The sequence below is a fragment of the Rattus norvegicus genome, chromosome 3 (genome assembly GCF_021556685.1).
Source record: "Rattus norvegicus strain SHRSP/BbbUtx chromosome 3, alternate assembly SHRSP_T2T, whole genome shotgun sequence".
Lineage (NCBI taxonomy): Eukaryota > Metazoa > Chordata > Mammalia > Rodentia > Muridae > Rattus > Rattus norvegicus.
Window position 1 is genome coordinate 138,786,874 of NC_141536.1, and position 61,521 is coordinate 138,848,394.

At 39.9% G+C, this 61,521-nt stretch overlaps 1 protein-coding gene across 6 annotated transcripts; it reads left to right on the top strand.

Moving 5' to 3' along the window:
• Positions 1 to 14,578: 14,578 nt before the first annotated feature.
• Positions 14,579 to 59,562, top strand: Zfp442 (zinc finger protein 442). 6 transcript variants are annotated; one of them, XR_015683865.1, is made up of 7 exons: positions 14,579 to 14,727; positions 27,666 to 27,792; positions 28,119 to 28,179; positions 29,313 to 29,434; positions 32,076 to 32,188; positions 33,143 to 33,284; positions 35,135 to 35,681. XR_015683865.1 is itself a non-coding variant. In XM_087654987.1 (6 exons), exons 1-5 carry the CDS (start codon positions 14,725 to 14,727, stop codon positions 32,186 to 32,188), a joined length of 426 nt encoding a protein of 141 aa, XP_087511113.1. In that variant the 5' UTR covers positions 14,579 to 14,724; the 3' UTR covers positions 35,135 to 35,681. The 6 variants fall into 6 exon arrangements, 2 of the variants coding, with proteins under 2 accessions (XP_087511113.1, XP_087511114.1); XR_015683863.1 differs by having other exon boundaries at positions 29,313 to 32,188; XM_087654987.1 differs by lacking the exon at positions 33,143 to 33,284.
• Positions 59,563 to 61,521: the final 1,959 nt, after the last annotated feature.

The following is a 61,521-nucleotide window of genomic DNA, read 5'->3' on the forward strand; positions in this document are numbered from 1 at the left end:
TGCTGAGGATATAGCAAACTCACACCCAAGTGTGCCTGGGTGTGGGAGCTTGTCAAGAAACCATGGTACAGCAACCCAAAGGAATAGCACAGCTGTTATGCGTTCCTTGAGTTTTTGGCTTGGAGGGCTTTTTGTGGAGAAACTATATTGGATTTCTCTTCTTCATCTTAAAGGATCACCTAATCTCATTCTTTGGCATATCTGTGTTTTTCAGTTGTCTACGATCATCATTGATTTGTAGATGTTGTTGTTTGTTTGTTTTTGTACTTAAATGATTGATATGGGTAATAGATTAGTTTTTAAGAAATTGTCATATATTATTGTCTCTGAGACCTCTTAACCTTCAGATGTCAACATGATATACCCTAGCATCACCTGAAGAGACATCAGCTGTTGCCAATCTTAGATAAGAAAGGTTTATGGGAGATTGTGTTGATTGTTGAGTGATATGGGAAGGCTCATCCACTGAGGTGACCCTATCCTTAAACAAATGGGCACGGGTTGGATCAGAGCAAGGTGAGCATGAGACAGTGACTAAGTAAGAGAAAAAGTCAATAAACAATATTTCCTCATGGTTATTGCCTTGAACTTTTAGTTTGAGTTTCTAACCTGTGCTCTGATAATTAATAGTCACCTAGCAGTATCAGGCAAATACACACATTCATTACCTGAGTTGCTTTTGGTTAGCATATTTTTTTTTTACAGCAACCAAGAAGTAATTAATAAGAAAAAAAATTAGTACCCTAAAAGTGAGTTTGTGGAAGCAAAGAACCTGGGAGTGTTGACTTTGGAAAAATGTGAAGGATATGAGAAATTTATATGAACCAAAGGCCTAGAAAGCTGTCCACAGAGATTAAAGAGAAATTCTTGGAGGACCTGGAAAATCAGAGTGTTGAGAGTAATGCAGAGAGTGGATGTCAAGGTCTAAGGTTTCAGTGGGAAATGGGTTCTATGAAAAATAAACTAGAGGTCATTTGTGTAGTATTTTGTCAAAAATATTTCTTAGTTTTCAAATGTCCTGAAAAATTGACTGAGACCAAATTAAAAACCAATGGGATGATTTCTTTGACAAAATGTTGATTCTGTTGTTTGGCTCTTACTGATTCATTAAGGTCCTCAGAGAAAAGGAGCAACAAGTAGGACAAAAATAATGATACGACTGTAATTTGTAGAAAAAACAGCACTAGATGGTTTTAGGTGACAGTCAATTGCTGAAACAGATAGGAATTTTCAAGGGGATTATTAGCATTAAAGAAAAGGATCTTGGCCAGAGAGATGGCTCAGAGGTTAAGAGCCCTGAATGCTCTTCCAGAAGACTTGAGTTCAATTCCTAGCAACCACGTGGTGGCACATGACCATCTGTAATGGCATCTGATGCTCTCTTCTGGTTTGTCAGAAGTGTTGTCAGTGTACACACATAAAATAAATAAATAATTCTTAAAAAAAATAAGATTGAAAAGGCCCCTGCTCTGCATTGGAAGCCTAGGAAGACACTCTAAAAATAAGATGCCATCCAGTTAAGACTTCACCTTTTGGAAAGAGTATGCAAAGTAATTTCTAAGCCCAGGAAACAACTTCCTACAGAACCTGCTACAAATGCGGTCCACCCTGTCAGTTTTCATGCCAATTTAGAAGCCAAACTTGAAACAAGAAAGGTATAAATTACAGATCATAGATTCTTCTTTTTTGTTTCAGTTCAGCACCGTTACACCCATTCATATTTGGCAGAGTCAGAGTCGCAGTGGGGACTGTGGGTTCAATAAGATTAGGCACAAACATTAATGACTAGGCTGAAAGAGGCAAGCTGGTGGGAGGAAAATACCAAGAGCAGGTATGAGAGTCTGAGACACCTCCCAATTTCACTGCTATGAGTCCCACAATAACACCAAGCTACTTAACCATAACATATATGGAGAGGACCTAGTCCACACTCCCGAAAGCTTTGTGGTTGTCACTTCAGTATCCGTGAGCCCCTAGGTGCCTTGTTTAGTTGATTTTATGGGCCATGTTCTCCTGGTTAATCAAACTCTTGGGCTCCCATATGCTTACTTACTCCCTGTTCTTGGTAAGTTCTTCAAGCTCTGCCCAGTGTTTGGCTGTGAGTCCCTGCATTCATACCTATTAGCTGCTGGAGGATGCCTCTTTGATGAAAACTGGGCTAGGCTCTAATCTATGAGTATTGCAGAATATCGTTAGGAAACATTTCGTTTACTTTTTTTTTTCTTTTCTTTTTTTCGGAGCTGGGGACCGAACCCAGGGCCTTACGCTTGCTAGGCAAGTGCTCTACCGCTGAGCTAAATCCCCAACCCCTCGTTTACTTTTTTGACCAGTTGTGTTTGATTCTATTCTGGGTCCCTGAGCTATCCAACTTCTGATTGCAGCCCATCCAAACAGTGTTGTTGTGCATGAGCATGGGCTCTCACCAAGGCTTTGTGCCCCAATCCCACTACTGGAAGGATTGCCTGGTTACAGAAGATGCCTGGTTCTGGCTCTATATCCTCCATTACTTTGGATTTTCACTAGGATCGCCCTCAGAGGTTCCACAAAGTTCTACTCCATGAGGTTTAAACATTGCCCCTCATATGACCCCAAATTTTAGTTCATTCTCCATACTATTGCCCTCTGTCCCTACGTCTCCTTCCTGATCCACCCTGTTCCCATTCCCACCTACCACCTGTCCACCAGCAAAATCTATTTCCCCTTCTCTGGGAGATCCATGAGTCCCCCACCTACTTGATCCCTTCTAGTTACTTGGTCTCTCTGGGTGTGTGGATGATAGCATCATTATTCCTTACTTCATAACTAATATCCACTTAGAAATGATTACATATCATTTGTGCCTATATGGGTCTGAGTTACCTCGATCTGATTGATTTGCTTTTCTGCTTCCATGCCTGCAAGATTCATGATGTCATTTGTTTAAACAGCTGAGTATTAATCCATTATTTAAATGTCCTACATTTCCTTTGTCCATTCTTCAGCTGCGGGTTATCTGAGTGTCTCTTGTTTGTGGATATAGTAAAATAAGTGTGAACATCGTGGAACAAAGATCCATGTGGTAGGATAGAGCATCCCTCCAAGATCATCCTTTTCATTTTTTATTTGCTGTAAAATAAATACGCTATGGAAAGAATACTCTAACAGCATTCCTTTCTGCATTTTTTTATATATTTTGTTCTTTCTGTATAATATATTCTTGGATCCATGGAGATTTAAGCTAATATATAATAAAGTATACTATTAACTTTTCTAACCCAGGCAGCCAGACTTGTAGACAGCTGTCTGTAAGATGGGCAGTTGAGTCTGAGTGCCATCATGCTTGACTACTCTCTAGAGTGAGAAGTGTAACTGGGATTAACAGATTATACATGTAAAGAATATGTTTAAGGGATTGTTTAAAAACATTAGAGTTTATCCCACAAGACAGCCAAAATTCTTGCAAGCCAAAAGTCATTAAGAATTTACTAATTTCTTTAGCATGTGAGTTTCAATATGGACATTCCAGAAGATTTGCTGTATGAAGATCCTGGACAGACAAGCTAAAATCAGACACACAAAATTTAAAGGTCACACGTATTCCTGAGTCAAATGTTTAGGAATGGAGAATTCATACAGGCTATGTCTTCTGGTTCATTAATGAAGAATAGGAGGATGTGGGTATCCAGGTATAAATCAGTAAACCAGATAACATGAGAAGTAAATACTTTTATTTATGTCTTACGGTTTTATTGCTGTGAAGAGACACCATGACTAAGCCAACCTTCATGAAGGAAATCATGTAACTGGTGCTGGGTTACCATTTCAGTGGTTTACTCTATTATCATCATGGCAAAAAACATGGTGGCATGCAGGCAGATATGGTGTGGGGAGAGGAACTGAGAGTTCTACAACTTAATCCACAGGCACCAGAAGGAGATTGCTATACTCAGCTTAGTTTGAGCATGTGAGTGAGACCTCAAAGCCCACCTCCACAGTAGCATCCTTCCTCTAACAAGGCCACACCTACTCCAACAAAACCATCTTCCTAATAATGCCACTCTATGGGGCAAGCATTCAAACACATGAGACTATGGTGACCATTCCTATTAAAAACACCACAGTAACCATGAGGGGAAAAAATACTAGCAAAGAACTCCACTGGGAATGTTCTGCAGAAGTAGGCAAAGAAGATCTAGATTTTTCAGGTTATTTTCAGTTTTCTTAAAAGATGAATAGGGTAGCTGTCAGTAAAGGCTCCCCTCAGTGTATATTTACCCTTTTGAATCTCTTCCAGCTCTCGGCCTTAAGAACAAAGTGTCAATAGTTTTCTGTGCACAGACCTGTCATGAATATAAATTGTGGGATAAAGGGTACCCCACACAGAAAAATGCCAGAGTATTGTATTTTTCTACAATTTGATCTTTTTAGAGAATGAGGATACAGACTAAATATTTCAGGTTGTCTGCATTTATTTGTAATGCATCTAAACTTTTTGCATTTATTGGTCACACCAAGTTTACCCAGGAATGTCCAGACTGGGTCTCTATAAATATCTCCAAAGACATCCTAAAGTTCATTATAGAATGTACATTCAGAAATTCTTGAAGATACCAGAGAAATTTCACCTCTGAGTGTGGCAACCTGCTTTGCAGAGCTATATTCAAAGCTCATTGCACGGGGATTGTGAATGAGAAGGCTATGTCAAGGCACAGACTCTATCCCCCATGCTCTATGGAGCTCTGTTTGCTGGGCAAAGTCATTCACACGCTAGTGCCCTAACCCACGGAGTTGCAAGGATGACTCCTGGCCCAGCTGGATACTGTTTGTCCTTCAGTTTCCACCCAGAAATGTGGAGCATCCACCATACCTTCTTGAGCAGCTCAGCTGGCTGTTGCTTTCTATCTATTGAAAGCAGGTCTTAGCTTACCACGTGAGGTCTTCTGAGCTCAATGTAGTATACCCATAGCTCCTGTAAGTAGTTTCACAGTGCTGCAAAAACACCTACATGAGTGGTGTAGAAGGCCTACAACTTGGAGGTGGAAGAGTATCCAACCTTATAGGCTGGTGGGTCTAATTGGAGGCCCTGGTTGGCTGGTGAGCCCTCAGTGACAAGTGTAGATTTTTTAAGAAGGCAGGGTGCTGATTGGACATAACACCGTCTTTACTTGCTTTGGCTTCCACCCGGATACAGACTAGTCCCAGTTCTGTAGAGATTTGTAATTCAGAAGCATTCATGTCTGACCTCCAAAAGTCGTACCTCACTTAAACAAGAATCCAGTAGTTTTTCAGTCCTCTAGGCCAAATTTCTCAGCTAGTCTTCAGTACAAACAGGAAATCCAAGAAGTGGACTCTAATACCACTAAAGGAACGAACTTGCTAGAGAGAGCTAGGCTCATCCAGCTTTTTATATAGGCTGCCAAACAATATTCCCAAATTAAAGATGGATCTTGTCACCTCAGAGGCATCAGATTCATCATGTGTTTCCCATTTCACATGATGTAATTTTAAAAAAATCCTCATAAGTATACCCAACTGTGTAGATTTTAGATAATTTCAGACAGACTTAAGTTGACAACCAAGACTTGCCACACAAGAGCCAATTTAGAAAGAGCTGAGAAACATTTCTGACCCATACCATCAAGAAAAGCTTAGAATCTCTTCTGAGTCATAACTGCAAATCAAGTAAATGATATTGTAAAGGTAGGTTGCTTAGGAGGCAATAATACTGTTACTCCAGAAACAGATATGTCAATTATATTTTCACATATATATAGGACTGAGAACAGAAACAAAAAAAAAAAAACCTTGAAGGAAAAGCCATCTATCTGCACTGTGCACACTATTCTTAGATGGACACCTTTGCTGAGTTCTTCTAACCTCAGAACAAGGCTGCTTTTGCCCCCTGAGCAGACTGCCTGAGAGAAAGACCACAGGTGTTTCCATGAAGGATCAGAAAGAAGAATTTTTAACTATCCCCTGGCCACTGTTAGTCTCAGAACTGTAACATCACTATAGATAATTTCATTCTTCTTTATATAGTATTTTTATTATATGTATACATGTGTTTGCCTGCACGTGTCTGTGTACAGTATCTGCAGAGGCCAGAAGACTGCATCAGATCATCTGGGAATGGAGTTATACAGCAAATTGTTAGCTGATATGTGGATTGCTGAGAATGGAACCTGGATACTCTGGAACAGCATTCAGTGGTCTTAACCACCGAGCCATGAGTCTAGCCCTTCCTTTTTATTTACACTTTATTTTCATTCGTTTTTAATTAAAATATAATTGCATCACTTCTACTCTACCTTGCCATTCTTCCAATCCGCCTCAGTTTCTCTCCTACACTTTTTCTTGTTAATTATGTATATACGTATATGTATGTACAAGTATACATAAGCACGTGAAGATATCATACTCATTGTCTTGTTTCTGGGCTGACCCAAGTGTTTTCTACAAACAGTTAAGGAATCCATTCTTCACTGGGGCTAATTCTCCCACCTGAAGGAGAATTCCACTCATAAATAATGAAGAGGAGTCTGATTTTTTTAATCCCAACCCAGGGTATCTACCTCGGCTTTGACCCTTTAATTCCCAGATAAAAGACACACACAACCTATAAGCTATTAGAATCTACTTTCCTATCAATAACCCAAAATTATTACTTATTACTTACTATGTACTATGTTTCGTCTGGGCTGCTTTCAACTCTAATTGGCCACACCTCGAGAGCCTCACTTCTTTGTCTCACCTAACACAAGGCAGCTACACCTTCCCCCTCTACCATCTATCTTCTCCTCCTTGTGGTTCTCCTCGGACCCTAAGCTCAAGAAACCTGAACCCTACCTATGTCTCTTCTGCCTAGCTACCAGCTGTTGACATCGTTATTTACCAGTCAGGATTAACTTGGGGGTAGGGTCACTAATCTACGTGCAGACTCCAGGTCTTGGGGGCTCATACTTAGCATTACAATAGACAGCAAGACCAAACCTTAACAGACCTAGGCTGAGTCAGACAGGAAAAATTGTCAAGAATAAAACACTTTGGCTGAGCAGTCAGCATTCACTCGAGGAACACATATAGTGGCTAGAATCTATCCACATCCCCAGTTTGCAACAGTAGCAACAGAATTCAGTATGAATTTATTACTGTGAATATCATATAGGTCAACATATGCTATTACTAATAATAGAATTTTCAGTTTCTGTATAAATTAAACTGAATATACGTGTCTCAGTATTTAATGTTCACAAATACAACCCTTTAGATACTGTGAAAAAGTAGATAAAGCTGGAAGAGCTGTGTTATGCCATAAGTTAATTAAAAATTTATATACAGATACTCATAAATTGTGGCTATGACTTAAAACCTTTTTCATTATTATTTACTTCAAAGATTGTCTCTGACAAATGTCTAACTTCAAAAAAAATAAAATTAACATGTTTTCGTAAGAGAGAGAGAAAGAGAGAGAGAGAAGCCAGATGTCCCTTCTCACCATGCAAGAATGAGATACAGAGACATAAAAAAGAGGCAAAACACCCAAACACATTAAATAATGAATGAAAAATTAAAAAGAAAAAGAAGAGGAAAGTTGCAGTACAAATCTCAAATTTTAAGGCTGGCATGTTAGTGTATACCTTCATCTCAGGATACAGAAGGCAGAGGCAGGAAGATCACTGTCAGTCTGAGGAAATCCAGTGTTTCACACACACACACTAAGAAAAGGAAAAACAGGAAAAGAATCCCTGGAGACTTCGGACAATGCCTCTTAAAATCACTTGTAATGCAGATTTCCAATCATTCTAATGCTCATCCAGCCCTGTTCTTCCCCACACCCTACCCTGAAACCCTTACTCCCCTCCCAATCCCCATTCCCATCCAGTTCCCTCCCTCCATCTGCCTTCCATGACCATTCCACTCCACCTTCCAAGTAAGGCTCAAGCATCCTATCGTGTGTCCTCTTTACTGCCTAGCCTCCTTGGGTCTATGAAGTGTAGCATGGGCATTCTGTATTTTATAGCTATTATTCCCTTATAAGTAAATCTGTACATGGTTCCCTCACTCAGGATAATATTCTCAAGATATATCCATTTGCCAACAAAATACATTATGCCTTGTTCTTTCATAGCTGAATGGTGTTCCATCACATATTTTCTCCTTCTGTTCTTCAGTTGAAAGACATCTAAAGAGGGGGCAGTAAGTGGGATGTAAAGTGAATAAGGAAAAACATAAATAAATTAAAATGATTTAAGCCAAATTATTGTATTCTCAACAATTACTATTTTAATACTGAGAGAAATCACATGTTCAAATTCAGTTATGCTACTAAGGAAGTTATCTGTCCAACTTATCATTAAAATAGCTGAGACAAGGAGAACTACACCCCAGCATCAGATTATTGACGACACAGACAGTGTCGTCAATAATTATTTGTTGAATGAATTAAAGACATTATCTTGGGCTACATAATTTCATTTCTGTAGAAATGGGTCGCAAATACCCCAGGGTAGGCACAAGCTCACTATGTAGAGACAAAGATAACTCCAAGCTTCTGATCACCCTGCCTCTACCTCCTGGAGCACTAAGGAAGTTCCTACTGATGCCCTCTGTTGTAATCCTAAACACTCAGAACATGCCACAACTCATTCAAAGCTTCGAATTCTGAGTCACTCCTAATTCACTCTGGCCTCCATTTATATTTTGAATTTATTTGCACAATCTTGGACTCATTCAAACTCCAAATTCAAGTCAATTTTTCTTCCCTTAATTGATTTAAATAACCTAGAAATATGGCAGCTAAGTGGTACATAGACCAATGTCCCCCAAAAATCACAATAAAGCATACCTTTGTATCTCCTGATGCCTACCAATCAGTCAGGAATACTGAATAAGCATTCGCTGCATGTGTATATTGTATAAGGTTCTAAGGATACAGGAAGAAATGCATCTTTGTGTTGATTAAGCTCACAGCAGCATGGGCAGTAAGGGTTTTGTCAATCTGACAATGTAAACTCCTATGAAAATTTTCTAGGTACAAGGTATAATTTGAACAGCACTATTCAATTATAGCCTTCAATGTTCATAAAAGAAAAAAAAATCATTTGTGGTTTAGCCAATGCCACTTGTACAATCTATCATTTTGAAAAATAAGGATTGCCCAACACATTCTTAATGACAGCACCCGGAAAACAGACTCAGGTGATGATTTTGAGACCTTACCTGACTACACAGTTTCATAGTAAGACCCATGTCAAAAACAAACACAAAACATGAATATAATTTTTCCTTATTGTCTTTTTTTTGAGGCAGGATCTCATTAGCAATTACAGGTGAGCTTGATTCACTACATACAGTAAAATGTAATATATACAATAAACACAGGCATATAATTCTGTGCCTTTGGCTCTTAATTGCTAGCAGGATAGACTTCTACATACAGGAGGGACAGTTTCCAAAGATTGTTCTCAACATGGTTGCCTCTTCATAGCATTTTACTTGCAAATCTTGGATTCTCTCCTACCCTAAAAGGCATGGCACTTATGATATCTGTACTAGAGCCAAAGTTATAGCAAACTCCTCTCTGGTTTGGGTAGTTGGAAAAGGAGCTCTTTTCAACCTTCTGGTCTCCCACAGGGCATGTCTGTATTACTTAACACTCTATTGTTCTGAAAACAGCATAATCATGGTGACTTGTAAATAAAAGCGTTGCATTACACAATCTTCCTGCGCTGTCACCATGGTGTGCATGAATGTCTTGGCCAATGCTCTCAGGAGCATCAGCAGTGATGAGAAAAGAGGCAAATGCTGGGTCCAGATTAGATGTGCAACTCAAAAACCTAGGAAAATGTCAGAACAATCTGCTCTCATCTTGTCAGTTTGGTTTCATTTTATTCTTAACCTCAGCTGTCATGGACAATGAAGAAACAAGATGGAAACATACAGGAGGGAAAATCCTGGGATTCTTTTTCTAGAGATGTAAAACATAAATAACCTTCAAAACAACAACAACAACAACAACAACAACAATTTGTGGTGTTGGCCAGTGACACTTTGTGGACTGTGAAAAAGATAGATAAAGGAAAGCATCAAAGTAGCTTGATGGTTTAAGAGGATTGGGGTTGATGACATCTGAGTAAATTTAATGGAGCAAGAACAGCTAAGAGCTTATATCCCAAACTACAGCAGGGAGTTAGAGAACAAACAGGGGATGGTGGGAGACTTTGGAATCCTCAAAACCCACTCCTGTAACATGGCTCCTTCAAATAGAACATATTTCTAATGCCTCGTAAATGGTCCAACAAATGTGAAACAAGTTTTCAAACAGGGGATTCTATGGGAGCTCTTCTGATTCAAACTCTACATGTTTTTGTTCAGTGTTCTACACTGACAACTACTTTTCATCTGACCATTTTCTACTGTATCCATATGTGAGCCTGTCATGTTTCTAACATACAATACCTCAGAATAAACATTCCTATTCCATTAGGAAGGGATCAGAGTACAGTGAGGAGTAAACATGCCAAACTAAGACCTAATTCCATCAGCACAAACTCCAAATCTTGCAGCTCCATGTACAGCATCTTGACCTAATGGGGAAATTACCTGGACTACAGAGGGTTTAGTTAGTCCCACCCCTCCAGCTCTGTCACCTTAAGCATGCATAAGCTTTTTTCTGGCCAGTTCCATGACTGTCTGTAGCTTTCCCCAAAGGATGTCCCATGGTCCTCCTATCTGCTGTCCCCTATATACATTATCCTCTAACATTATTGAAAGTGCATTAGAGAGGACTAAGAGATCACCTAGTGGATAAGAACATTATCTTCTCCTCCAGAGGACCCAGGATAAGTTATCTTCATCCACATGTCAGCTCACAACTAGCTGTAACTACCGTCTCATGAGAACCATAAAGCTAAATAGTTGGGTATACATACATTGTTATCTGGCACCAATTTCAATGACTGGCACCAGTGAGAGAGGTTCTTCTGTGAGTCCCAGTTATGAATGCCTAGCATGAAAGACGAATTTCTCCCAGGTGTCTCTTTCACTTCTGCTTCCAGATTCCTTCTCTATTTTAGTCCCTACCATGCTGTCCCCAATAGGGGGACATGTAATATGAAAATGTAAGTTAAATCAACCCTCTCCTCCCTTAGGTGCTTTTCATCATGGTCATTATTACAGTAATAGATATCAAACGATGATAATAGTTGATACCAGCATCAGGGGTCTTGCTGGGTCAAGTCTTATACTGGTTTTTTTTTTTTTTTTTTTTGGTTCTTTTTTTCGGAGCTGGGGACCGAACCCAGGGCCTTGCGCTTCCTAGGCAAGCGCTCTACCACTGAGCTAAATCCCCAAACCCCTTATACTGTTGATTATGTAAAGATTCTGGAAACCTTCCTTTCCCAGTTGAATCCCTTTGATCTCCTTTATTTGTGCTAATTGTTCTACCTAGAACTTCAAGTACTGTGTTGAACAGACAGGGAGAAAGTACAGATCCTTTTCTTCTCTCTGCTTTTAGTGGAATTGTTTTAGTTTCACTCCACTTAATTTGATGTTAGCTATTGGCTTGCTTTATATTGCTTTTATTATGTTAAGGCATGCACCTTGTTTTCCTAAACATTTAAACATGAAAGGGTGTTTAATTTTTGACAAAGGCTATTTCAGCATCTAATAAGATGATAACATGACTTGTTTTAGTCAGTTTATATAGTAGATTCCATGGATAGATTTCATATACTGAATCATCCCTATATCCCTGGAAGGAAGCCTATTTGAACGTAGTGGACAATGTTTTTGGTGTGTTTGTGAATGTTTTATTGAGTATTTTTACATCAGTGTTCATAAGTACAATAGAAAAAAAAAGAAATTCTCTTTCCTTTCTGAATCATTGGGTTACCAAGGTATCAGGGAGACTCTTCGATGGATTCAGTTTTCATATCTGGCTACAGGATTTCTTTTTTAAATTTTTTTTTGTTATTTTGTTTATTTTCATTTCAAATATAATCCCTCTTCCCAGCTTCCCCTCCAAAAACCTCCCATCCCAACCCACCCTTGCCTCCACAAGTGTGCTCTCCCACCCACCTACCCACTCCCACCTCACTACCCTTGCATTCCCCTACACTGGGGTATTGAGCCTTCAAAGGACCAAAGGCCTCTCCTCCCATTGATTCCAGATAAGGCCATCATTATGGCCTTATCTCATCATCGTCATCGTCGTCGTCGTCATCATCATCATCATCATCATCATCATCATCATTTGCTTTCTGATTTTAATAACCGAATAATTACTTTTAGAAGTTTTCTTTTTGGCTTGACCAGTAGATCCAATTGACCAGTAGATCCAAGAATTCTTATAGAAAACCCGTGAACTATCCAGCGAACTTTTAGAATTTAAAAAGAAAATTAGAATTATTTGTTATATGTATACAAGTACACTGTAGCTGTCTTCAGACACATCAGATCTCATTACAGATGGTTGTAAGCCACCATGTGGTTGCTGGGATTGGAACTCAGGACCTCTGGAAGAGCAGTCAGTGCTCTTAACCACTGAGCCATCTCTCCAGCCTTAGGACTCTTAACTAGCAGGGAGAGAGCTTTCTCAAGCAGAAAGCTACCTATCTCAACAAGAGAGTTTTTCGAATAGCAAGAAAAAGCTAGAGCAGAGAAGAACTACCCCTGCATGCATGCTCGCACACACACACAAGAGAGAGAGAGAGAGAGAGAGAGAGAGAGACAGAGAGACAGAGAGACAGAGAGACAGAGAGACAGAGAGACAGAGAGACAGACAGAGACAAAGACAGAAAAAGAGAGACACAGAAAGAGACAGAGACAGAGAGAGACAGAGAGAGACAGAGAGAGACAGAGAGAACTAGCTAGAAGTCTGAAGAGCTATTTCATGTGGAAAGCCAACTCAGCAGAGCTTAAGCCACCAGCTTCGACCCATGATTTGACTTCAAGTTGTTGTTTGTTTCCCTGCTGCTCTCAAACACCCCTTCTCTTAGGAACCCAGACCTATTCGAATTTAGTCTTTGGCATCTGTGTTTTTTTTTTTTTTCTTTCTATATGTGAGAATTGTGACATCGATACATTGATTGGTTAGATCACAGGTAATGATTAGCAGGTAGCATTGGCTCCTGAGCAATCTACCTTCACAGTGTCATCTTGATCTTCAGCTAAGACCTTGTAGTACAAGACGAACATCCCAGAGGCATTCCTGTCCATCGTTTTAATATTTTACATGTTTCTGCCTCACTTTGAGCTAAGCATGCCCTTAGAAAAAAATCTCTGCTTTTACCTTGTGACCCAGTTCAGAAGAAGACTTAACTTAGCATGCTGAGGAGTAGGCAAACCTCTGTGTGAGCGTATCCATATTCCCTGGTAAAGCCTCAATGCTTCCTTTTATAGAGGAAAATTATTGTTTTGGAAATGGCTCCCGTGCTCTCCTTGCCTGACACAGGGGGGAAAAAGATTCTTAGCTCTCCTGACTAGATAGTTGTACTGGCTATCCTTGGTAGTTAATTTAAATATATCTGCAATTAGCTGAAACTTAAGTAGTTGGCTATTGTGGGGGATTTTCATAAATCAAAGCTTTTGAAATAGAAAAATCCTTATAAAATCTGAATCTTCTGAGTTGATAAGATCCATCTTTAAACAGGGACACAGATTACATATATAAAGGACACTGAAGATGATAGATACCTCTCTTTCTCTTTGTTTGTCTTGCCTCTGGCTAGCTAGTTCATTTTAAAAAAACAAACAAAACTGGTGTTAGAGCTTATTTCTTTCTTCAGAATTCGGATGTATACTGAAGACCAGCTGAGGCATGCAGTCACATGGGCTAAACCATTACTGGATTCTCCAACTTTCCACATGTAGACAGCCACTGTTGGCCTAGTAGAATGACACGGCTCTTGAGGCGTTCTAATAAATCTGTTTCCAACATGATAGAGAGATGGAGTCTGTCGGTTCTGTATATCTAGAGAATCTTTACTAATGCAGCTGTGGGTTTTGTTGTTCTTTGTTTGCTTTACCAACCCACTGAGGAAGATATGCTGGTTAACAACAGTGCTCCAGGGTTTGTCACGTCTGAACCCCGAAGAAAACACAAAACAAAAGTCTCGTTTCCTAATATCTCTCTTTAATTGTTAATATTCTGGGCACCTTTCCACTTGTGGGACAGACTGATAACTGCACTGGCTATGCCAGTTATGTACCTTGATTGTAGAAGGAAGAAGGGGAAGTGCCTACTGAGTGCTGTAATTGGAGCTCAGGCCAGCTCCAAAGTTGCAACAAGGTAGCACAGCGTCACTTCTCAGAAAGGAAAGAGCAGTGCATCCAGAAGCTGAGCATCCAGAAGCTGGAGTTGTGGATCCTCCCCGGACTTGGGTGGGAAAACAGACGCAAGTTGTACTAAAATGCAAAGCTCTGGAGATCTGCAAAACGTCTAGCCTCTGACTGGAAGCCTGTGCCTAGAATTACTCCTCCACTTTTGTCCCTTCAGCACACTCTAACCTTAAGGGTGGTGCTTATGTCACTCAAGACTCATTAGCCAATCAGCACATCTACGCGGCCCTACCAATCAGAGGAGAAGGCGGGCTTTTCCGGGAGCATTCCAGCGAGTTCCCGTCGGGAGCTTTCTTGCAAGTTTCCCTCTGAAGCCGAACAGTCAGGAGTATTTCCGTTTGACGTGTTCTGTCTGCTGCTGCTGGGTGCTGTGAGGAGAGCTCCGGCAAGCTCAGAAGTCCCGACATGGTACGTGCAGGGCCATCTTCCACGAAGGGATGGAGCAAGCGGCTGAGCAGAGGGACCTGGTGTGGTGGGTCATCCCGGGGGCTCGGTGGTAAACAGCAGCTAGACAGAAGCAGCGACTTCTGAGTTCCCTGTGGTCCTATTCTCTCCACGGACCCGAAGTGGCCTCTGAATAACTACACTAGGATGGCTTTATCTGCACAAAGCATTTGGGGAAAGGGCTTCTATGTAGAAACATCCTTAGCAAGATGCCAGACTCGGAGAGCCCTAGTTTCTCTGGTATCTTCAGTAAGTTCTGGCCTTAGCATTTAGCTCTTTAATATGTAGGTGTAAGATCCATTTGGAGTTAATTCTGTGGAAGCTGCAAAAGGCATCTCGTGTGTTGAATATGTAGCACTCAGATATTTAGCTGTGGTGTAGAAGAGTAAAATTGATCATGTAAAGGATTTATCAAAACTTATAGTGACACCAAGTAGAATGTAACTGAGGGAGGACTGTCTCTAAAACTCCCCACAGATACACGGTATGCTAACCAGGCCTATTAGAGAGTAGAATGTTAGAATACATGCGTTTCTTTCCCAGGATCGCCCAAACATTTGTCTACAAACCATAACTAAGGAGACAACTCTGGTTTACAATCACGAACAAGGTCCAATCAAAGAACAGAACTCTAACAAGTGGCTCAAGGTGACAATATAGGGTCACAGACAACATTAAGGCCTGGAGTTCCTTAAAGGACCAGTTTTCTTCTTGAGAAAAGCATAGTTTTGCCACATGGGCAAGACTACACTGGGTGACAAGTCTTTGAAAAGGAAAAACACTGTTGTGCTGAGGACTGGCCTGATCAAGCAAGATCTTTATGTATGGAGAATGTCACAGCTCTGTACCCCATTTTTAATAGGGTTATTTGATTCTGTGGACTTTACCTTCTTGATTTTCTTGTATATATTGGATATTATCCCTCTATCAGATGTAGGTTTGGTAAAGATCATTTCCCGATCTGTTGATTGCCATTTTGTCCTAGTGACCTGTCCTTTACCTTACAGAAGCTTTGCAATTTTATGAGGTTCCATTTGTCAATTCTTGATCTTAGAGCGTAAGCCATTGGTGTTCTGTTCAGGAAATTTGCCCACATGTTCGAGGCTTCCTGCTTTTTCTTCGATTAGTTTGAGTGTATCTGGTTTTATGTGTAGGTCCTTGATGCATTTGGACTTGAGCTTTGTACAGGGCCATAAGAATGGATCAATTTGCATTCCTCTACATGCTTACCTCCAGTTGAACCCAGTACCATTTGTTGAAAATGCTTTTTTCCATTGGATGGTTTTAGTTCCTTTGTCAAAGATTGAGTGAACATAGCTGTGTGGGTTCATTTGTGGGTCTTAAAATTTTATTCCACTGATCTGTCTGCCTGTCTCTGTACCAATACCATACAGTTTTTATCACTATTGTTCTGTAATACAACAGGATGTGAGGGATGGCTATTCCCCCAGAAGTTTTTTTATTGATGAAGATAGATTTATCTATCCTTTTTTTTTTTGTTATTCCAAATGAATTTGCAAATTGCTCTTTCTAACTCTATGAAGAATTGAGTTGGAATTTTGATGGGGATTGCATTGAATCTGTAGATTGCTTTCAGCAAGATAGCCATTTTTACAATATTAATCCTGCCAATCCATGAGCATGGGAGATCTTTCCATCTTCTGAGATCTCCTTCATTTTCTTTCTTCAGAGGCTTGAAGTTCTTGCCATACAGATGTTTCACTTGCCTGGTTAGAGTCACACCGAGGTATTTTATGTTATTTGTGTTTATTGTGAAGGGTGTCGTTTCCCAAATGCCTTTCCCAGACTATTTGTTCTTTGAGTAGAGGAAGGCTACTGATTTGTTTGAGTTAATCTTATGTTCAGCCCCTTTGCTGAAGTTGTTTATAAGGCTTAGTAGTTCTCTGGTGGAACTTTTGGGGTCACTTAAGTGTACTATCATCTGCACTAGTGATATTTTGACTTCTTTCTTTCCAATTTGTATCTGTTTGATTGACCTCCTTTCGTTGTTTGATTGCTCTAGCTAGGCTAATATTGGTAGGTAGGGAGAGGGTAGGCAGCCTTGTCTAGTCCCTGATTTTAGTGGGAGTGCTTCAAGTTTCTCTCTATTTTGTTTGATGTTGGCTACTGGTTTGCTGTAAATTGCTTTTACTGTGTTTAGGTATGGGCCTTGAATTTCTGATCTTTACAGGACTTTTATCATGAAGAGGTGTTGAATTTTGCCAAATGCTTTTTCAGCATCTAATGAGATGATCATGTGGTATTTTCCTTGAGCTTGTTTACACAGTGGATCACCTTGATGGATTTCCATATATTAAACCATTCTTGCATCCCTGGGATGAAGCCTACTTGATCATGATGGATGATCATTTTGATGTGTTCTTGGATTTGGTTTGCAAGAATTTTATTGAGTATTTTGGTGTCCATATTCATAAGGGATATTGGTCTGAAGTTCTCTTTCTTTGTGGGGTTTTTATGTGGTTTAGGTATAAGCACAATTGTAGCTTTATAGAAGGAATTGGGTAGCGCTCCATCTGTTTTTATTTTGTGGAATAGTTTGGATAGTATTGGTATGAGGTCTTCTATGAAAGTCTGATAGAATTTCCACTAAACCCATCTGGTCCTGGGCTTTTTCTGGTTGCGAGACTTTTAATAATTACTTCTATTTCTTAAGGAGTCATAGGACTGTTAAGATGGTTTATTTGATCCTGATTTAACTTTGATACCTGGTATCTGTTTAAAAAATTGTCCATTTCGTCCAGATTTTCCAGCTTTTGTAGTAGGATCTGATGACTTTTTTGAATTTCCTAGTATTCAGTTGTTTTGTCTCCCTTTTCATTTCTAATTTTGTTAATTTGGATCCTCTCTCTGTGCCCTCTGGTTAGTCTGGCTTAGGGTTTATCTATCTTGTTGATTTTCTCAAAGAACCAGCTCCTGGTTTTGTTGATTCTTTGTTTCTGCTTGGTTGATTTCAGCACTGAGTTTATTTCTTGCTGTCTCCTCCTCTTGGGTTTATTTGCTTCTTTTTGTCCTAGAGCTTTTAGGTGTGCTGTGAAGCTGCTAGTGCATGCTCTCTGAAGTTTCTTTTTGGAGGCACTCAGAGCTATCAGTTTTCCTCTTAGCACTGCTTTCATTGTGTCCCATAAGTTTGGGTGTGTTGTGCCTTCATTTTCATTGAATTCTATAAAGTCTTTACTTCTTCTTTATTTCTTTCTTGACCAAGTTATCATTGAGTAGAGCGTAGTTCAACTTCCATGTGTATGTGGGCTTTCTGTTGTTTTTGTTGTTATTGAAGACCAGCCTAAATCCGTGGTGATCTGATAGGATGCATGGGATTATTTCAGTCTTTTTGTATCTGTTGAGGCTTGTTTTGTGACTGATTATATGGTCAGTTTTGGAGAAGGTACCATGAGGTGCTGAGAAGAAGGTATATATTCTTTTGTTTTAGGATGAAATGTTGTGTAGATATCAGTTAAATCCATTTGGTTCATAACTTCTCATAGTTTTTCTTTGTCTCTGTTTAATTTCTGTTTCCCTGATCTGTCCATCAATGAGAGTGGGGCGTGGAAATCTCCCACTCTTATTGTGTGAGGTACAATGTGTGCTTTGAGGTTTAATACGGTTTCTTTTATGAATGTTGCATTTGGAGCATAGATATTCAGGATTGAGAGTTTATCTTGGTGGGTTCTTCCTTTGATGAATATGAAGTGTCCTTCCTTATCTTTTTTGATTTTCAACTTTTGGTTGAAATTTGATGTTATTAGATATTAGAATTGCTACCCCAGCTTGTTCCTTGGGACTGTTTGCTTAGAAAATTGTTTTCCAGCCTTTTTCTCTGAGGTAGTGTCTGCCTTTTTCAGTGAGGTTTATTTCCTGAATGCAGCAAAATGCTGGGTCCTCTTTATGTATCCGGTCTGTTAGTCTATGTCTTTTTATTGGGGAATTGAGTCCATTGATGTTAAGAGATATTAAGGAATAGTGATTGTTGTTTCCTGTTATTTTTGTTGTTAGAGGTAGGATTATGTTTGTGGGTCTCTCTTCTTTTGGGTTTGTTGCAGGAAGATTACTTTCTTGCTTTTTGTAAAATGTAGTTTTTCTCCTTGTGTTGGAGTTTTCCATCTATTATCCTTTGTAGAACTGGATTTGTGGAAAGATATTGTATAAATTTGGTTTTTGTCATGGAATATCTTGGTTTCTCCATCTATGTTAATTGAGAGTTTTGCTGGATACAGTAGCTTGGGCTGTTTTTGTGTTCTCTTAGGGTCTGTATGACATCTGTCCAGGATCTTCTGGCTTTCATGGTCTCTGGTGAGAAGTCTGATGATAGGTCTGTCTTTATATGTTACTTGACCTTTTTCCCTTATTGCTTTTAATATACTTTCTGACTTTTAAAATTTTTTTTTTAATTTTTTTTTTTTTTTTTGCATTTGGTGTTTTGACTGTTATGTGACAGGAGAAATTTCTTTTCTGGTGCAATGTATTTGGAGTTGTGTAGGCTTCTTGTATGTTTATGTGCATCTCTTTCTTTAGGTTAGGGAAGTTTTCTTTTGTACTTTTTATGTATGTGAGTACACTATAGCTGTTTTTTTTTTTTTTTTTCTTTTCCTTCTTTTTTTCGGAGCTGGGGACCAAACCCAGGGCCTTGCACTTGCTAGGCAAGCGCTCTACCACTGAGCTAAATCCCCAACTCCACTCTTCTGTACTTTTGTTGAAGATATTTACTGGCCCTTTAAGTTGGGAATCTTTGCTCTCCTCTATACCTTTTATCCTTAGCTTTGGTCTTCTCATTGTATCCTGGATTTCCTGGATGTTTTGGATTAGGAGCTTTTTGTGTTTTACAGTATCTTTGACAGTTGTGTCAGTGTTTTCTCTGGTATCTTCTGCTCCTGAGAGTCTCTCTTCTATCTCTTGTATTCTGTTGCTGATGCTTGCATCCATGACTCCTGATCTCTTTCATAGGTTTTCTATCTCCAGGGTTGTCTTCCTTTGTGATTTCTTTATCATTTCTATTTCCATTTTTAGATCCTGGATGGTTTTGTTCAATTCCTTCACCTGTTTAGTTGTGTTTTCCTATAATTCTTTAAGGGATTTTTGTGTAAAGGGCTTCTACTTGTTTACCTGTGTTGTCCTGTATTTCTTTAAGGAGTTATTTATGTCCTTCTTAAAGGCCTCTATCATCATCGGGAGATATGATTTTAAATCCAAATCTTGCCTTTCCGGTGTTTTGGGATATCCAATATTTGCTTTGGTGGGAGAATTGGGCGCTGAGGATGCTAAGTAGCCTTGGTTTCTGTTGCTTAGGTTCCTGTGTTTGCCTCTCACCATCTGGTTGTCTCTAGTGTTAGCTGGTCTTGCTGTCTCTGACATTGGCTTGACCCTCCTGTAAGCCTGTCTAAACATTGTCCTCTGTGATACCTAGAAGCATGTCTTTCCTTTTTTTATTTCTTTTCTTTCTTCTTTTTTTCATTTACCTCCCATTAACTGCTTCTTGCTTTAAAATCCACGACCATGTTTTGCTTTAATTATTATTACTACTCAAATTTGACTGAAGTTAGGCTTCAGGACTTCCTAACTATGAAGTAGAGATGGCTGGGTTGGACATTGTGTGTGTAATGGAATATGCAAACAGAGGACCCAGTGTCTTGGAAGAGGAGAAGAAGTGCTCTAAGAGACTAGAAAATTCCATTAAATACAATCTTCCCAGACTAGGGCTCTGTCTGCACCTAGGCTGGAAAGGCAGACTTAGGAAGGCTTCAGCTGTTTGAGGCATTTGCTCTCTGATCCCTCAGGAGAGGAGTTGCTACCGTCATGAGGTCCAGCTGGGTTTTCCAAGCTTATGAGGGACATTGGCAGGCTTAGCAATCAGGATCACCAGTGGAAGGTAGTGTGCAGATCTTTTACAGGATTCTCCTCAGATGCAGGTGTAGCACGCTGTGAGGAGGACTGGAAGCCGTGCCATGTTTATTGTGTGGGAGCTGCCAAGGTTCCAGATTAGTTGAGACTGGTGTCCCCAGTCCAGGAGGAGCGAGACTGCTGAGCCCTCAGCGTCTGATCTGCTGTGACTGAGACGGATTGTGAGTCAGACTGTGGTTCCGTTGGTCAGCGCGGTGATCTGAGCAGAGGGTCTTGTCCTGTGGCCCTCCCTGAGTGTGGATTTCCTGGGACGGGGAGGTTAAGGTGAACACTGGCAGTGCAAAGCTGGGGTGCTCATGATATCACTATCCAGGTGTACCCCAAGGCAGTGTGCTTGCTGCACAGTAGGGAGACACTGGGGAACTGAAGGTCCGGTTTCCGTAAGTACTGACCCTCGCGTTCCACACTCAGTTCTGTCTGAGAAGTTTTATAAGTGGTTTAGTAATTGGGAGAAGGGAGGTGATAGGGATAATCCTTCAGCCATATTTGATTAGAATCTTTTACTTTTCCCTTACTTCCAGTCACAATGGCATGATTCATGGAAATTCAAGTCAGGGTACAAAAGGAGTTTCTGAGACGCAGGCATTTCTCAGGTGTGCGTGGTGGTGGGTAGGTGGATTGGACAAATTGCACATCTTGTGACATAATCCGTGGCATGAAGCAAACAGTAAATTGTTCTTCAGCATTATTTTGTGTGGGCTTCAGAAGGGCTGTGTCTGCATGAAACTACAAGGGGTCATGAGTGGTTGCAGGGTCATAGCCCACCTTTCTGATCACCTCCATTTACAGAGAAAGCTGTAGAGCATTGAGCCTTTGGAAGACAGATCAATAAACAGAAGCTGGAAGGTGAAAAATGTAACAGTTTAGGGAATACTTTGAGTTATGTGTATAGGAGTCATGAAGTCTGTGTTTATTTAATTTGTATATACATACTGTCATAGGTAACATAGGTCAAGTTCGAACTATTGATAGTGTAGTTTCCTTAGGTATTTTGATGAAAACTCCATCCCATCACTTTCACAAATCTTCTTGATTATTGTGTCTTTATTGTAAGAACAGAAGTCACACTGTGCCAGTGTGTGTACTATTTCTTAATAATCCTATTGTGAATTCTGAGTTTTCTCATGACACAGCTTTGGAATCAATGATCATGTTATAAACGTATGAATTCTTAGATGGAACTCTTTCTGTCCTGTGTATCCATTCCTTCTATTGTACCTTCAATGCCTGAGATTCTCTCCTCTATCTCTGTTCCATGGGTGAACCTTGCCTCTGAAGTTCCTCTTTGCAGTTCAAAAGTTTCCTTGCCAGGATTCCCTCAGTTTGTGCTTCCTTTATTTTCATTTTTAAGTCATGAACAGTTGTTTTCTTCAATTGTTTGCTTTATTTTTCTTCCCTTTATATATGGAATTTGGTTTTTTTTTCCAGTTGTTTGATTGTGTTTTGATTTTAGAAAGAGATTTATCCATTCCTTTTTAAGGATGTCTATCTCTTCACGTAATTTGTTTTAAGGTCTTTTTTTTTTTTTTTTTTTTTTTTTTGGACTTTCACCTATGTTGGAATATGCAGGACTTGCTGTGGGAGGATAGTTTTGTTCCTTTGGTGACATATTTTTCTGGTTGTTACTAGGTTCCTAAGCTTGGTGTCTAGGCATCTAGGTTTGATGTGATTATAGGTGCTGATTTCTGGATATGTTCTTAGGGTGGATGTTTTTTCCCGGATTTCTGCTTGTTCTCTGTATTTTCAGAGAGTGTGTTGTCTCATTTACTGTTCTGGTCTTTTTTGCAGGGGGTGTTCAAGGACTCATGTTTGCTGATTTTGAAGGTTGGGGGAGGAGGAATCAAGTGAAAGATGATCTTAGTGATCCATAGGACATTTGACAGAAGAGAGGGGAAATTGCCTCTTATGTTCTGGTCCAGTACAGGGGAAACTGAAAACTGCATCCAAGGTACTAGGTAGTGTGTTAGTTCTGTGGACAGCCTGCCTGGTTTTCTGGCAAGAGTGGCATGTGGTTGAGAAGAGATGTGTGCCCATGTCAGGGCAGGGATACAGTTGAGGTGGGAAAAGAAAGGCAGTTGTGGATGGTCTGTGATCTTCACAGGAAGTGTGAACGCAGAGGAGGAATCATCCTCTGAGAATTGTGTTGCAGTGCTAAGGGCAACTGTGAGAATTGCGTGTGGGGTAACAGATACTAGGGTAGGTCTTTGGACAGACTACCTTGTCTTCTGACGGGAATGGCCTGTGGTTGAGCAGGGGGTGTCTACTGATACTTGGGGGCTCACTCGCAGAGATGGGGCATGAAGAAAAGGGAAGGTGGGAATGGTCTATTGAATCTCCAGGAGGCCTGGATAGAGGAGAGGAAGCTGCTGCACCAGGGGCAACCTGGATTATTTGGACAACAGAAAGTTGGGAAGGTCTGGTGGCATTCTACCTGGTCCGGTAACTAACATTTTAATAAGGAGGCACCAGGTTCCCAGGAATCATTTATTTACTTAGGTTTTCATGTTGTTCGTCTGTGAAGGATTATTTGCTTATTGGATAAAAAGCACTATGTGGGCTGGGCAGAATAGAGAGTATCTACTCTTTTGGGGTTGACCTGAGTTCATATACAAACATCCAACCCAAGTTCAGATGCTCCTGCTCCTCCATATCCAGGGGCTCTGACATCCTCTTCCCCTGTGTGTCACCTGTACTTACATGGAAGATATTCATTCTCACACACAAACCAAACATAAACATAAAAATGGGAATAGATATGTTTTCAAATGTGCTTATGACTTATAAAGCAGTTACTGCAAAAGAATCTATTTTAGAGTACTGTTTTTGAAATGTCTTCTTTCTTGCACTTGGTTTTTAAAAGTTTGCATTTCCTCCCACTGGTGTGGATTTGTATGCAGTCATTAATCGTAGAAAACAAAATGATTTCTAAGTGATCCTAACAGGCATCCTTTTCTTTATCATGAAAAAGGAGATACTTTTTAGTAGGCAATATTATTTTCTCCAATGTTGAAACGTTTGCATGCTTTAGGCATATCTCTCCAATTGGAACAGCCTCCTGATCCATTTTATATTTTTGGCAAAGGAGAGTAGAGCCCACAGGATGAATTCCGGTCAGTGACTTCTTTGATTTTGATTTTGACCATAATCCCATATTTCTTATTTGAAGGTCTGTCACATATTTATTGGTCTGTCTTTGTCTGTACTTTAATCAGTGTTGTCAACTATTTTGTCCTCTGAAAATTTAATATATTATGTTATGAAGTTTTGTTGGATGGCCTGTGGTCTGTGGAGAATCAGTTTTTTTAGTTGTCTCCTCTTGATCCTCTAAAGACTCACCTCTGTGCATTTATTGGCAACCTATGATTTCCAGTTGTTCTAATTATCAATGTTTGGGGCTTTGCTAAAGTGATTGGTATTGGTGACACATTGGTTTAGGGTTATTAAAACCTTCTCATGTATTATCATGTATTTCTCATGTATTACACATATATCTGTGTGTCATAATCAGCTTCAGTTCTCAACATTTCAGAGCATCTGTTCCCTCAAATGAGGGTGTGCCCAATCAGAATGGCTGGTTGGTGTGTCTGTGAGAGGTAGTTCAAAGCCACTTCCACTGAGGTGGCAATATCCCTAAAGCAAGTGTGTCTGGGTTGGATAAGAGACTAGCCAAGCTTGAGATAGTGACCAAACAAGAGAGCAAGCCAGGAAACAATGTTTCCCCATAGTTGGGCCTGTATTTTCTAGCTTCAGTTTCTGTCTTAAACTCTTAAAATGATGGACTGTGATTTGACAGACAGAAGCATCAAGGTTCATTACCTGAGAAGCAAGTTAGAACAAAAAAATGGTACACAATAATTGATTTCAATTCTGGACAGAGCCTGGGAATGCTCTCTTTTGGAGGAATGTGGAAAGCATAAGGACTGGGATGGCAAAGGCACAGAAAGCTGCACACGGATCTTCATCTGCTGTTCTTGTGGGACCTGACAGACCACACTGTAGACTAATACAGGCACAGGAAGTTGAGGTCATAGGATTTCAGGGGGAAAGCGATGTCATGAAAATTTTAGCTAGAGGTCATAGGTGATATTTTGGTCCCAAATGTTCCTTATTCTGCCCATGCCCTGCAAAATTGAGTAAGGCAGAGTTCAAAGATAAGGGACTGATTCTTAGTTTAGTTAGAATATCGAGTCTGTTGAATGGTATTTACCTGTCGCACAAAGAGAAAAAAAAGAAACAAGTGATGTAGAAGGAAATGCAAAGTCTGTGGTTTGTAGAGAAAAAGAACACTAGATAGCTTCAGATGCAGTCAGTGCTGAAACAGGCAGGAATTTTCAAGGACACTATCACCATTAAAGAGAAAGCCCTTGCTCTGTATTGGAAGCCTAAGAGAGTGACCTGAGAGTAAGACTCCCTTCTGCTAAGTTTTTAATTAATGGAAGGAGTAGGCAAAATGATTTCTAGTCCCAGGAAGGAACTTTGTATAAAACGTGCTCTAACTATGGTCCACATGTGGCAGGCTCCATCCAATTTAGAAGCCAAACTTAACAGACTCACCCATATTGTGCTATTTCTGGAAACAGGGAAGACACAAAATTATGGTCATGGATTCTTCTTCTCTGGTTTCAGTCCAACACTACTTCAGCCATCTGTTTTTGGCAGAAGAGTCAGAGCCCCAGTAAGGACTCTGTGAGAGTTCATTGGATGATGCCTGAGTTGCATTTTGAGACCACACGATGTTGAGATACCTGTGGTATGAGAGTCTGCCATGGAGAGATGCACATAGGGAGTGAAAGAACTAGAACTGAGAGATAATGAGAAGTTGCAGGGACAGAGCCAGGTAAGCACTTTGAACCTGAAGCCCCAAGTGTCTGAGACAGAGCTACAGAATTTCCTGTTTGCCCTCTTGGGTTTCTTGCCTTGTTCCCATGTACACATTTCTCACTATTGAAATAGGAATGGGCATTCTGTGCCTCCGTATACTGGAAAGACACAAAAATGTTATCTTATATCACAGTACGTGGCAGTGGAGAGATTGCCGAGAGGGTAAAAGAAATCTTTGGACATTCAAACAGTGTAGGGACTGCTGCAGACCATTAAGATCATTGAAATTAGACGACATATATTTTCATGAAAGGATGACCATGAGCCTATAGTGACCAGAGTCACAATAGTGTTGACTGAATCCAAAAAGCTCCTACATAGGATGTCTTTGAACACTTGTCTCTCCTTTATGGCTTCTTTTGAGGAGCTTATAGAAGGTTTTGTAGAAGAACCTTTCTCGATTACAAAATGGGGATGGGATTTAAGTATTCATCTACTCATACCATTTCCTTTTCTTTGTGTCTACTCTGTTGTGGTTGAAACTAATGAGTTAGCTTCCTCCTGCTGTCACGTCCTCACCATTAAAAACACTATCCCTGTGTCACATAAGAAATAGTAGAAGCACTTGCTATTCAATGCTAAGCTGCTTTGCTAGCATATATTTATATTTTTAATTTTTGTTTTTGTTTTTAAAGATTTATTTATTTTGTGTATGAGGGTACATTGTCACTGTCTTCAGACACACTAGAAGAGGGCATTGGATCCCATGACAGATGGTTGTGAGCAACCATGTGGTTGCTGGGAATTGAACTCAGGACCTCTGGAAGAGCAGTCAGTGCTCTTAACCACTGAGCCATTTCTCCAGCCCTCATTTTTGTTTTTGATATTGAAGACAAAGTATCTCTATGTAACCTTGGCTGTCCTGAAAGTAGTTATATAGACCAGGTAGGCCTTGAATTTAATAACCCATATAACTCTGACTCCAGAGTGCTAGGAATAGATGTGGCCCCAAATGACTGGCTTGTTTTGTTTTTATATTATTTACTGATGGACCTGGAATGTAGGTTTTTGTACAGGGAAGCATATGCTATGGTGCTGACCTTCATGTACACTTGGAATTTTAAAATTTAGCAGACAATATATTAAATTTCTCAGGATGTCATTTATTTATGGCATTAAATCTACCTAGGTGTTCCATTGGCTTGCAAGTTTTGACATTATTACTACCTGTTTTTGTTTTGAATTTTTGAATAAATATGAGTATTTTCCCTCTATGCATGAATAAGTACATCATATGTGCCTCGTTTGGACAGTATTCAGAATATGACCTCAGAACTCTTGAACTTGGGATAATGGGTAATTGTGAGCCTCCATGTAAATACTGGCAATTAACCCTAGTTATTTGCAAGATTGGCCATAGATCTAGTGAGCCCCCTCTCCTGGTCTATGTTGCTATTCATGGTCAACATTTATACTGCTGTTATTTTCATCTGTCCATTTATAACTGTTTAATCATGCGTTCCCTTTTAGTAAGATCTTATTAATGTTACAGTTTAAACTGGCACTCTTCAGTTGTTTGGATTATGAATACCCAACGGAATGGATATACAATTCTTTACCTGAACTCCAGTAAAGAGCTCTAAGGTTTTTTTTTTATTTAAACCATTTTTGTCTTTTTGAATGATTGATTATTGCAGAGCAATCAGGGTCTTAATATGTATCTCTTGCTGTCCTGAAACTCATTGCATAGACCAGGCTGGCATCCACCTCAAAGAGATATACACTTGTGTCTGTCTTTTGACTGCTGGGATTAAAGGCATGAATAATACACCCAATCTGTTCATCATTTTATAGTTAGTAATTCTTCATACAATTTATCTGATGTGTGCTCAGTACTGTTGATCTGTTTGCTTGTCGGTCCTTACGGCTGTTAGCTTCCATTTCTCTTCTAACTCTTTATCCTATTCAGAGGGTACAGAAATGGCAGAGGTGAACCTCATTCATTACTGAGTTTCTTTCTAAAATGAATGTGGGATTACATAAGAACATTTGTTTCAGGAATTAACTGGAGGAAGCACCAGAATTACATGAATATTCTCAATGAAGTATAGATTTACAATATTGTCAGTATCATGCCTTCTCATGTACACATGTATGGAATATTTCAGGGTGTTGTGACCTATGATGATGTGCATGTGAACTTCACTCAGGAAGAGTGGGCTTTGCTGGATCCTTCCCAGAAGAGTCTCTACAAAGATGTGATGCTGGAGACCTACAGGAATCTTGCTGCTGTAGGTAAGACTGTGAGTTTTTTTTGTTGTTTTTTTTTTCATTTTTTTTTCTTTTCTTTTTTTTCGGAGCTGGGGACCGAACCCAGGGCCTTGTGCTTGCTAGGCAAGCACTCTACCACTAAGCTAAATCCCCAACCCCTTTTTTTCATTTTTTAAAATGTAAGGACAACTGTTTATTTTTTATTGGCATTTCTTTTTGTAATTTCTGTTGAGAATGATGAATAATGAGATGAATAAATCAAGCACGGTTCTAAGGTTCACTGAAGATAGTAACTTCAATTTTGCCTAATTTCCAATAATATAACATATGTTCTCTGGTATTATATTTAGGCAACAATTGGGAAGACCATAATATTGAAGAACATTTTCAAAGTTCTAGAAGACATGGAAGGTAATTTTCAAGTACAAACTGATAAAAATGTGTCTCTGAATACATTTTAATGTGTCCTGCAAATTTTAAAGGAAAGCAAAGGAAAAAAAAAAGCACTGCTTTAAGTTATGCATGATTACTAAGTTTTCACGAAACCATGTATGTTAATATCAGGTATCTAATTTGTGCTTACACAGTATTCCTCTAACTACAAACACAAAGAAACAATGCCTTCACAGATATCACCATTTGAATCATAGCCCAATAGAGCTTATACTGTAGGACTGCCGGTTTGTTCAACCTACTACTATTCAGATATTGCAGAGGGTACACACAATGATTAGGTGATGAGCCTATGTCCAAAGCCTTCTAATAAGAAAATAGTCCACAGTAAAGTTAGTATTACTCATATATTTGTAATAATGTAGCTAAGTTTAGTGATATGGGCAGTTTATGAGAGTCAAGAATGTGGCATAGAGAAACCTTAATCCCTGTACCACATGTCTATAAGGAAAAAAGGTCAAACTGTTTGAATGTAATGTGAAAGCTTTTCATTTGCTATTCTTCTTTTGATATTGATATCATATATCACAATGGATACCAGCCGTATAATATAGAAATATTGAAAGTAGCAATGAACCTCGCTCTCAACCAGAACAATTAAATAGAAAATACATAGTAGTCTCCACTTTGAGGAGGGATACAGATATACAAATAATTCTTTATCAGGGCCATATACAAACTTACAGTGCAATCTATTGCTATGAATACTAAATGTGAAAATACTTGTGTTTGCTTTGGTTCACTTTGAAAATGTATTATGACTCACAGAATAGCAAAATTTATGAATACAGTCAGTGTGGTGAAGATCTGAGTTCTTCCAGTTTCTTCAAATATGTAGCAAACCTCTTATAGAAAAAGGATGCTATAAACGTGAGCCATTTAATCAATGCTCTCACATGACTTGTATCTTCAAACATGTAAAACAGCCCATAATGGCGGGGAACACTATGAATGAAAAATACTGATAATACCTTAATATCAGATTGCTCTTTATAATTAGGCCAAACTGTAAAACTAATTCACACAGATAAAAAGAGTCATCAGTATAATGCACGTGGGAAAGCTTGCATATGTGCCATTTATCTTTGCAGGCATGAAAAAAGTCCTATTGAAGAGAAATCCTCAGAATTTACTCAACATGGTAAAATCTTTGCTTATCACAGCCATTCTCAAAGACATCAACAAATTCATACCGGAGAGAAATCCTATGAAGGTATTCAATATTTTGAGTCCTTTGCATATCACAGTAGTATACAAATACATAAAAGAACACACGGCGGAGACAAACCCTCTAATTGTAACCAATGTGGTAAAGCCTTTACAGGTCACAGTTCTCTTAAAATGCATAAAAGAATTCATACAGGTGAGAAACCTGACGAATGTAATCAACGTGGTAAAGACGTTCCACAACACAGTCATCTTCAGCAACATGCAGGAATTCATACTGTGAAATGTAGCCAAAGTGGTAAAGACTTTGCATGTTATACCAATCTACAAATACGTCAAAGAACACATACTGCAGAGAAAGCTTATGAATGCAATCTCTGTGGTAAGGCCTTTGTACAGCACAGTCATCTTGAAAGGCATGGAAGAAGTCATACTGGGGAGAAACCCTATAAATGTAATCAGTGCGGTAAAGCCTTTTCACAAAGCAGTAATCTCCAAGTGCATAAAAGAACACATACTGGAGAAAAACCCTTTGAGTGTAAGCAATGTGGGAAAGCCTTTGCAAGTCAGAGTGGTCTCCAACAGCATAAAAGAACACATACGGGAAAGAGACCCTTTGAATGTAAGCAGTGTGATAAAGCCTTTGCACGTCACAGTCATCTTCAAAGACATCAAAGAATTCATACTGTAGAGAAGCTCTATGAATGTAATCAATGTGGTAAATCCTTTGCACAAAACAATCATTTTATACAACATATAAGAACACATACTGGAAAGAAACTCTATGAGTGTAAGCAATGTAATAAAGCCTTTGCATGTCAAAGTGGTCTCCAGTATCATAGAAGAACACATACTGGAGAGAAGCCCCATGGATGTAATGAATGTGGGAAAACATTCATATATCACAGTTATCTTCAGATACATCGAAGAACACATACTGGAGAGAAACCCTTTGAATGTGACCAATGTGGGAAAGCCTTTGCACGGAACAATAATCTCCAAGTGCATAAAACAATACATACTAGAGAGAAACTCTGTGAATGTAAGCAGTGTGGCAAAGCCATTTGTAAGTCACAGTAGTCTCCACGTGCATAAAAGAACACATGCTGAAGAGAAACCCTATGAATGTAAGCAGTGTAGCAAAGACTGCACAGCAAAGTGGTCTCCAGAAACATAAACAAATGCATAATGGAGAGAAACCCGATGAGGGTAATCAATGTGATCAAGCCTTTGCATGTCAAAATGGTCTCCTGTATCATAAAACAACACATCCTGGAGAGAAACCCTATGGATGTAATGAATATGGTAAAGTCTTTCACCTGGCAGTTATTTTCAAATATATAAAAGAATACACATACTGGAGAGAAACCCTTTGAATGTGACCAATGTGGTAAAGCCTTTGCGTGAAGCAGTCATCTCCTAACATATAAAAGAAGACATACTGGACAGAAACCCTATGAATGTAAGCAATGTGGCAAAACCTTTGTGTGTCAAAGTGGTCTCCAATATCATAAAAGAACCCATAACATATACAGCAAAGAAACCCTATAAAGGTCATCAATATGATCAAGCCTTTGCATGTGAAAGTGGTCTCCTGTATCATAAAACAACACATGCTGGAGAGAGACCCTATGGATGTAATAAATATGCTAAAGTCTTTGTACTTCACAGTTATCTTCATATATATAAAATAATACATACTGGAGAGAAATTCTTTGAATATGACCAATGTGGTAAAGCCTTTGTGTGTCAAAGTCGTCTCCAGTATCATAAAAGAACCCATAACACACAGGAAAGAAACCCTGTGACTGTCATCAATGTGATATACCCTTTGCATGTCAGACATCTTCAAAGGCACTAAGGAAACTATAATGTAGAGAAACTCTGAGTATATTTAACATGATGAAGCCTTTGTACATTTCTGTAGTCTTCATCATCATGAAAGAAACCCATAGTGGAGAGAAACAATGAGTGTACTACATTGGGTCAAGCCTTTTCACATTTCACAAGTCTTCATCGTCTTGAAAGAATGCATACTAGGGCAAGGCTATATGGATATATTTAATATAGTGAAACATTTGAACATTTCTACAATCTTTATCATCATGAAAGAATTTCTACTGGAGAGAAACTATGACTATAAAGGATTTGGCAATATGTATAGCTGTCACATTTATATTCAGTCAAACAGGATTATTTTTCTGGACAAAAAAATGGGACAAGTGTCAACAATCTATTCAAACTTTATGGTTTGATGTCCCTCTTTATTTTGTTTGTACTTGTGAGCACAGAAATCCCTGTTTATTTTTGTTTGTACTTATAATCACATTTCTCTACAATTACATGAAATAGCTCATTCTGATATAAAACTTTCATAGTTTGAAATGTTTGGAGTAGGAATTGAAGTTTGCTGTATGTCTTACAAATCTATTTACAAAAGTGCTTTTTCTGTTGCTGTGATAAAACACAATGTCTAAGGCAGCTTATAAAAGAGATTAATTTGGCTTATGGTTCCAGAAAGGTATGGGATCACCATGACAGTCATGAAATGTCACACATGGCAGCTAAAGCAGGGTGATCAGAGCTCACATCCTCATCCTAAAGCATGAAGCAGAGAGTGTACACTAGAAATGGTGTATAGATGTAAATTCTCAAACCTACCCCAAGTGACATATTGCCTCCAACAGGACAGCATTTTTTTAAGTCTTCCAGAAGGATACTACCAGCTGAGGATTGTACTTCAACCGTACACACTTGCTTTCTGTTACATGAACCAATTTATGGTGAAGAAAAGCTTTAGGTAAGCCTTTAAATACCTCAAAACCTGAGTCACAGGAATGAATGCTTACACACTAAATACATTTATGAGTAAAACTTATTTGGTCAACCAGTTCTATTCCTTTTAATTATGTGATGTCAGTGTGTCCTTTTGTGTGTATGAACACGAGCATTGTTGGTTCTCAAGAAGATTAGAACTCTTGGATCTTCTCATAGCAGGAATTATAGGAAGTTATCAAAAACCTGACCTTTGTCCTGGGAATAAATTTGTCTTTACACAGCCATGTCTCTAGCCCTGTAAACATTTTCTTTTCTTTTTTTTTTCGGAGCTGGGGACCGAACCCAGGGCCTTGTGCTTGCTAGGCAAGTGCTCTACCACTAAGCTAAATCCCCAACCCGCCCTGTAAACATTTTAAAGCCTTTATATATCATCTTGATGCCAGGAAATAGGAAAGAATTCATACAAGAGAAACATCTTATTCATGTAAATGACTTGATAAAGCCTTTACTGTGATTATATCACAGGTGTCTTCAGTTTCAGGGAAAAATACCATTCATTTCTTTTTCATCATAACCTTGCAGCAAGGAAATCATTTACCATGCTCACTCAAATGTAGTTGAAGAGATCACCGATTGTGGTTGTGGTTTCTATTTAGAACCATTTGGAGTAGGTATTGAAGTTTGCTGTATGTGTTGCAAATCCATTTACAGAAGTTTATTGGACTGTTCTTATAGCTCTTCTGTGGCTCCTGTTCATCTTCTTTTGCATTGTCACTTGGTGATAGTTATCCTTCTGCCAAAATGTATAGAATGACATACCCCTCATCTTAAATGACCCATTGCTTATTTAAACTTCAGGCAGTATGTGATCACACTTTTTTAGTAGATGTACCTGTGAAAGGGTGGTGGGTGGTGGTTCCTTGTTTTGTTTTGAATTTTCACATATTCTCTTCACATATTGTGCTTTGTTATCTAGCCCAGCTCGAAGAGAATACGACAAGAGAATGTAGCATTAGATACTCATGTGTATTCAAAAGAGCATTTTCATGTATCTGCCAGAGATGTAATGAAGTAGGATAATCAGCAACCAACCGTCTATCAGCAGCATGACTTCATTGGTATGGATGTGTACTTACTATTACATATTCCATGCTTCTACATGGTCCCATTACTTACCATTTGGTACTTCTTCTTGAGTTCTGCCTTCTAAGAAAATCATCTCTATTATCTAGAGATGCCAGAAACTGTAACAGCAATATGATTTATTTTTCATAAAGCATTTCTGTATATGTGTAATGTGATGACGGTTTTTTAGGTGGAAACTAGGTGACACCGCTGTAGGATCTACTTTGGACATCTTTATCCAATGATCATGTTCAAGAGGCCAGCATTGCATAGTGTAGACATTTCCCACTGAGCCCATCCCACCGAGTAAAATTAGTTGAAACATTACATTAGTAAAATATTGCTTTTTCAGATTGTAAACAGCACGTCTTTTTCCCCCCCACTATTTTTGTGAGACTAAACTTGCCTTGATGCTAAACTCTATTGAAATCATGACCTGACTACTCGTGCACTGATGCATGATGATGCACTGTTGACTATGCTATCCAGTTGATTGTATGACAGACTGAAACAGATGAATGAGCTTTCCTTACCATTCAGGAGTCATGCATTACTCAATCACTGTGCATGTAGTAACCTCACTGGATGTAGTTTACATTTAGGTGTTATAAAGAACCTGCAGGTAAAGCCAGTTCCCGGGTCTATGCCCTTATGACTAGCTGCTCAGTGAACAGTGCTGATATGGGCCCAGGATTATGACTTCACAGCTGTTGTCTGCCTATTCTCTTCCTATTTATTCAATATAGTACTGCACTTGAAGTTTTAGCTAAGGCAGTAAGACAACAAAAGGCAATCAAGGGGATATGAATTGGAAAGGAAGAAGATATCACTATTTGAGGATGCTGTGATAATAAATACCTAAGTGACCTCAAAAATTCTACCTGAGAACTCCTAGAGCTATAAACAACTTCAGCAAAATGGCTGGATATAAGATTAACTCAAATCAGTAGCCTTCCTTTATACAAATGATAAGCAGGCTGAGAAAGAAATTATAGAAACAACACCCTTTACAATAGCCACAAATAATATAAAATATCTTAGTGTAGCTCTAGCCATGCAAGTAAAAGATCTATATGACAAGAACTTCAAGTCCCTGAAAAAAAAAATCAAAAAGACCTCAGAAGAAAAATCTTCCATGCTCATGGAATAGTAGGGTTATCATAGTGACAATCGCCGTGGGTAGAACCAGAAAATATCCTGAGGTAACCCAACCACAAAAGGACATGCACGGTATGTACTCACTGATAAGAGTATATTTGCCAAAAAGTAAAGGATACCCATGATACACCCCACAGACAGTAAGAAGTTTATCAGAAAGGAAGGCCCAAATGAGGATGTTTCAATCTCACTTAGAAGGGGGAACAAAATAATCCCAGGAGGAAGAGGGAGGGAGGGACCTGGCAGGAGAAGGGGTAAAGAGGGGCAGGATTAGGTAGGTATAGGGGGAGAAAGGAGAGAAGCCCAGAGGGCCAGGAAAATGAAGAAAAACATTCGACTGAAAGGATTAGAAGGTGGGGATACATCTGAAAACCAGAGACCTGGGATGTGAGAATTTCCTAGGACTCAATGGTGGTGACCTTAGCCAAAATGCCCAACTGTGGAGACGAAGAACCTTTGTTGACCACCTCCAGTAGTTAAACAGGGTCCCCAGTGGAGGGATGGGGACACCAACCCACCTTCTGAATTTTAGGCCCAGAATTGCTCCTGTCTAATAGAAATTCAGAAACAAAAATGGAACAGAAACTGAAGGAAAGGGTATCAGGTAACAGGCCCAACTTAGGATCCATTACATCTCTGGGCACCAAACCCTGACACTATTACTGATGCTATGTTGTACTTGCAGAAAGGAGCCTAGCATGGCTGTCCTCTGAGAGGCTCTACTTGCAGCTGACTGAGACAGATGCAGATTCTTACAGCCAACCATTGGAATGAAGTCGGGGACCATGATGGAAAAGTTAGGGAAAAGATTGCTGGAACTGAAGGGGATGGCAACCCTATAGGAAGTCCAACAATGTCAACTAGCCTGGACCCCTGGGAGCTCCCAGAGACTAAGCCACCAACCGAAGAGGATACACAGGCTGGTCCAAAGGTCCCTGGCATGTATCTAGCAGGGGACTATCTTGTCTGGCCTCATTTGGAGGGGATGTGCCTAATTCTGTATAAACTTATGCCCCGGGGTAGTGGGATGTGGAAGGTGAGGGTAGATGGGGGTGGGCAGGTAAGGGGGGCAGGGTGAATGAGTGAGGGTGACATCGAGGTTGGGAGCACCCTCTCAGAAGCAAAGGGGAGGGGGATGTTGTGAAGAACTCTTGGAGGCAGAATTGGAAAGGGGGGGGGAACATTTGGAATGTAAATAAAACATTTAATAAAAATAACAAAAAAGAAAAAAATAATTGTGTGGACATTTCTATGGGAATTGTGTTGAAATGCTTTTGGTAAGATGGCCAGTTTTACTGTTAATCCTTCTGATCCCTGAGCACATGAGTTCTTTCCATCTTCTGATATTGTCCTCAATTTCTTTCTTCAGATACTTGTCTTTTCCTTGCTCGAGTACAGGTTCACCATAATATTTTACATTATTTGTGGAGATTGTGAAGGGTGGTGTTTTCTTAATTTCTTTCTAGGGCAATTTATCACTTGTATAAAGAAGGGCTACTGAATTTGTATACAGCCACTTTCCCGAAAGTGTTCATCAACAATTTTCTAGTAGAATTTTCTGGGTCACTTATGTACACCATCATTATCAGCCATGAATAGTGATCCTTTGACTTCTCCCTTCCGAATTTGTATCCCGCAGATCTCCTTTAGCTATCTTATTGCTCTAGCTAGAAATTCCAATACTGTGTTGAATAGATAAGGAGAGAATGGGCAGCCTTGTATTATAATTAATTTTAGTGGAATTGATTTAAGTTTCTCCATTTAATTTGACATTGGGTATTGGTTTGCTGCATATTATTTTTGTTATGTTGACCTATGCACCTGTTATCTTTGTTCTCTCTTAGTCTTTTAACATGAAGGGGTGTTTGATTTTGTTTGACAAAGGCTTTTCAACATCTAATGATAGAATCATGTGGGGTTTTTTTTCAGTTAATTTATATGGTGGATTGTATTGATAGATTTTCATATATTGAACCATCCCTGTATCCCTGAGATAAAGCCTACTTTTCATAGTGGATTATGTTTTTCTTGCATTATTAGATTTTTTTTTGCCAGGACATATTTAGACTTTAATGGGAAATCATTAAACCAGTTCATTTCCATTACTTACATGAAGCTGTGTGGAATGATCAGTAGTATCCCGGGGGAACAAGTTTCAAAAGCAAAATTCTTTGATTATTTGATTTGGAGCTGTCCAGCAGCTCTATCTGTCATCTTATTTTTTTTTCCCTTCCATTCTCTTTATATGTGGGCAAGCAGAAAAAAGTGCCATACATATTACAAGTACAGCTTCCCATTTCAGTTAATATAAACAATGAAATCCTTCCCAGGCATACCCAGAAGATGATCTAGTCCAGGCAAGCAATCACAGGTATGACCATAAGCTTGTTTTGTGGAGAATCCTAGAGCCTGTCAGGTTTACAGCCAATATTAACCTTATAAATGTCTATTTTAAGATTTCACAGCAGACAAAGTCAAAGGTCAGAGTTAAGGCTCTAAATGTTGGCTACGCTTTTCTTTGCCTGTACATTAGTGCCCGTGTCAGGCTACAAGACACTGCACTTCCTCCTATCAAAATCAGAGTGGAATGAGGCCATTAGTTATTTCCAGGAAACCTTGAATGAGTCCCATTAGCCATAGCACAGAATCTTGGGGGCATGTCTTAGAAACTCTTTCTGGGAACTTTTCTGTGCAATTAGAGACTTTGTTGCTTTTATCAATGCACTGTAAGCTAGCATTTAGGGAATACAGAAGCCTGCTGATATGCCATGGGATCCAACAAGCATTTTTCTCACTCAGAAGCAGGAAACCAGGCAACCATAGCTTTTACAGTATCTTGGAGAGCCAGGAACAGGTCAGCCAGGAACCCACCTGCCTGTTTTCTGTCCCATGTAAAGACTGAAGTTACAAGCAGAAAGTGAAGGCTTCCAGAGGCCCTTAAGTCCTTTCCTTATTATCTTAAACAATATGTAATGTTTTTTTTCCATCTTTATTAACTTGAGTATTTCTTATTTACATTTTGATTATTATTCCCCATCCCGGTTTCCAGGCCAACATCCCCCTAACCCCTCCCCCTCCCCTTCTCTATGGGTGTTCCCCTCCCCATCCTCCCCCCATTACCGCCCTCCCCCCAACAATCACATTCACTGGGGGTTCAGTCTTGGCAGGACCAAGGGCTTCCCCTTCCACTCGTGCTCTTACTAGGCTATTCATTGCTACCTATGAGGTCAGAGTCCAGGGTCAGTCCATGTATAGTCTTTAGGTAGTGGCTTAGTCCCTGGAAGCTCTGGTTGGTTGGCATTGTTGTTCATATGGGGTCTCAAGCCCCTTCAAGCTCTTTCAGTCCTTTCTAAGATTCCTTCAACCGGGGTCCTGTTCTCAGTTCAGTGGTTTAATGATGACATTCGCCTATGTATTTGCTGTATTCTGGCTGTGTCTCTCAGGAGAGATCTACATCCCGTTCCTGTCAGCCTGAACTTCTTTGCTTCATCGATCTTATCTAGTTTGGTGGCTGTATGTATGGGCCACATGTGGGGCAGGCTCTGAATGGGTGTTCCTTCTGCCTCTGTTCTAAACTTTGCCTCCCTATTCCCTGCCAAGGGTATTCTTGTTCCCCTTTTAAAGAAGGAGTGAAGCATTCACATTTTGGTCATCTCTCTTAAGTTTCATGTGTTCTGTGCATCTAGGGTAATTCAAGCATTTGGGCTAATAGCCACTTATCAATGAGTACATACCATGTGTATTTTTCTGTGATTGGGTTACCTCATTCAGGATATTTTCCAGTTCCATCCATTTGCCTATGAATTTCATAAAGTCATTGTTTTTGATAGCTGAGTAATATTCCATTGTGTAGATGTACCACAATTTCTGTATCCATTCTTCTGTTGAAGGGCATCTGGGTTCTTTCCAGCTTCTGGCTATTATAAATAAGGCTGCAATGAACATAGTGGAGCTTGTGTCTTTGTTGTATGTTGGAGCATCTTTTGGGTATATGCCCAAGAGAGGTATAGCTGGGTCCTCAGGTAGTTCAATGTCCAATTTTCTGAGGAACCTCCAGACTGATTTCCAGAATGGTTTTACCAGTCTGCAATCCCACCAACAATGGAGGAGTGTTCCTCTTTCTCCACATCCTTGCCAGCATTTGCTGTCACCTGAGTTTTTGTTTTTGTTTTTTTTTGTTTTTATTATTATTAACTTGAGTATTTCTTATATACATTTCGAGTGTTATTCCCTTTCCCAGTTTCCGGGCAAACATCCCCCTCCCCCCTCCCCTTTCTTATCGGTGTCCCCCTCCCCCCAACAGTCTAGTTCACTGGGGGTTCAGTCTTAGCAGGACCCAGGGCTTCCCCTTCCACTGGTGCTCTTACTAGGATATTCATTGCTACCTATGAGGTCAGAGTCCAGGGTCAGTCCATGTATAGTCTTTAGGTAGTGGCTTAGTCCCTGGAAGCTCTGGTTGCTTGGCATTGTTGTACATATGGGGTCTCGAGCCCCTTCAAGCTCTTCCAGTTCTTTCTCTGATTCCTTCAACGGGGGTCCTATTCTCAGTTCAGTGGTTTGCTGCTGGTATTCGCCTCTGTATTTGCTGTATTCTGGCTGTGTCTCTCAGGAGCGATCTACATCCGGCTCCTGTCGGTCTGCACTTCTTTGCTTCATCCATCTTGTCTAATTGGATGGCTGTATATGCATGGGCCACATGTGGGGCAGACTCTGAATGGGTGTTCCTTCAGTCTCTGTTTTAATCTTTGCCTCTCTCTTCCCTGCCAAGGGTATTCTTGTTCCCCTTTTAAAGAAGGAGTGAAGCATTCACATTTTGATCATCCGTCTTGAGTTTCATTTGTTCTAGGCATTTAGGGTAATTCAAGCATTTGGGTTAATAGCCACTTATCAGTGAGTGCATACCATGTATGTCTTTCTGTGTTTGGGTTAGCTCACTCAGGATGATATTTTCCAGTTCCAGGCATTTGCCTACGAATTTCATAAAGTCGTTGTTTTTGATAGCTGAGTAATATTCCATTGTGTAGATGTACCACATTTTCTGTATCCATTCCTCTGTTGAAGGGCATCTGGGTTCTTTCCAGCTTCTGGCTATTATAAATAAGGCTGCGATGAACATAGTGGAGCACGTGTCTTTTTTATATGTTGGGGCATCTTTTGGGTAATGCCCAAGAGAGGTATAGCTGGATCCTCAGGCAGTTCAATGTCCAATTTTCTGAGGAACCTCCAGACTGCTTTCCAGATGGTTGTACCAGTCTGCAATCCCACCAACAATGGAGGAGTGTTCCTCTTTCCCTGCATCCTCGCCAGCATCTGCTGTCACGTGAGTTTTTGATCTTAGCCATTCTCACTGGCGTGAGGTGAAATCTCAGGGTTGTTTTGATTTGCATTTCCCTTATGACTAAAGATGTTGAACTTTCTTTAGGTGTTTCTCAGCCATTCGGCATTCCTCAGCTGTGAATTCTTTGTTTAGCTCTGAACCCCATTTTTAATAGGGTTATTTGTTTCCCTGCGGTCTAACTTCTTGAGCTCTTTGTGTATTTTGGATATAAGCCCTCTATCTGTTGTAGGATTGGTAAAGATCTTTTCCCAATCTGTTGGTTGCCATTTATTGGGGATTGAGTCCACTGATTTAAGGAATACGAATGAGCAATCATTGTTAGTTCCTGGTTTTTTCATCGTTTGTTTGCTTGTTTGTTTGTTTTTGATGAGTGTGGTGGTTCTCTCTCTCTCTCTCTCTCTCTCTCTCTCTCTCTCTCTCTCTCTCTCTCTGTGTGTTTGTGTGTGTGTGTGTGTGTGTGTGTGTGTGCTTACACTTTTTGTCAGAGTTTTCATCTAGTATTCTTGTAGGGCTGGATTAATGAAACATTATTTAAATTTGGTTTTGTCATGCAATCTTAATTTCTCCATTTAAGGTGACTGCAAGTTTTGCTGGGTATAGTTGTCTGGGCTGATATCTGTAGTCTTTTAGAGTATGGAAGATACCTGCCCAGGCCTTTCTGGCTTTTAGTCTCTGTTGAGAGCCTAGGAGTACTTCTGATAGGTTCACCTGTATATGTTAAATGGCCCTTTTTCCTCGAAGCTTTTAATCTTCTTTCTTTATTCTGTATGTTCAGTGCTTTGATTATTATTTGTCTGGAGGACTTTCCATTCTAGTCCAGTCTATTTGGTATCCTGTGAGCTCGTACATTTATAGCCATCTCTTGGTTTAGGTTAGGGAACTTTTATGAACTTTTTTGGAGATATTTTCATTTTCCTTTTTTTTGTAGATATAAAAATGATTTTATTCACTACATTGTGATAGAGAAGTAAAGCATACATTTCATCTTTGCATATATTGTTATACCTACTACATATTTTCTCCTTTGCCTGCCTACAATCTACTTTTCCTAGTTTCTGTTAAGTACTTTCATGTCAGCATAATTAGTTTCATTATACCAGAAAAGCATCTATTATTTGTCCTCTAGTATCTGGTTAATTTCACCAAACATGACATACTCTATTTTTGTGCATGTCATCCCAAATGACTAGAGTTCATTTAGCTTTGTGGGTGATAAACCTGTAATATACATATATTCCTTTTTCTTTTTGTCTTTTTGATTTAACAAGCAGTATCTTTTTTCTCTTTTTTCTTTTCTTTTATTGGATATTTTCTTTATTTACATTTCAAATGTTATCCCCTTTTACAGTTTCCCCTCCAGAAAACCTCCATCCCATTGCCCCACCCCCTACCTCCATGAGGGTGCCCCCCTACCAACCCACCCAATCCCTCCCTGCCCTGGTATTCCCCTACACTGGGGCACTGAGCCTTGACAGAACCAAGGGCCTCTCCCATTGGTGCCCAACAAGGCCATCCACTGCTACATATGCAGCTAGAGCCATGAATCCGTCCATATGTACTCTTTGGAAGATAGTTTAGTCCCTGGGATCTTTGGTTGGTTGGTATTGTTGTTCTTAAGGGGTTGCAAACCCCTTCAGCTCCTTCAATCCCTTCTCTAACTCCTCCAATGAGGACCCCATTCTCAGTTCAATGGTTTGATTCGAGCATTCGCCTCTGTATTTGTCAGGCTCTGCAGAGCCTCTCAGGAGACAGCTATATCAGGCTCCTGTCAGCATGCACTTCTTGGCATGAGCAATAGTGTCTGGGTTTGGTGGCTATGTTTATATGGGCTAGAACCCAGGTGGGGCATTCTCTGGATGGCCATTTCTTTAGTATCTGCTCCAAACTTTGTCTCCATATCTCTTCCTATGAATATTTTTTCCCCTTTCTAAGACTGAAGCTCTGCACTTTGGTTGTCCTTCTTCTTGAGCTTCACAGTGAGTGCATACACTATGTGAGTTTGTGTGTGTGTGTGTGTGTGTGTGTGTGTGTGTGTGTGAGAGAGAGAGAGAGAGAGAGAGAGAGAGAGAGAGAGAGAGGGTTAATATTTTCTAGTTCCATCTCTTGTCTAAGAATTTCATGAAGTCATTGCTTTTAATAGCTGAGTAGTAATCCATTGTGTAAATGTACCCCATTTCCTGTATCCATTCTTCTGTTGAGGGACATCTTGAGTACTTTCCATCTTCTGACTATTAAAACTAAGGAACATAGTAGACCATGTGTCTTTGTTATATGTTGGAGCATCTTTTGGGTATATGCCTAGGAGTGGAATAACTGGGTCCTCAAGTAGTCCTATGTCAAATTTTCTGAGGAACCTCCAGACTGATTTCCAGAGTGGTTGTACCAGCTTGCAATCCCACCAACAGTGGAGGAGTTTTCCACTTTCTCCACATTCTCACCAGCATCTACTATCATCTAAGTTTCTTATTTTAAACATTCTGAATGGTGTGAGGAGGTATCTCAGGGTATGATTTGCATTTCCCTGATGACTAAGGATGTTGAATATTTCTTTAGGTGCCTCTCAGCCATTCAATATTCCTCAGTTGGGAATTCTTTGTTTAGCTCTATACCCCAATTTTTATTTTATTTTTTATTAGATATATTTCTTTACTTACATTTCAAATGTTATTCCCTTTCCTTGTTTCCTGTCCATAAGCCCCCAACTCCTACCCTTCCCCCATGTCCCCCATTTTTAATAGGGTTATTTGATTCTCTGAAGTCTAAGTTCTTGAGTTCTTTGTATACATTGGATATTAGCCCTCTATAGGATATACAAGTTGTAAAGATCTTTTCCCAATCAGTTGGTTGCCATTTTCTTTTTTGCCTTACAGAAGCTTTTCAGTTTTATGAGGTCCCATTTGTCCATTCTTGATCTTAGAACATAAGCCATTGGTGTTATTTTTAGGAAATTTTCGCCTGTGCCCATGTGTTCCAGGCTCTTCCCTATGTTTTCTTTTATTGCATTGAGTGTATCTGGTTTTATGTGGAGGTCCTTGATCCACTTGGACTTGAGCTTTGTACAGGGCAATAAGAATAGATTGATTTTCATTCTTCTACATGCTTACCTCCAGTTGAACCAGCACCATTTGTTGAAAATGCTGTCTTGTTTTCACTGGATGGTTTTAGTCCTTTTGTCAAAGATCATGTGACCATAGGTGTGTGGGTTCATTTCTGGGTCTTCAATTCTATTCCATTGATCTACCTGCCTATCTGTGTACCAATACCATACAGATTTTATCACTATTGCTCTGTAATACTACCTGAGGTCAGGGATGATGATTCTCCCAGAAGTTCTTTTATTGTTGAGGATATTTTTCACTATCCTGAGTTTTTTGTTATTCCAAATGAGTTTGCAAATTGCTATTTCTAACTCTGTGAAGAATTGAATTGGAATTTTGATGGGAATTGCGTTGAATCTGTAGATTTCTTTTGCCAAATGGCTATTTTTACAATAGTAATCCTGCCAATCCATAAACATGGGAGGTCTTACCATCTTCTGAGATCTTCAAATTCTTTCTTCCGAGACTTGAAGTTCTTGTCACACAGATCTTTCACTTGCTTGGTTAGAGTCACCCAAAGGTAGTTTATATTATTTGTGACTATTGTGAATGATGTTGTTTCCCTAATATCTTTCTTAGTCTGCTTATCCTTTGACAAGAGGAAAACTACTGATATGTTTGAGTTAATTTTATATCCAGCCACTTGCTGAAGTTGTTTATCAGGTTTAGTAGTTCTCTGGTGGACTGTTTATGGTCAATTAAGTATACTATCATGTCATCTGCAAATAGTGATATTTTGACTTCTTCCTTTTCAATTTTTATCCCTTTCACCTCCTTTTGTTGTCTGATTGCTCTGTCTAGGACAACGAGTACTATTTTGAATAAGTAGGAAGAGAGTGGGCAGCCTTGTCTAGTCCCTGATTTTAATGGGATTGCTTCAAGTTTCTCTCCATTTAGTTTGATGTTGGCTATTGGTTTGTTGTATATGGCTTTTACTGTGCTTTGGGCCTAGAATTCCTGATCTTTCCAAGACTTTTAACATGAAGGGGTATTGAATTTTTCAGCATCTAATTTAATGATTATGTAGGTTTTTTTTTTTATTGAGTTTGTTTATATAGTGGATTACATTGATGGATCTCCATATATTGAACTATCCCTGAATCCCTGGGATTAAACCTACTTGATCATGATCATTTTGATGTGCTCCTGGATTCAGTTTGCTAGAATTTTATTGAGTACTTTTGCATCACTATTCCTAAGGGAAATTGGTCTGAAGTTCTCTTTCTTTGTTGGGTCTTTGTGTAGTTTATGTATAAGTGTAATTGTGGCTTCACTTTAGGAATTGGGTAGTGTTCCTTCTGTTTCTATTTTGTGGAATAGTTTGGACAGCATTGGTATTAGGTCTTCTATGAAGGGTCTGATAGAATTTGGCATTAAATCCATCTGGTCCTGGGCTTTTTTAGTTTGGGACACTTTTAATGACTGTTTCTATTTCCTTAGGAATTATGGGACTAAGTTTAGAAGGTTTATCTGATCTTGATTTAACTTTGGTACCCGGTATATATCTAGAAAATTGTCCATTTCATCCAGATTTTCCAGTTTTGTTGAGTATATGCTTTTGTAGTAGGATTTGATGATTTTTTTTTAATTTCCTCAGTTTCTGTTGCTATGTCCCACCCCACCCCCCCTTTTTTTTTCTTGATTTTGTTCATTTGGATTCTTTCTCTGTGCCCTCTGGTTAGTCTAGCTAAGGGTTATCTCTCTTGATTTTCTCAAAGAACCAGCTCCTTATTTTGTTGATCCTTTGTATTGTTCTTCTTGTTTCTATTGGTTGATTTCAGCCCTGAATTTGATTATTTCCTGACATCCACTTCTCTTTGATGCATTTGCTTCTTTTCATTCTAGAGCTTTTAAGTGTGCTGTCAAGCTGCTACTGCATGCTCTCTCCAGTTCCTTTTTTGGAGGCACTCAGATGAGTTTTCCTCTTAACACTGCTTTTATTGTGTCCCATAAGTTTGGATATGTTGTGCCTTCATTTTCATTAAATTCAAAAGTGTTTAATTCCTTTCTTTATTTCTTCCTTGACCAAGTTATCAGTGAGTAGATCGTTTTTCAACTTCCATATGTATCATTCAGTAGATTGTTATTCAGTTTCCATGTGTATGTGGCTTTCTGTCCTTTTTGATATTGAGGACCAGCCTTAGTCTGTTGTGATCTGATAGGATGCTTGGGATTATTTCAGTCCTCTTGTATATGTTGAACCCTGTTTTCTTTTTCTTTTTTTTTTCCCGGGGCTGGGGATTGAACCCAGGACCTTGCGCTTCTTAGGCAAGCGCTCTACCACTGAGACAAATCCCCAACCCCCGAACCCTGTTTTCTTATGTATTATATTGCCAATTTTGGAGAAGGTACCATGAGGTGCTGAGATGTTATATTATTTTGTTTTAGGATGAAATGTTCTATAGATACTTGTTATATCTATTTGATTCATAACTTCTGTAGGTCTCTCTATGTCTCTGTTTAGTTTCTGTTTCCATGGTCTGTCCATTGATGAGAGTGGGATGTTGAAGTCTCCCACTATTATTGTGTGAGGTACAATATGTTCTTTGAACTTTAGTAAGGTTTCTTTTATGAATGTAGGTGCCCTTACATTTGGAGCATAGCTATTGAGGATTGAGTTCATCTTGGTGGATTTTTCCTTTGATGAATATTAAGTGACATTCTTTGTCTTTTTTGATAACTTTTGGTTGAAAGTCAATTTCATTCAATATTAGAATGGTTATTTCAGATTGTTTCTTAGGACCATTTCCTTGGAAAATTATTTTAAAGCCTTTTACTCTGAAGTAGTGTCTGTCTCTGTCATAGTTGTGTTTCCTGTTTGTAGCAGAATGCTGGATCCTGTTTTTGTATACAGTCAGTCTATGTCTTTTTATTAGGGAATTGAGTCCATTGATGTTAAGAGATATTAAGGAAATTGATTGTTGCTTTCTGTTATTTTTGTTGTTAGAGGTGGATTTTTTTTGTATAGCTATCTTCTTTTGGATTTGTTGAAAGAAGATTACTTTCTTGCTTTTTGTAGGGTGTAGTTTTTCTCCTTGTGTTGGAGTTTTCCATCTATTATCCTTTGTAGGGCTACATTGTATGAAGATATTGTATAAATTTGGTTTTGTCATGGAATATCTTGGTTTCTGCATCTACTTTAATATTGAGTTTTGCTGGATACAGTAACCTGGGCTGGCATTTGTGTTCTCTTTTGGGTCTGTATGACATCTGCCCAGGATCTTCTGGCTTTCATACTCTCTGGTGAGAAGTCTCATGTAATTCTGATAGGTCTGCCTTTATATGTTAATTGACCTCTTTTTCCTTACTGCTTTTAATATTCTTTCTTTGATTTTTGCATTTGATATTTTGATTTGACAGAAGGAATTTCTTTTCAGGTCCACTCTATTTGGAGTTCTGTAGGCTTTTCGTATGTTCATGTTCTTTTAGATTAGGAAAGTTTTCTTTTATAATTTTGTTGAAGATATTTACTGGCCCTTTAAGTTGGGAGTCTTCACTCTCTTCTATATCTATTATCTTTAGGTTTGGTCTTATCATTGTGTCCTGGATTTCCGTTGGATATTTTTGCATTTTGCATTTTCTTTGACTATTGTGTCGATGTTTTCTATGGTGTCTTCTGCCCCTCAGATTCTCTCTTCTTTCTCTTGTATTCTGTTGGGGATATTTGCATCTATGACTCCTGATCTCTTTTCTAGGTTTTCTATCTCCAAGGTCATCTCCATTTTTTATTTTATTTTTTATTGCTTCTATTTCCACTTTTAGATCCTGGATGGTTTTGTTCCATTCCTTCACTCGTTTGGTTGTTTTCCTGTAATTCCTTAAGGGATTTTTGTGTTTCCTCCTTAAGGGCTTCTACCTGTTTATCTGTGTTCTGTATTTCTTTAGGGGAGTTATTTATGTCCTTCCTAAAGTCCTCTATCATTATCATGAGATGTGATTTTTAAATCCAAATCTTGCTTTTCCAGTGTGATGGGGTATCCAGGACTTGCTGTAGTGGGAGAAATGGGTTCTGATTTTTCCAAGTAACCTTGGTTTCTGTTGCTTATATTCTTGCACTTGTCTCTTGTCATCTTGTTATCTCCAGTGTCACCTGCCCTTGCTGTCTCTGACTGCAGCCTGTCCCTCCTGTGATCCTGGTTATGTCAGAACTCCAGCTGTCTCTCTGACCCTATGATTCTGTGATCATGTAATCCTATGATCCTGAGATCCTGGCTGTGTCTGATTTCCTGGGAGTCGTGCTTCCTCTGTGATTCTGTGCATTTCAGAGCACCTCTGATCCTGGGCAAGTTAGTGCACCTGGGAGTCCGGCTTCCTCTGGGTGTTGTGGTACTTGGTGTGGAGCCAGTACCACAAGGAACCTGTGCCCCTAGCTGGGTGGGGGTTCCTTGGTTCTTAGATCCTGGGGATCCAGTTACCCTGGGTATTGGTGCAAACGTTCTGGCCTCTCCTGTGATCGTGGGTGGTTCAGAGCACCTGGGAGTCGGGCTCCCTCTGCGTGTTCTAAAACGGGGTATAGAGCCAGCATCCACGGTCTGCTAGGGCACTGGTTCAGACAGGAAGGAACCCATGCCACTGGCTGAGTGGGGGTTCCTGCATCCCTATGCCCTGGGGGACCCAGTTACTCTGGGTGTTGGGGCAGATGTGTCCTCATCACCTGTTGTCCTGCATGTATTAGAGCACCTTGGAGTCGGGCTTCTGTGGGTGTTGCTGGAATGGGTGCGGAGCCAGTGGCCATGGTCTGCTCAGGGCACTGGTTCAGAGTGGAAGGGACCGATTTGGAAGTTTCTTTGACAGATGCATTTTCTTTTATTGTATCTTTTGTGCGTGAGCTCTCTCTTTCATCTCTCCTATTCTGTTGGTGATGCTTGCACCTCTGTAGTTTCTCTTTCCTGGATTTTCTCTTCCCAAGATTACCTCAGATTGTGTTTTTACTTCATAGCATCTATTTCCATTTTCATGTCTTGATTAATTTTATTCATTTACCTTCTCTGTTTCATTGCATTTTCCTGTATTTTTGCAAGGAATTTATTAGTTTCCTATTTAAAGACCTCTATCATCTTCATAAGAATAGATTTAAGGTTAGGGTATCCAGGTCTGGCAATAGTGGGTTCTGGTATTAACATATTGCTCTGGCTTTTGTTGACTGTGTCCTTACACTGACATTTAGCCATCTTTTTGTAGCTGGTGTGGGCAGGACTTGCATTGGACTGCAGGTAAAGCTGGTTTTCCCAGGAGGCAGCAGACCTCCAGAAATTCAGGCAGAGTTGGTGGTCCCTGATGGTTGCAAGCATCCGGGATTGCAGGTAAAGGTGTGGATTGGAAGTAGAAGCCCAGAGTGGACAGGACAGAGCTCACAGCTCCTTGGATTGCTGGGGGTCCCAGCTGACAGTGGATTGAGGCGTGGGGACTTTACTTAGTTGTCTTGGGTGAGAGCAAGCCTCCTGGGATGCAGGCAGAGCTGTGGTCTGGAAATATAGACCAAGTCTGGGATTGCAGGTAGAAGTGTGCCATGTAAAGGGCAGCCTGGGCCCCTTGTGTCTGTCCCAATCTGGGAAGCACAGACATCTGTGTAAATCAGTAGGCAAGCCATTGCTGAAAACCCCTCTGGGTAAAGCAGTTGATGGGCTTTTCTGTAGCTTGGCCACAGAAGCATGTGGATGGGACTCAGCAGGTGGGCACTGAGGTAAGAAATGGCTAAATACAGCAAAGGTCTAAAACACTTAATCCTTTCCTTCTTGGGCCGGAGAGATGGCTCAGTGGTTAAGAGCACTGACTGTTCTTCCAGAGGTCCTGAGTTCAGCAACAACATGGTGGTTCACAACCACCTGTAATGAGATCTGATGCCCTCTTCTGATGTTACAATGTACTTAATTATATAATAAATAAACCTTTAAAAAGTTATTTCCTTCTTAATACAAGTGATCATTGCATGACTCTTTAAGTTTTATATGTACCTGAACTTCACACCTATGTTATATTGACTTAAAAAAAAAACTTATATTACACATTGTAGGTAGATAATAACTATTTACCTCTACTGCCTCCAATTCCAGCAGGGTATGATGTATGTATTGCTGTTATGACCCACAGTTTCCAAGAGAGTATTTCATTGTTATGAAATAACAGCAATTTGCATGAAATAGCATTACATTATCTTTTGTCACTTACTGGGCAGTTAAATACATTTTGTCATCGAAACACTGAATCTTTTATAAAGCTGTAAATACAGCTGTAGAAAACTAAAATGTTTTAACAGTTCTCCAGGATTTTTACAGATTTGTTCATAATCATGTAGTAGAGACGGTATATGCAAGTTGTAGCCAATATCTTGGAAATTTTATTCTCAGTATTTTTTTCTTTTCTCAAATACATTTGAGAACTGTTTCCCCGGCTCCATTCTCTTGGTGTATGTGAGTCTTTGTGGGTTGTGGTGTGTGCATACAAGTTTTTGAGTGTGTATGTGTGGGTACTCGTGTGTCTATATTTACTTGCTTGTCTATGGAACTGGTTTTGCAATCATTATCTTAATCTTATGTATGATACTTTCCTACTAGTTAACGTTCTGGATCACGATCCTAGCATATGGCCGGTTATGGTTGTGCATGCCTTGCATTTGTATGCTTGAGAGTAATAGGCGGGGCTATGATCAAATGGCCACGGGTTGATGTTCAGTCAGGACTACAAAATGAGTCCTTGTCTCAAGATACAATTCCTAATAAATGATCACATGTAGAAATTTGTTAAAACCACATTGTATCTAGAACCACTGTATGTACTCATTAGAAATTGCGCCTAGACTAATTGAGAAATGATCATTTTCAGAACGTATTTAAATGACTAATAACATGACTAATTGAGTTCCTTCATGGAACTTGAGACTATTATTCTGAGTGAGGTAACCCAGTCCCAAAAGGACATGCATGATATGTACTCACTTATAGGTGGATATTATCCATAAAATACAGGTACCGTGCTACACTCCACAAGCTCAAAGAAGCTAAACAAGAAGGAAGGCCTAAGTGAGGAACCTTGAATCTCACTTAGAAGGGGGAATAAAATGGTCATAAGCAGCAGATGGAGGGAGAGAGGGGGAGAGGGAAGGCAATGAGAGTGAATGGGGGGTTCAGCATCAGGTGTAGGGAAGGGCAGGAGAGATGGATAGATGGCTGTAAATTGAATGGAAATCTGCAACTCATAGGGGAGAGGAGGAAGGGGACATCTCTAGGAAGAAACAAAAACATGGGATAAGGGAGGTACCCAAGAATTAGTGGGAGTGAACCCTAGCTGTGACTCATAACACTGGGGACATGGAACCTGAGTAGGCCACCTCCTGGAGCCAGGCAGGAACTCCAGTGGAGCAATAGAGACACCAAGTCATCCTCAAAATTTGCAAGCCTAAAATTGTAAACCCTGTTTACAAGAAATGCAGGCAAGGGGGATGGACCAGACTGGGGGAATGTCCAAACAGTTAACCGTGGGGTTAGAGAGGGTCCACTGTAAGGGAAGACACACCAAAAATTTGGGTGACACCCTACATGGGATTAGGTCCCTTGCTGAATAAAAGGAACTGAAGTTAAGGGAAGCGCATCATCAAGATTCTTTGGTGAGTTTTAAACATTTTAATATTTATCCCGTTTCCTTCTTTTCATCTTTTCTATCTTTGCTCCATCATTACCTGTTTCCACCTTTACTTTCCTTATTTATTTATTTATTTATTTATTTATTTATTTATTTTCTTCATTTACTTTTGGTTTGGTCTCCAGCATCCCAGATCCCAGTCTGCACTGTAGCTAAGGATGACCTTGAACATAGGACCTTCTCCTCCCTCCCTGCTCTTAGGATGACAGGCATGTGCAATTTCTTTGTTTCTTGCCAGCTGTTTACTCACAGCAACAATAAAGTAACATACACAGCTGTGCTGAGCTGTGCTCTTAGTATTCCTTCCATGTTTGTTGCAGATCCTCAGGTAATTGAAAGTAGACATATGCTTTAAAGCCTGGATCTTCTACACCTGGTTCTGCTCAGTTCTCTGCTGCTTCTAACCAGAGCAGAATCAGCCACCTTCCTGGGTTTTTATCTTCCATTATATCTCTTCTGGGAGTTTTGTTGTGTAATGTAACTCTGTGGCATTCCTTGGTTCCGGATACTGTTAGGAGCAGAGCTGTAACACCATCTGGAGCAAAGCTGTAACACCTTCACTGGGAAAACCTTCCCAGGCAGGAGCAGCGCTGTAACATTTTCTCCAGAAAAACTTTACCCTTGCCACAACAGAGCTGTAACAAGTTCTCTGGGAAATCATCCCCAAGCAGAGCAGAACTGTTATAATTGTATTGGGGAAACTTTCCGTGCAGCTGGGCAGAACTTGTGTAGGGGAAGCTGGACCCTTCAGAGCTGCAATACTTTGTATGTCCTGTCTTTCTGAGAGCTCACATATAGTCTGTTGTTCTTGTATTTCAGTATGAAGATTTTTGGAATTGTATCTATGCGCCCTTTTAGTATTTTGTGAACATTGTGGCATCCAATACTTCTTAATTGTAAAAGAATTGTAGCTTTATTGACCTGACAAATATATCCTCTCCTCCATTTCCCATCATCTGGCTACTGACATTGACACCATCCTGCTGCTAAGCTAACCTTTCTCCTTCCTTTATTCCCAGCAAGGAGTTTCTCTGTGTCTCTTAGAACATATCATTACATCAGCAGTGTTTCCTTCATCTGTTTGAAAGAATTTACAGTTGACTTAAAGATTCATGCAATTCATAATAACTGATAATCCCTCTATCATTTCAATTAAAATTTTACCTACTTTCTCTTTGTACAAATACACTTACATAAAAATAGCATATATCCTATTGATAAACATGCAAACACCTGAAAGCCAAATAATATGGAATAGAAATCATTTGTAAAAGTCACATATCTGTGTTAAAATTCCAATATTATGTTTACCATTCGTAGTTGGCATGTGACTAACTTCTCTGAATGTGTTTTAATCGCATATTGTCCCATCCAGCAGGACAGTCAACAAGGGTCCCAAGGGTACCTGGAAGAGAATGGGGGACAAGAGAAGGATGCCAAGACAGGAGTCTGATCTAGGCGACAATTTTATTCTTTGCAACCTCTGGTTATATACTATAGCAAGACTAGGGGAAGAGGAAATCTTCAGGGGGCTGAAAGACCTTGATGTACTAGCCAATAAGGTAGTTGGCTCACACCTGCAGGATGTTGGCCTAGGTCTTGTAGGAAGCTGGCTCTTTGCAAAGGCCACAAGCATCCACTTGGCAAGCCTGTAACTAAGCAATGCTGACCACCAGATTTGTATTGGCACTTCTGTAAGCTTAGTTAAAACATTGGTTTTTTTTTCCACTGAGTTTGTCCTTTAGATGAACTTTCATATGTTCTTTTTCCCTCCTAATTAGCTCAATGTTGGGGTCTCAGGCAAGTCGGCTCCCCACAACATATAAGGTGGGAATACAGACATGGGCATATTTTACCTTACAATTGGTGGGTCTTTTACAATTAGGGGTTATCATGTGAAATTCAAATAAACTGATAGAATTTTTATTTTTTATGAAACGTGTATCTCAAAAAATTTTAAAGTACAATTAGAGAATGCAGAAAGGCTTTTTTTGATATATTCTGATCTGATTGCTAACATATTAGAACAATAAAAATTGTATATACATTTAATTAGATGGTCTGAGCAGGTAAAGTCACCTGCCACCAAGCCTGGTAATCTGAGTTCAGTTTCTGGAACCCACTTGATGGAAGCAAAGAAGCGATTCCTACAAATTGTCCTCTGACCTCTACATGCTAACGGTGGCATTCAGAAACCCAAAACAAATATACATTATGATGGTTTGTATATGCTTGGCCTAGGAATGACACTATTTGGAGGTGTGGCCTTGTTGGAGTAAGTGTGTCATTGTGGGCGTGGTTTTTAATACCCTCCTAGTAGCTGCCTGGAAGCCACTTTTCTCCTAGCAGCTTTCAGATGAAGTTGTAGAACGCTCAGGTCCTCCTGCACCACACTTGCCTGGACATTGCCATATGATAACAGACTGAACCTCTGAACCTGTAAGCCAGCACCAATTAAATGTTGTCTGTATAATAGTTGCCTTGGTCATGATATCTGTTCACAGCAGTAAAACCCTAAGACACATATACATAAATAAAGAATAAAAGTAACATGAAAAATTAATTACAATAAGCCATTTTTGTTGCTTAGTTAATAAATCCCAGTGGTCTTTTTCTGAACCACTCAATTAATTCACAAGGAACGGTACAAATTTTTGTATACAATTCAGAATCAAAGTAAAGAGCAAATGAGACCATCCAATCCCCTAGTACCAAATAGGTAAATGTAGATAATTGACTTAATTAAAAGAACTAGTTGATTCTCTTCTGGCATCTACATAGAGAAACATGGTACCAAATTTGTTCAGCAAAGATATTACACCAGTGGTCCCCATATTTGGTCCCTCAGAGGAACTCACTGTGTCATGCTGCCATGTCCTTTGTAGGATACTAAGGAAGTATAGGCGTAGAAGAGGACCAAGCTCCTGAAGATGTTGAGACACCAGCTGGCTCCCATGTTGGGGGATTTTCCTAAGTAGCAGCAAGAGGGGTGTTTTTGCTAGCATGATATAGGAGACTCAGAAGCCTAGTACTACCTGGGTTGAGATTGCTTCCAGGGGAATGTGGATGGGGGCTTCTGAAGCTGCTTCCAGGGGAATGTGGATGGGGGCTTCCGAAGCAAGGATGACTGGGAAAGTCCAGCCTCAGCATGAGGAGGCTCCTGAAAAGGGCGGGAATGGAAGCAGTGCCAACTCAATAATGACTCAGAGTCGACAGTGAATGCAAGCTGGTACTCTCTGTTCCTGAGGATTCTCATCCTTCCTTCTCCTTTCTGACCAGAGAGCCTGAACCCAGGCTTTTACTTAATAAAATTGCATCATCAAGGCTTTGATCATTGTTAATAGTTTTTATATCAATTATATGAGTCCAGGATCAATAGTCGCCATCTTTACTTCCTTAAAGCGGAAACTAAACACAAAGCAAAACCACACTCCCTTATAGGTTTTACTCAGCCTGATCTTCACAAGCAGCTGGGCATAGCCCTTGTGGTTTCCTGATACAGTAGACAGCAGTTTTTAATAACTATTTTCATGTAAAAAAGAAAGATAATATATTAATATATTAAAATTAATTCTTACAAACTTTTTTTTCCCATTGAAATCTTATTGGGTATATATTTTTTTAATCTTTATTAACTTGAGTATTTCTTATTTACATTTCGATTATTATTCCCCTTCCTGGTTTCTGGGCCAACATCCCCCTAACCTCTCCCCCTCCCCTTCTATATGGACTTCCCCTCCCCATCCTCACCCCATTACCACCCCCCAACAACCACGTTCACTGGGGGTTCAGTCTTGGCAAGACCAAGGGCTTCCCCTTCCACTGGTGCTCTTACTAGGCTATTCATTGCTACCTATGAGGTTGGAGCCCTGGGTCAGTCCATGTATAGTCTTTGGGTAGTGGCTTAGTCCCTGGAAGCTCTGGTTGGTGGGCATTGTTGTTCATATGGGGTCTCAAGCCCCTTCAAGCTCTTCCAGTCCTTTCTCAGATTTCTTAACGGGGGTCCCGATCTCAGTTCAGTGGATTGCTGCTGGCATTCGCCTATGTATTTGCTGTCTTACAAACTTTTAAAATGTATGTAACAAACACACTTAGCTCTCTTTACTATTCCTCCAGGTATTTTCTTCTCCAATTCTTCAAGTAGCCAGGAGAACAAAGGGCTAACTTTTTATATGCTTATACATCATCTTTTAATTCTCTAATCTTTATTTTCTCATCCTTGCGGTTCTGTAGCCTCATGTAGCTTCCTCTAATACTATTTGTTTCTAGATCATCTGTCTTCTATAAAAGAAACCCACTTATCATTATCAATTGCCATTTTCAATTCACTTGTAGTTTATTGATTCCTTTCTATCCATGCCTTTTCTTCTTGAGACCACTTTACCTCTTTATCCTTGATGCCCCAAGTTCACTGCGGCTAATTAAAGCAGCAATCATTGGATCAGAGGGTACATGTATCTCTTTATAATTCCAAGTTCAAGGTCAGGTCTGGCAATCAACCACCTCTACAAAGAACCATGTAGGTTTTTACAACCATTGTGGTTATGTGGTCTAGATCCTTTGCCATGGCCCTAAAGGCCAAGAGGAAGGCAGTTCCTGATTCCAGAGAACTGCATCTGTTTTATTTATAGTGTGATTAGCTCTGTGTAATGGGGGAAGTGTATTCCTCAGAAAGAAACATTGAAAGTAAAATAGTAAAGACATCGGATTAGCTTCAGGGCAACAGCAACCATCAGCACACATGGGGATCATGGGAGTCAATGGCCTGGTGATATTCCAGGGATAGGAAGTGTCACGCCTCCCCTTATGCAACCATGCCGGCCCAGGCAAACAGATGAGGATACAGGGGTATTCTTTCAGAAACATAAGACATGGAATTTTTAGGCCAAGCATTATTGCAACATATGTGAAATGTTCACTTTGGTAAGTCATTTGGAAAGAATCCGGTGCCAAGAGTTTACTGGTGTATTGTCACATTGGTGTCCTCTACATATCATATGTCATCTAGATAACTAGATACTAGAGATATACAGAGGCAGGTGTTTAGCATAAACCACATACATTTGCATATTTCCACTAAAACTTGATGACCCTGTTATCTCCAGCTGATTTGACTGAGAGAGCTGTCATTTTACCTGCCAAGTAGAAAGAGGGGATTAAAATCAAGGCCACTACAGAGCACAACACAGGGCTTTTGACTCAGGTGTTGTGGGTCATAGTTGGAGGAAAATGGAGAGTGAAAACCTGTCTGTACCACACTCTGCTTGGGTTACAGGGGCAGCCATTAGCAGGAAGGCAAGTGGGTAACAGAAAGGAGGTCTATCTGGCCACACAGAGACACCACAGACCCTGCAACATGTAGAGACCAGAATAAATCCCAACTTTTATCTTCCATGTACAAGGGCAAGCCTCTGGATTCTGTTGTTCTCTGATGACTCAAGTTCTCCATTTGTGTTGCTGGAAATGACAGAATATCCTTCTTACTTTGGGGATATTCTTCTTCACTGTGTAAAATGTCACACTTTTTACTGCATTTACCATGTAAGTTGAGCACACATCTTGACTTATGGTAGTGATGCTGAGAAAAATGCAGATATCTCCTTAAGGACCACTGGAAATTCCTGTGGACAGAACCCTGTAATACAAGAGCTGGCTGGTACGATCTCCACTTCTCTTTTGTTCAAGAGATGTGCTGCTTCAAACACAGCTATGTTATGTTAGTGCAGCATGGGGAAGGGAGCATACGGTCACTGTACCTACCAGCTGCAAGAAAAACTGACCATTGAGACATAGGATGGCCAACATTCAAGACAATGCTGATGTCTTCTTAGGCCTTTGCAAAAGAGAAAAACTGTCCTTAGTTTCTCCAAGCTGCCTCAGATAGTTTTCTCAACACTTGTTCACAACAACGGGTCAGATTAAGGTAGTGGGTGTTGCTGGGATTAGAACACATTTTCCTTTTCTATTCTTTAGTCTAACTGTTAGTGTGGCTGGCTCAGGCCCTACTTCTGTGTCAGTCAGCAGGAGCTCGTCCATCAAGCAGACCTGAATAGAGAGGGTTTGGGAAGGATTATAAAGAGTCCAGGTGTTCATCACCCTGTAACTGACCACCTATGCTGGACTGCCTATGCCAAGAAGCATCACTGGGGTGCCTCAGTTCCACCATGGGTGTCTGTGCTCAGAAAGAAGACTAAGCACAGGTTGACACCTGCAGTACTACTTATTAAAGAGAAATGAGTTGTAGTCTCATGAAGCAAAGAGATGTGAGCACAAAGGGACTTCTCTTACAGAGTCACACAAGATACACTGAATTTCTCTGTCAGTTCATTGTCACAAACATGTGAAATGTTTGCTAAAAAACATACAGAAATTTGATGACAGTGTTTACTCTTGGTTTGTCACATGACAAACAAAGCCCAACTTCCCAGACTCCCAGAGACGTAGGTGTTCAGCATAAATGACATAGATTTCGTACCTTTCCGATATTTTATACACTCTTCATGACATTGTTATGATTGTAGACAGTGGCATGCTGTCCTCTGAGAGGCTCCACCCACCAGCTGACTCAGACAGATGCATGTACCCACAACCAAACAGTGGGTGGGATTTGGGGACTCTTAAAGAAAAATAGAAGAACTATGGGCCCCCAAGGGTATAGGACCAACAGAGGAAGACCAAGAGAGTCAACTGACCTAGACTCTGGGGGCTCTCAGAACATAACGAACCAACCAAAGAACACATTCCTGCTAGACCTAGACCTCCCTGCACATATGCAGCTTGGCCTTCATGTGGGTCTCCAACAACTGGAATGGAGACTATCTCAAAAGCTGTTGTTTGTATGTAGGATATGTTCTACTAGCTGCGCTGCCCTGTCTGGACTCAGTGGGAGAGGAAGCACCTAGTCTTGAAGAGACTTGAAGCGCAGGGGAAACCCAGAGGGCCCAAACACACTCAGAAGAGAAGGGGAGGGGGAAAGGGGACAGGACTGTTTGGAGGGTGGCCAGATGGGGGGCAGTGAGCACAATGTAATGCAAATAAGTAAAAAATTAAATTATATTGAAAAAGATATTTTATATACATATTACTAAAAGGTAGGAATTTTCCTGACAGCTAGTTTTACATTTCCCAGGCTGGGTACATTTGTCAAACATTGAGAGAAGCTGCTATTAGTGCTTCAAGCATCCATGCACAGAGAGGAGAGAGTCTCAGAACATGTCTCAATTGCTACAGAAGGGGTTCAAGGACTACTGTTGATGTCTTCTTCGTGGTCTTTAGTCATGGTCAAAGGTGGAAGTTAGTGTTTAAGATTTACTAGGAGCCAGTCGGACTTGTAAAATTTCATGGCAAAAATAATTTTACTTTCAGAGATTATGTTAAAGACAATTATTTTACTTAATTTTTGGTGAGCCTAATAAGTTAATTGGGCTTGACTATAGAACATGGATGAGATTTATTGATAGACGCATAGGTGTTCCCCAAAGAGCAACGTAATTGCAAATCCATACACCATCATGAATAGTGACATCTTGAAAGCAGTATCTTTGAGTCCCTTTTACATTAACATTCTACTTTTTATACAGTATATCATCTCCCTAGATCACTCTCAGCTATGTGAGGGGGAATTATGTAAGATTCCAGGTGACATGTTATTGACCCTCCTTAAAAGAATATCAAGACTTCATTGCATTGACTACCACTGTTTTGTTCTACTCTAGTTGTCGTGGTTATGAGGGAAAAGTCCAGGATGGCTTCTATTTTTCCTGGAAGAAAAAGCATGACATCATGCTTGTTTGGGGCTGTAAATATTTCTGTGAGCAAAATTTTCTTATGGCAGCCTAGATAAAGAACACAGAAGAAAGAAGTTTTGCTCTTTTCCTGCTGGCCCCCATTCTCACTTCCTGGGTGTAAGAGCCTATCTCTTCAGGATTCAGATGTACACTGGAATGCACAGTCTTGTGGACTGGACAACTACTGAACTTTGGACTTTCTTTTTAGAGAGAGTCATTGTTGGACTAAATTGATCACAGAGTGTAAGCCAACTGGCTAATCCTCCTTTGTGTTCCCTGGGTATCACAAGTAATACACTGTTATGTTTACAGAGAGAAGCCTGGCATAACTGTCCTCTAAGAGGCTACACCCAGCAGCCAATGGAAGGAAGTGTAGAGACCCACAGTGAAACATTAGATGGAGCCTGGGGACTCTTACTGAAGAGCTGGGAAAAGGATTGAAGGACCAGAAAAGGACAGGGATTCCACAAGAAAACCAAGAGAGACAAGATACTGAATACACCTGGGCTCCCAGAGACTGCATTACCAAAGAGTGAGCGCCTGCTGGACCTAGGTACCTACACACAGGTAGCAGATAAGCAATTTGGTCTTTATATGGATACCCAAACAACTGGAATGGAAGCTGATCCTGAATCCGTTTCGTGCCTGCCTATAGATCCAGTTCCCCTAACCAGACCAGGTCATCTGGCCTCAGCAGGTGAGAATGTATCTAATCTTGCAATGACTTCATGGGTCAGGGTTACGATGGGGATGGAGTGGGTGACTCCCTCTTCTCAAATGAGAAAGGGAGGAAAGGGTGGAAGATATATGTGAAGTGGCACTGGAAAGAGAGGGGGTACTGATGCTGTGATGTAGGGTGAATAAATAAATTCAAAATTATCTTAAACTAGGGACATACTTTACTTATTTTTTACTTTTATATAGAATATTTCTTCTGCTAGGAAAAAAAAGCAACTGTGGATGTAGCAGTAGAAATGGAGAAACATCAATATTAAACCTGGAATGGAAAGACTTAAGTCTATCCATAAGTATATGTAATAGGGATGTAAAGAAATTAAATTGAAAAGGGTTATGCTAAACCCAGAAGTCAGTCCATATATTAGAATGAATTTCCAGCCCTGAATTCCACTGTGTTAAGAAATACAGATGTGGCATTCCAGTTGTTAATCCCTACTAGAATTCCTATCTTAATATTTACTGAAGGTATTTCTGTAATCTTGTGTCTACTTTAATAAAAATCAGTTCTATACAATTATGACTTTATTTCTTCATATAGTTTTTTTTAAATCATTGAACACCCCACCACCCTACTGTCATGGCCCTTCCAATACCCGCTAAACCTCCAATTCTTCTCAATGAGTTGCCTGTTTTTAGGTCATTGTTTTTTGTGCTTCATGAACTGGGTTTAAGTAGGGTTGTTTATGTGATTGTTAATGGAGTTTATTTACAAGGATGTGCAAACACCACTCCAGCAGAACATGACATTTCTTCTCTTGACAAACACTAGATGTTAAATACTCCTTGGTATACAATGTTGGCAAGTGACGCCTTACCTGAATTACAGGTGCATTTATGAGTGTAATAGCCAAGTAATCAGTGTGTCACAGCATTTCATCCCATCACCTGCCTCTTGCACACTTTCCAACCCTCTTCCACGGGGCTTTCTTAGCATTACAGGGAAGATACCCCTGTTCTACTTAGTGCTGGGCCCTCAATGGTTGCATACTCCCAGCACTTTAATCAGGCATGAATCTGGCAGAGGTTTACTGTTTGCTACCTATTTCCTTTCCCTGAAACACAACAATCACCCATGTGAAGGGGAAAGGGAAGGTGTGAGAAATCATTCCACCCATCTCCAGGGTTCTCCTCACAGAGACCTCTCAGAAGCCTTTTGGCATTGGTGGGACCACAAAACCCAATTAACAGATCCCTCCCAAGTGACCCAGCATGAGCTGTGGCAGAGTCCCCAGCATCCCTCTAAAGGGGACTCCATTCTGACTGTAGCCCTTAGTTGATTTAGCCTTTAGTTGAACTCTCACATTGAGTGTCTAATTCTATTCATTTACACATCTCCAATCTGCTTCACAGCGACTTTGAGTTATGGTGTTACTTACTGTGAATCTAATAAGAGAACTCTGGGAGTGGGGGTGCATGTGGGGGAGGGTGATGCGTCCAGTCCTTCTGCCTCTCAAATACATGCTTGCCAAAATGAACCTATGCTTTTTATCAGTCTGAAGGCTAGCAGTCCCTTCACCGATTCCTAGGACTTACCGGGTTCCTTTGTGCTCCTGAAGCCTTTGTCCTGGCATGCTGGTAAGACAAGTTCCCTATAGACTAATAGGTCTTCTGGCAACATGTGAGGTTAGCACTCCTGGCATTCTGGGGTTTGACAATCTTGCAACAGGGAAGGTGAAACTACTCTGAATCTCAGATAGGAACCTTCCAAAATTAGGTGGGATCCGCATACAGGGACAGGATGCTGAGGCTTTCAGCCAGAAAACACGGTTCACCAGTACTAGCATTGACCAGCGGATTCACAGCTAAACTGATAAAGCTGCTTTGGAGCCATAACTTCTTATATTGTTACTGAAGACCTTCCCCTTTGCCCTAGTCTTCCAGTTAGTTGCCCAAGTCAAAGTCAGTTCCAGGTTTCCTTGCATATCTCACCGTCCTTAAGTGTGACATCTCCATGAGTAAAGCTGCGGTTATGTAAATGGTTTGGGCAAGAATTAATTCTTTCAAGACAGTATTAACCAGTTCTGCTGCAGACACTCAAACTTCACAACACTTATCAGCTCTTCCTCAGTGGTATGTTCCACAATGACATATATGTCATGCTAAGTGTCACTGACCAGGATGGATTGTATAATATTTGTGTCTTCCCATGATTTCATGACCCCAACTCAGATATGAAGGTGATCTTTGAGAATTGTTATTAGAATTTATTTTGTATAAAGTGAAAAGTATCATCTAATTTCATCCTTCTGCATGAAGAATGGTGTTGTAAAAGAACCATTAGTCTTTCTTCCAATGTATGTCTTTGTCCTCTTTGTAAAAATTTTAAGGGAATGCGATTTTCTTGTTTGACATTGAGATCTTCTCTTATTCTCTTGGTCTGTCTGTCTATTTTGTTATTCTAGGGCCAGGCTGTCTTTACCACTAAGTCTTTTGTAAAATTTGAGATTGGGTATTGTAATATTCCTGCAATAAT

Excerpts from the sequence above, each read along its gene's own strand:
- Zfp442 (XM_087654987.1), top strand. Across the intron at positions 27,793-28,118 it reads CAGGAATCTTGCTGCTGTAG|GCAACAATTGGGAAGACCAT; the intron begins GTAAGACTGTGA and ends TATTATATTTAG. Across the intron at positions 29,435-32,075 it reads CGGAGAGAAATCCTATGAAG|GACAGCATTTTTTTAAGTCT; the intron begins GTATTCAATATT and ends TGCCTCCAACAG.